The sequence below is a fragment of the Ascaphus truei genome, unplaced genomic scaffold (assembly GCF_040206685.1).
Source record: "Ascaphus truei isolate aAscTru1 unplaced genomic scaffold, aAscTru1.hap1 HAP1_SCAFFOLD_733, whole genome shotgun sequence".
Taxonomy (NCBI): domain Eukaryota; kingdom Metazoa; phylum Chordata; class Amphibia; order Anura; family Ascaphidae; genus Ascaphus; species Ascaphus truei.
In genome coordinates, this window is record NW_027457068.1 from 3,502 (window position 1) to 64,449 (window position 60,948).

General features: G+C 44.8%; 1 protein-coding gene across 1 annotated transcript; it reads right to left on the bottom strand.

Moving 5' to 3' along the window:
* Positions 1–7,753: 7,753 nt before the first annotated feature.
* LOC142486093 (unconventional myosin-IXb-like) lies at positions 7,754–60,026 on the bottom strand. The gene is made up of 8 exons (XM_075584751.1): positions 59,270–60,026; positions 56,912–57,124; positions 13,570–13,651; positions 13,039–13,222; positions 10,975–11,103; positions 9,967–10,072; positions 8,756–8,887; positions 7,754–7,850 (listed from the first exon to the last, which is right to left on the bottom strand). The coding sequence occupies exons 1-8, from the start codon at positions 59,476–59,478 to the stop codon at positions 7,769–7,771; spliced, it is 1,137 nt and encodes a 378-aa protein (XP_075440866.1). The 5' UTR covers positions 59,479–60,026; the 3' UTR covers positions 7,754–7,768.
* Positions 60,027–60,948: the final 922 nt, after the last annotated feature.

The following is a 60,948-nucleotide window of genomic DNA, read 5'->3' on the forward strand; positions in this document are numbered from 1 at the left end:
GTCTGGATGTGCATGAGCGCTGCGATGCGGTCTCCAGGAGCTCTTTTCTATCGCTTTGAGCGTCTGCGATGGCAGTCTGCACGATGCCAACGCGCTCCAGGTCAATTGCCTTTTGCAGGTCGCGTTCCCACGTGCTGTCTTCTGTGTTAGTTCTTGTCAGATAGGTGAAATATGCCTGTGACAGCGTTACGTAACGTCTATATCATGACTTAATCTGAGTAATAGCTTGTTTGATCTGGGTTTCTTGATCGCTAGCACTTGCGACATTACTTATTTCACGATCAGTGTCCTCCCAGGCCTTCTCTAATTTTTCGCGGTGTGCGTCAATGTCAGCCTCATATTTTTCGCAGCCCTTTTGTGTCAGTGTGACTGTCCGTTTGGGCCTTGCGTCTGCCTGCGCCTGTTGCAGTTGCACGGCGGTCTCTGTGTCTTAATGGTCACTCTCCTGCGTGATATCTGGTGAGGCTCTGAGTTCTGCCATGCTGTAGGTGTGTGTAGGCCTTTAGCCAGTGCGTGTGGATTGCGGTCTTTTTACCTGTGTCAGCGATGGGGGACTGTCTCAGATGAAGCTGAGCGGTGTCCTGCAGCGTTCAGCGTAGGGGTAGCTGTACTCACAGGTGTCTGGTGGCTCTGCCGGTGTCCTGGCGGGTGTCCAGTGGCGTGGCCCTTGGTGGCGCTGGCCAAGAGGACGTGCGCAGGGTAAGGTGAGATGGTTATCCCTTACTATGGAGCTGTGCAGAGGGTGGACTCAAAAAGACAGAGAAGGCAATCAAGGCTCTGTGTGTTATGGACTTTCTGTCTGCAGAGCTGCGTCTGCAGTATAAGCTGCTTGCTGTTTTTCAGTCTGCAGAGACTGCTCTGTGTTATCATAAAGTCTGGAGTAGCAGCTCCTGTAAGTGTCTGTAAGGCACACGGTATCCTTTTCACTATTCTGGAGGCAGGGTCATGTGTAGGATGATTAGCCCAGATAGGTTCAACTTGGCTCTCTTTCCAAAACGCAACAAGTCCTGTATATTTTCTTCCCTTTATTTTAGGGAAAGTGGCAACAAAGACAGGCACTTGTGGAAGAGATGTTTGTGATGGGATAATGTCTCTCTGTGGGTGATTTGTAGTAAGGGCAGGTGAAAAGGGTAATCCTGCCACTAGAGCAGTTACAGAAGGTACTCACTCAGCCAGTGATAATGGTGGAAAGGAAGTCCCAATGTATTCTGGGTAGCAAGATAGCCTGGGGACAGACCATCTGTGGGCAGAGCAGAGGGGGAGAAAACAAACTAGCCCATTTGGGAGAAAGGCTGGGGTTGCTATAGCAACTCACTGAAATGTCTGAGGAAACCACAACATGTAGCAATAATGTTGCATTTCTAATACAGCAAGCTGCTGGGACAGGGGAAAATGACAGGCAACTGAACAAGGGAGAAATGAATCCCATAAACTAAAGGAGAGACAGAGGAATGTGGAATCTAGTTCCAGGACAGGGACGCTCACCCCCTTTGCCACTCACCCCCTTTGGCGCTCTCCCCTTTTGGCGCTCACTCCCCTTGCCGCTCACCCCCCTTGCCGCTCACCCCCTTTGGTGCTCATCCCTCTTGCCGCTCACCCCCCTTGGCGCTCACCCCCCTTGGCGCTCACCCCCCTTGCCGCTTGCCCCCATTGCTGCTCGCACCCTTGCCGCTCACCCCCTTGCCGCTCATCCCCTTGCCGCTTGCCCCCTTGGCGCTCCCCCCTTGCACCCTTGGCGCTCCCTTGGCACCCGGTCTCCTTGGTGCGGGAAATGGGCGTGGGGGCGGGCAGTGGTGGTGTGCGCGATCGCTGGCGGGCGGTTGGTGCAGCGGGAGGCTCAGAAAGCAGGCCTTTCCTCTGTCATCCCCCCCCTTCCCCTCCAGTCACTCACATCCGGCGCTGTACTCCACTTTGTGTGCGTGTGTGGGGGGGGGGGAGGGAGAGTGTGTGTGTGGGGGGAGGGAAAGTGTGTGTGTGTGGGGGGGGGAGGGAGAGTGTGTTTGGGGGGGAGGGAGAGTGTGTGTGGGGGGGAGAGTGTGTGTGTGGGGGGGGAGAGTGTGTGTGTGGGGGGGAGAGTGTGTGTTGGGGGGGAGAGTGTGTGGCGGGGGGAGGGAGAGTGTGTGTGTGGGGGGGGAGAGTGTGTTTGGGGGCGGAGTGTGTGGGGGCGGAGTGTGTGGGGGGGGAGTGTGTGTGTGGGGAGAGAGTGTGTGTGGGGGGGAGAGTGTGTGTGTGTGGGGTTGGTGAGAGTGTGTGTGTGTGGGGTTGGTGAGAGTGTGTGTGTGGGGGGGAGAGTGTGTGTGTGGGGGGGAGTGTGTGTGTGTGGGGGGAGAGTGTGTGTGTGGGGGGGGAGAGTGTGTGTGGGGGGGGAGAGTGTGTGTGTGGGGGGGGAAGAGTGAGTGTGTGTGTGGGGGGGGGCGGGAGAGTGTGTGTGTGTTGGGGGAAGGGAGAGTGTGTAGGGGGAGGGAGAGTGTATGTGTGTGGGGGGGGAGAGTGTGTGTGTGTGGGGGGGAATGTGTGTGGGGGGGGAGAGTGTGTGTGTGGGGGAGTGTTTGGTGGGGGAGTGTGTGTGTGTGGGTGGATAGTGTGTGTGTGTGTGGGGGAGAGTGTGTGTGTGGGACGGGGGAGTGTGTGTTGGGGGGGGGGGAGAGTGTGTGGCAGGGGGAGGGAGAGTGTGTGTGTGGGGGGGGGAGAGTGTGTGTGTGTGGGGGGGGAGTGTGTGTTGGGGGGGGAGAGTGTGTGGCAGGGGGAGGGAGAGTGTGTGTGTGTGTGGGGGGAGAGTGTGTGTGTGGGGGGAGAGTGTGTGTGGGGGGGGGAGAGTGTGTGTGTGTGTGGGGGGGGTGAGTGTGGGGGTGGGGGGGAAAGTGTGTGTGTGGGGGGAGTGTGTGTGTGTGTGGGGGGGGAGAGTGTGTGTGTGGGGGGGAGAGTGTGTGTGTGGGAGGGGGAGAGTGTGTGGGGGGGGGAGAGTGTGTGTATGGGGGGGAAAGAGTGAGTGTGTGTGTAGGGGGGAGGGAGAGTGTGTTTGTGGGGGGGAAGTGAGAGTGTGTGGGGAGAGGGAGAGTGTGTGTGGGGGGGAGAGTGTGTGTGTGTGGGGGGGAATGTGTGTGGGGGGGAGAGTGTGTGTGTGGGGGGAGTGTGTGGTGGGGAGTGTGTGTGTGTGGGGGGAGAGTGTGTGGGGGGGGAGAGAGAGTGGAGGAGGGGGGGGAGTGTGTGTGGGGAGGGGGGAGAGTGTGTGTGTGGGGGGGAGGGAAAGTGAGTGTGTGTGTGGGGGGGGAGGGAGAGTATGTGTGTGGGGGGGGAGAGTGTGTGCGGGGGAGGGGAGTGTGTGTGGGGGGGGGAGTGTGTGTGTGTGGGGGGGGGAGTGTGTGTGTGTGGGGGGGGAGTGTGTGTGTGTGGGGGGGAGAGTGTGTGTGTGGGGGGGAGAGTGTGTGGGGGGCGGGGACAGTGTGTGTGTGTGGGGGGGGGGGGAGAGTGTGTTTGTTGGGGGGAGTGTGTGTATCTGTGGCTGTGTGTATCAGTGGCTGTGTGTGTCTGTGCAGGCCAGCAGTGACTGTGTGGGTGTCTGTGTGTGGTCAGTGTTTTTGTTGGTCTGTCTGTGTTGGTGTCTGTAGGTCTGTGTGAGTGTCTGTAAGTCAGTGGCTGTGTGCGTCTGTCCAGGTCAGAGAGAGAATGGGAGAGGGGGGGAGAGAATGGAGGGGGAGGGAGAGGGAGATGGGTGGGGAGAGAGAGAATAGAGGGGATTGAGCGAATGGGGGTGGGGAGGGAAGGGAGAGAGAATAGGGGGAGACAATGGGAGAGAAAATGGGGGGGAAGTAGAGAGAGAATGAGGGACAGGGCCACCAACAGGCCCAGTGAGTCAGTCAACCACCCACGTGCCAGTCAGTCAACCACCCTCTCTCTCTCCCCCACCCTCTCTCTCTCCCCTCTCTCTCTCTCTCCCCACCCTCTCTCTCTCCCCCATCCTCTCTCTCTCCCCCACCCTTTCTCTCTCTCCCACCCTCTCTCTCTCAAACCCTCTCTCTCTCTCCCACCCTCTCTCTTTCTCCCACCCTCTCTCTCTCTCTCCCACCCTCTCTCTCCCATCCTCTCTCCTCCACCCTCTCCCACCCTCTCTCCCACCCTCTCTCTCCCGCCCACCCTCTCTCTCCCGCCCTCTCTCTCTCTCCCACCCTCTCTCTCTCCCACCCTCTCTCTCTCCCACCCTCCCTCTCTCTATCTCCCACCCTCTCTCTCTCTCCCACCTTCTCTCCCACCCTCTCTCTCCCCATCCTCTCTCTCTCTCCCCCACGCTTTCTCTCTCTCTCCCACCCTCTCTCTCTCAAACCCTCTCTCTCTCTCTCCCACCCTCTCTCTCTGTCCACCCTCTCTCTCTCTCCCACCCTCTCTCTCTCTCCATCCTCTCTCTCTCCTCCACCCTCTCCCACCCTCTCTCTCTCTCTCTCCCACCCTATCTCTCTCTCTCTCCCACCCTCTCTCTTTCTCTCTCCCACCCTCTCTCTCTCTCTCTCTCTCTCTCCCACCATCTCTCTCTCCCACCCTCTCTCTCTCTCCACCCTCTCTCTCTCTCTCCCACCCTCTCTCTATCTCCCACCCTCTCTCTCTCTCTCCCACCCTCTCTCTCTCCCACCCTCTCTCTCACCGTCCCTTTCTCCCACCCTCTCTCTCTCTCTGTCACCCTCTCACTCACTCTCTGTCTGTCACCCTCACCCACTCTCTCTGTTTTATCTTAACTGCACTATACCTACACCGAAATAACCTATTCTGCTTTCTTCCAGATCTGACTCAAGTTTCCCACGGGGGACATCGGAAGACAGGTAGGGAACACCTCCCCTCCCGTATAGTACCTTGAGGAACTGCGGATCAGGTAAGATCCCAGGCGGGATTGCTGATTTGGAAATTGTTAAGAGGGGGCATCCTGACACTGGTTAATGGGTTCTGGCTTTTTTTTTTTGGTTTGGTTAGTGAGGTCAACACACACACACACAGTACTTTTCGAAATAAACCTACGGTTCTATGAAAATTTAAGTTTTTGAGTTGAGCAGGGGTGAAGCAAAACGTATTTATTTATTTTATTCTTACAGGACAATGACATGGGTCATGCTATAAATGTACTCCGTTCAACACAAGCTCAGGAGAGATTGACATTGATTTTATATATGTATAATACACAGTGGTCAACAACCCGATCGCCACGGGCGACAAGATTTTGTCCGGTGGCGGACCTCATGGTCGCCATGGATGATATACAATCCGCATTTGAACAAGCTAGATTCACTGATAGAAAATATTTAGTTTGTTATAAAACTCACAATAAAGACATCAAACAGGGTTTTCAGAAACCTTTATTCATTACACAATTTAATAAACAAGCTAACCAAATCCGTACCATCATAAAAAAACCATTGGGACATATTAAAACTAGATGCAGATCTTAGACGTATTCTGCAAGAAGGACCAAGAATAGTCTTCAAAAAGCTAAAACGATTGTATCATCGATTTCCCCAAGTGTATTTCAGTCCATTAGTGAGTAGTCATATCCGTGGCAGCCCCAATGGGTTTTTCTGTTGCGGCCATTGTAATTTCTGTCAGTATGCCAGACCTTTAAAAAAAGTAAAAAGCGCACAGTCAAAAACTGTTATAAATTCAAACTTTTATTAATTGTCATACAAGTTTTGTCGTTTACACACTTTGGTGTGGTTGCGGCAAACGTTACGTGGGTCGTACAATCAGACCCTTGAAAACTAGGATATCTGAACATGTTCGGTTAACTCACAAGACATGATCTGTCTCATCCAGTATCCAGACATTTCTCAAGCTGTTTGCAAGGCGGTATAATTAATGTTAATTTCTCTGGTTTGGAACATGTGTCTCCACATACCAGGGGAGGAGACAGACTTAATTTCCTCAATCGAAGAGAAATGTATTGGATTTTCACCTTAGATCCAGTCCATCCAAGGGGTATGAACATTGAATGGGAATTAAAATATTTTCTGATATATTGATACTTCATTCTCCTCCCTTGGTGTGCATTGATACGTGCCCAATTCATTGATTTATTTATGGATTCATTCCTTAAATAAGTTGTTCTGGTTGGCTGGCGCACACGCGCAGAAAGGGGTCTGCGCACGCTGCGGGCACCGCCGTGTACCGCGTCAGGGGGCGGAGCCTAGCCGTGATTCTAACACACACACAGAGAGAGGGAGACACACACAGAGACACACAGAGAGAGAGAGAGAGAGGCACAAAGAGACACAGAGAGAGAGAAAGAGAAACACAGAGAGAGACACAGAGAGAGAAAGAGACACACACAGAGAGAGACAGAGAGAGAGACACACACACACACAGAGAGAGACACACACACGCAGAGAGACACAGAGAGAGAGGGAGACACAAAGAGACACAGAGAGAGAGAAAGAGAAACACAGAGAGAGAGACACAGAGAGAGAAAGAGACACACACAGAGAGAGACAGAGAGAGAGACACACACACACACAGAGCGAGAGACACAGAGAGACAGAAAGAAAGAGACAGAGAGAGAGAGACACAAACACACACACACACACACAGAGACACACACAAAGAGAGCCTGAGAGACAGACACACAGAGAGACACAGACAGACACACAGACAGAGACAGACTGACTGACAGACACATAGACTGAGAAATAGACAGAGAGATAGACAGAAATAACTCACCGAGTATTAATATAGAGAGGTGTGTGCTACCTGGGATATATTCAGAGAATATTAGAACACGGAGATCCCTTCGGGGCGCATTCCACCTAAAAAAAAAAATGAATGTAATATTGGTATTTAGTCAAATTAAACTTTGATAGCTATACTAAAATAAATATGTGACAAGTATTATTGGATTCCACTCTTATCACAGGGAAACCCAACTTGTGCTCCAAACCGCGGGAGAAGCAATTCCAGGTGTGCAAGGGAGAGGGCGGTGTGGAGAAACCAGGATCCCTTCATAAGGAGAAATAAATCCTAAATGTACAGGCCAAGGCTGTCAGAGAAAAAGAAACTGTCTTCAAGGAGCAGAATACTGATGTGGAAGTCGGGTTTTGCATACAAATATCCCAAGAATTAACTCATTAAAAAAATGTATCTATGTATAACCCCTCCCGTGCATGGAAGGGGATACAGGCGTATACAGGAGATGCTTCTATAGCCAGCATTGAACACTGAAGCAACGACTCACTACTTCACCAACTTCCAATATGTTCTTTTAGACCGGGACTCAAGGAGAAACTTCCCACTTTAAAGGGCAGCTCCCTAACTGCAAGGGTGTGAGTTTCTGGGATTCCAACTCAGAGGGGGCCCCCATGTGAGTTTCCGCCATCCCATCTTGGAGGGGGTCCCTGAGTGTGTGTGGGACCCCACATCTAGAGGGACACCACCCCTAACCCCCCCCCCCCTCCTCCCCCGTGTGAGTGTCTGGAATCTCATCCACAGAAGGGGCTGCGTGACTGCCTCCTCCACAGAAACATTACATTGCAGGGCTTTTTTGGGGTACTCACCGTGTTGTGTTTGAGCAGGGACAGGCTGCACAGCACTTGTGTCTCTGCTGCTTTCATCATGCCAATCTCCTTAATTTTGAGTATGTACTGCCTCATCTGCTCCTTAAGGAGTGTGCATATAAGTGAATTTCTTCAGGGATACAAATACATTGTATCCCCCCTCTTTTCCTGATTCACTCCCATTCACGGTTGCACCTACCTGTATTGATAATTATCGATTAACAGACATTATTAAATTCAATATTTCAATTAGTGTGATTTAGTTGATCATTCCCTAACCCCCGTACTTTTCTTCTCATCTGCTCCTTAATCAGCATCTCCACACACCTACAGGGGAAGCACAAGGACAATCGGGTTACAGCGCCTTCCACTTAACCCCTTGCTTTATAACAAGTCCCTGACCCCTCTGGCAAGGAAGGGGTGAATAGAGGTGGCATCCCTAACCCCGTCTGAGATGGGCAAACCGTAGTCTTCAAAATATCCACCCCGTTTTATTTCATTATTTCCCCCAAGTTCCCTTTAAAAACCCCACAAATGTATTCCCAATGAATTCTTCGGCAGGAAACCATTAGTTTGCGACTTGGTCAATTAGCTGGAAAACAAAAACATTTCTTATGGAAACATGAGAACACGGGAGATTACAGCTCTGAAGTGCGACAGCAGGGCCCACGGGGATAGGACAGAATCACTGTGCAGATCATACGAGAAAGTCGTCTTATCCGGTACTACACACCGCAGCGTCAGACACAGGAACTTGTCTTCTGAGCTTACTATCTCAGTTTTTGGGTGGTCACATGGTGCCGGCACTGCACACCCACTTCAAAGGCAGTGAATTAACCACTAGACTCCCCTTCCCTTAATCCGTTTACAATGGGTGCAGCCTCCGACCAAGGCCCCTATCCGGGCTGAATTGCTCGAGAAGATTTTACCTCTTTTAAAGGCAGAAACCCCCCCCCCCAAATAAAACCTACACGAGTTTAGCGCATAACAGTATTTTGCTCCCTTGATTGTCTCAATCTGCAGCAGCGCAGATCACGACGGTAACTTTGAGACTGCGCTGGGCCTGGGAGGGAGCGACATTCTGACTTCCCGGTCCTTCAATATTTCAACAGCTCATATCGAAGCAAATAAATAACATGCCCTGAATGGGCGGAAGGAAAGGGACAGGCGGGCGCCTGAATTAGGCTGTGATTTTACCAAAAAACGCCGGCATACAGTAATCGAAACCTTACGTGATGGTTTTGGAAACCTCCTTCAGGGTGGTCTGTAGGTCATAGTTGGCTGGACAGCGCAGGAGGCAGGGCGCGAAGATGATGGCCAAGGAATTTGAGGACATGCGGTTCGCATCTTCCATCACAGCCACTCTGCAAAATAGGGTGGCGTTAGAGAATGCCCCACAATGCATTGCCCTGCTGGGCTCTCAGCAGGCATGGGGCTATCTGAGCCCGTGTTTCCAGGGCTGCTTAGCAGACGGAGCCTTCCAGGTGTGACCCTCACTGCCCAGTTATTAGAGCACTGTAACATGCACCTCTTCATCTCTGCACTTCCCTATAATGCAATGGGGCTCAGCTCCCATCCTCAAGCTCCCCCAACAAGTCCGGTTTTCAGGATATCCCTGCTTCAGCACAGGTGGCTCAATCAGTCCCTGCTTCAGCACAGGTGGCTCTATCAGAGGCTTCGACTGAGCCACCTGTGCTCAAGCTGGGATATCCTGAAAACCTGACCTGTTGGGGGGGGGAGGGGGCTTCGGGACTGGAGTTGAGCACCCTTGCTATAATGGATCTGTACATTCTTCCTAACTAATGTGATTCCTGAGCGGCCAGCACTGCTTACAGATATGAGGAAAATGCCCTGTGGTTACACAGCCACACCTCACTATATGCAGGAAGACACAGGAAGGAATCCCTGTGCAAAGCAATACATTCTCTCCATCTGTGGTCTGTGGGGGGGACAATACATTGGGTTTGCTATTGCTTAGCAAGTCCTCTTGGGGTTAAAGGGTTAAAGGCAAAGTGTGTGTGTGTGTGTGTGTGTGTGTGTGTATATGTATATATATATATATATATATAATGCCATATAAATAATACATATATACAGTATTGGGAATAAATAACACACACAATCCCCAATTCTCTGATGCAGGCCTCATCCGTACGTCTATAAGAGAGGAAACAGCCATTTAAAAAGTGTACGAAAGTCTACAGACTGATTATCTCCGGGGAGATGCACACAGAATTTAGGTTGATTAAATCTTAGATTTAAAATTATATTATGTGTATTAAAACAATACACTGACAAGTGAGGGACTCATTTGAACACAGAGTTGGGGCCCGCTCCTGTATGCCCAGGAACACTCCTAGCAGCACACTGACATTGAGCACTACAGGTCTGCATCCTCCCCTGCAATCACACAAAGGGGTTTGCAACCTCTCCTGCATCTTACTTGACAAGGTGGAAGATCAGCCTCTCCAGAGTGTTGTAATGGGCCTGGGGAAGCTGTCCCAGAACTTTGTAGATGGCACACAGCTGTTCCTGCTTCCCAGGGAGCTCTAAAGGGAGAAGGCAAAGCAATAGATGGGTAACGGAGACGTGGGAGAGGTTTACTAAACACCTTCAGTGCTAGAGAGGCCGGACACCTTGTTCTGCAGTGCATGGCAGACCCCTCAGGCGCTACAAGGGTTAGTGGAGATAAAGAAGTAAATGTCTGTTCGTCTAGTGTGGCACAGATCCTGGAGTCTGACTCTCCTACTGCAGGGCATCACAGACCAAAGGGGACTATGGACCATGACGCCTGTCATTCCCACTGCAGGTGACAGTGGCACAGACAGATGGCACCCATGTCCCACTGAGCCTGACCCAGAGTCCGTACCCCTGGTAAAAAGAGGCAGACATAATAGTCCTATGGCCCATGGAGTGTGTCACACCAACCACTGGGTGACAGTGACAAACAGGAGAGACCTATGGCCCATGTGGTCTGTCCCTCAACTTGAAGCTGACAGACGTACAGACATAACTTATGGCCCACTGAGTCTGTCGCTTCACCAGCAGAGTGACAAAGACTGAAAGGATTTCTGGTCACCAAGTCTAACCCAGAGATAAGAGGCCTATGGCCCATGCAATATCTCCCTTTCCACAGTGACACAAACAAAAGGGACTTTTAGCCGGTGGAGTCTGTCCCTCCAACATTAAAATGAAACAGACCGAGTAGATGTTCCACTGAGTGTGACCCAAAAATAAGGCGCATACGGCATCGCTCCCTTTCACCTCAGGGTGACAAAGTATCTCTGGCCAATGGAGTCTACGCCTCCCACCATAGGATAAAGCACAAAGGTACTGTAGATCTCTCCTGCCCATCCAGGATTTCGTGTTCTGCAGTGGAGATCCTCTCTGCAATTTGTCACTAAGCCCCGCGACTCTTCAGAGGGAGGGTTACCTTCCTCTCTGCACTTACCCACGGCTCGTAGGAACTCGTTGTACTGAGCGAAGGTCATGAGTGGCTCCGGGAGCTCACGCAACCACTGCTTCAGGATGCCAGTGATGACGTGGATGGGGTAATTATCCAGTTTCACAGAGCTGGGGTCTGTCCAGAAGGGAGACAGAAAACATGTGAGAAAACAAGAGGACTTGTAATGACCGATCCCCATCACCCTTTTATAGGCACTATCCGCGGAGCACAAATACAGAGAAAACATTTTAGATACATGGAAATATTGTTTTTTTTCTCCTCACAAAAATAAGTATTAGGCTGCGGCCACGCTGCCTGCGCTGCACGCACCTGCGAATTCTCCGGTCTACAGAGAGCTGCAAGGGGAAAGACAGGGGGGGGGGCATTACTGGGGCGCGGCCATGACATCACCTGGCAGGTTCGCCCTCATTGGCTTAACCGCCGGTGGGCGTGGCCTAGCGCTCTGTCGCTAGTTCCTATCTCAATTTTCATGTGTACCTCAAAAACTCGCAGCGGGCCCGGCCCCATTGTGGGGCGGCTCTTGTCCCTGCAGCGTCCGCCACAGCAGTCGCTGCAGTAGCCAGCGGGGACCTGGCCTTATGAAAACATTTTGGTAAGCTGAAGTGTGTCGTTGTGTAGTCTGCCAGGAAAAAAGTTAAGAGTAATTAAATGTGTTAAAGACGATTACAGGCAGTCCTCGTTTTACAGCGCTTCGCTTTACAACGAATGGCTTATCCAGCGCTATGCAATGCATACCTATGTTCATTTTTACAACGCCAAAACGGCTTATCCAGCGCTCTTACGATGCTTTGCAACGTTGTTTATGTGTATGTGTGTATGTATAAATATATATATATATACACATAAACAACGTTGCAAAGCGTCGTAAGAGCATATATATAATATTATATTATATTACATAATATATTATTTATTATGTTATATTATATATATATATATATAATACAGTATATACACTATATAATGTATGTGTGTGCTGCATATCTTATTGCCTGTGTAAAATATTTGGTGTATTTTAGTGTTAAAAATGCCTTCAGGAACGGAACCTTTCATTTAAACAGTGTTCCTGTGGGAAAACGTGTTTCGCTTTACAACGTTTCGCTATCCAACGCCATTTTGAGTAACGCATTGTGTCGGATAACCGAGGACTGCCTGTATATTATTCCACTGTTTAAAGGGTCAGTCCCTCCTAGGACCAAAATGTACTACTGACCGTGAGATGTTTAAGGGGTCACACCTGGGTGACTTATGCCTTTTTAAAAAAACAAAAATATATAACACCTATAAGTATTTATTATTCATTATTTCAAGTTCCTTTGTAAACACGATGAGCTGAGATTTGGGAGGGGGGGGGGGCGATTTCCTCTGGCTTCCCTTTTGTCTGATTTCACCATGTGCTGAACAGGAGTTTGCACAGGCAAAGCCCCCTCCTCCCTTATCTTTATTGGCTCTCACAGGGTGGCCAGAGGTTGAGTAAACACTGCTGAGAAGCATCCTCCCTCCTTTAAATGCTTTATTTCCCAAATAATGACAGCAGCCAATGTTTTGCTTTGAGCCCAGTTACTGTATGTTACAGGAAAATGACATTCTTTACAAAAATGTAGTTTCATTGTGAACTGCCAGGGATTGCACATTTAAATGATAATATCTTATTTGTCCCTTAGGCCGTGATTATACCAAAATTGTCCGGCAGCGTTGCGCGGCTCAAAAACAAATTGCTGCAATCCAATTAAGGTAAACATACCTCGCACTCCGCGCTCGCTGCCTGGAACTGCAGGGCGGCAGACTGGAGAGCAGACAGGAAATTTTGTTTTGAGCAGGAGACGGCCGTGTCACGTGAGCGGTTCAGCCAATGAGGGCGAACCGCTCACAGCCACGCCTCCGCCACACCTCCCTGTCTCCTCTGCTTGTCTCCTGCCTGCAGTTCAACATGCCGCTTGGCGGCATCGACAGGATGACATCACCAGATCACGCTGCCGCCCCGTCGGAGATGGTATAATCTCAGCCTAAATGTGTGCCTCCCCCGGTTCCCTCACAATCCCAGCGCACCGTTCTCCAGGGACTGTTTGAGCTCTCGCATGCGATTGGCTGCCCCACACTTCCGGTAGATGCCCTCCGTGTGCAGGCCGTACATCTCCAGGTACTCTAAGAGCATCTCCATGACAACGGGCACCGAGGACGTCTCACTGATCAGGTCCCCCACGTGCACCCCGAAGTGATGGTTTCCCAGGTTCTGAGGGAGGGATCAGTGTTACCACGGCAACAAAGAGGTGTTCCCTCTGTTACCCAAGAGGATTGAGAAGGTCGGGGCGAGAGAGAAGGCCGGGGCAAAAGAGAAGGGAGGGTGGGGGGGAGAGAAAAGGGTGGGGCGAGAGAGAAAGGGGGCGAATGAGAAGGGAGGGTGAGACAGAAGCGGGTTGCGGTTGAGGATGGGGTGAGAGAATGGGGGGTGTAACATGTGAGCGCTGCAAGAGGGTTTGACACGTCACACAGCTCACACTCTTCCCTCCCTCCCCCCTGATGTACCTTCCTCCCTCCCTTCCCCCTGATATAACTTCCTCCCTCCCCCTCCCTATGTACCTTCCTCCCTCCCGCCAAGTCGCAGGGGCTCTGGATGGTGCTGGCTTCGCTGATCTTGGACGGGTTCCTCTGGAGTTTGTGCCTGGAAGGTGAAACAACACACATATATACACACACCCTGCTTGTATTTCCAACCCCCCCCCCCTCATCCATGTATTTCAACCCCCTTGCACAGATGTGTATATATACCCCCTATTTGTATGCATACACAGACACACACACACACATATATTTGTATGCATGTACAAATTCATATACATACTTCTGCATTTTGAAGGTGTATGTATTATAAATAAATATACATTCCTTTAGTAAGGAAAAATATATATTACTATACAGGAAACATATCGCAGACATGACCAGTCCATGCTCAGCCTCTCTCTCTGATAAGTGAATCATACAGATACAAGTACACACAGACCGATATGCCACATATCTGCAGGTCCTTACTCTGTCAGCTTCTCCTTGCTCTCTAGGCTCTCCCCTGGATTCTCCTCCTCGGGCATCACCGCTGCTTCCCCCTGCCCCACCTCGTTCTGCCTTCTCCCTCCTTTCTCCTCTTCTTCTGCCTTCTGCACTCCATCGGAGTTGTCATGTCTCCATTTATGCTCCTCTTCTCGTTCAAGGGCTTCCTGTCTGCTCTTCTCAGACACCATCTCCTTGTACCTGGTAAGACGGATATTATATTAACATTACCATCCAACCACTATTATATTGGGGATTGAAAATTACACTAAAAAGTATTTATAGAAAATACTAAATTATTGTGATCTACTTAGATTTTGCATAGGCTTTGATACGGTTCCACACAAGAGGTTAAAAGCAAATTGGACTCTACAAATATTTGCACCTGGATTGAAAACTGGTTGAAGGATACACAACATAGAGTTGTCGTAAATGGAACTTTTTCAGGTTGGGCTAAAGTCGTGAGTGGAGTACCTCAGGGATCGGTACTAGAACCCCTGCTTTTTAACTTGTTTGTTAATGACCTTGAGGTTGGCATCGAGAGCAAAGTCTTAATCTTTGCTGATGATACTAAATTGTGTAAGGTAGTAGAATCAGAGCAGGATGTAATTTCTCTCCAGAAGGACTTGGGGAGACTGGAAACTTGGGCAGGTAAATGGCAGATGAGGTTTAATACAGATAAATGTAAGGTTATGCATTTGAGAAACAAGAATGAACAGGAGACTTGCAAATTAAATGGGGATAAATTGGGGGAATCCTTGATGGAGAAGGATTTAGGAGTGCTTGTACACAGCAATAGTGCCCAAAGTCATGCAGTAACAGCAAAGGCAAACAAGATCTTTTCTTACAATAAATGGGCAATGGATGTAAGGGAAGTCCATGCTCAGTCACTCTCTCTGATAAGTGAATCATACAGATACAAGTACACACAGACCGATATGCCACATATCTGCAGGTCCTTACTCTGTCAGCTTCTCCTTGCTCTCTAGGCTCTCCCCTGGATTCTCCTTCTCGGGCATCACCTTTGCTTCCCCCTGCCCCACCTCGTTCTGCCTTCTCCCTCCTTTCTCCTCTTCTTCTGCCTTCTGCACTCCATCGGAGTTGTCATGTCTCCATTTATGCTCCTCTTCTCGTTCAAGGGCTTCCTGTCTGCTCTTCTCAGACACCATCTCCTTGTACCTGGTAAGACGGATATTATATTAACATTACCATCCAACCACTATTATATTGGGGATTGAAAATTACACTAAAAAGTATTTATAGAAAATACAAAATTATTGTGATCTACTTAGATTTTGCATAGGCTTTGATACGGTTCCACACAAGAGGTTAATGTACAAAATAAAGCAAATTGGACTCTAAAAATATTTGCACCTGGATTGAAAACTGGTTGAAGGATACACAACATAGAGTTGTCGTAAATGGAACTTTTTCAGGTTGGGCTAAAGTCGTGAGTGGAGTACCTCAGGGATCGGTACTAGGACCCCTGCTTTTTAACTTGTTTGTTAATGACCTTGAGGTTGGCATCGAGAGCAAAGTCTTAATCTTTGCTGATGATACTAAATTGTGTAAGGTAGTAGAATCAGAGCAGGATGTAATTTCTCTCCAGAAGGACTTGGGGAGACTGGAAACTTGGGCAGGTAAATGGCAGATGAGGTTTAATACAGATAAATGTAAGGTTATGCATTTGAGAAACAAGAATAAACAGGAGACTTGCAAATTAAATGGGGATAAATTGGGGGAATCCTTGATGGAGAAGGATTTAGGAGTGCTTGTACACAGCAATAGTGCCCAAAGTCATGCAGTAACTGCAAAGGCAAACAAGATCTTATCTTACAATAAATGGGCAATGGATGGAAGGGAAGTCCATGCTCAGTCACTCTCTCTGATAAGTGAATCATACAGATACAAGTACACACAGACCGATATGCCACATATCTGCAGGTCCTTACTCTGTCAGCTTCTCCTTGCTCTCTAGGCTCTCCCCTGGATTCTCCTTCTCGGGCATCACCTCTGCTTCCCCCTGCCCCACCTCGTTCTGCCTTCTCCCTCCTTTCTCCTCTTCTTTTGCCTTCTGCACTCCATCGGAGTTGTCATGTCTCCATTTATGCTCCTCTTCTCGTTCAAGGGCTTCCTGTCTGCTCTTCTCAGACACCATCTCCTTGTACCTGGTAAGACGGATATTATATTAACATTACCATCCAATCACTATTATATTGGGGATTGAAAATTACACTAAAAAGTATTTATAGAAAATACAAAATTATTGTGATCTACTTAGATTTTGCATAGGCTTTGATACGGTTCCACACAAGAGGTTAATGTACAAAATAAAGCAAATTGGACTCTAAAAATATTTGCACCTGGATTGAAAACTGGTTGAAGGATACACAACATAGAGTTGTCGTAAATGGAACTTTTTCAGGTTGGGCTAAAGTCGTGAGTGGAGTACCTCAGGGATCGGTACTAGGACCCCTGCTTTTTAACTTGTTTGTTAATGACCTTGAGGTTGGCATCGAGAGCAAAGTCTTAATCTTTGCTGATGATACTAAATTGTGTAAGGTAGTAGAATCAGAGCAGGATGTAATTTCTCTCCAGAAGGACTTGGGGAGACTGGAAACTTGGGCAGGTAAATGGCAGATGAGGTTTAATACAGATAAATGTAAGGTTATGCATTTGAGAAACAAGAATAAACAGGAGACTTGCAAATTAAATGGGGATAAATTGGGGGAATCCTTGATGGAGAAGGATTTAGGAGTGCTTGTACACAGCAATAGTGCCCAAAGTCATGCAGTAACTGCAAAGGCAAACAAGATCTTATCTTACAATAAATGGGCAATGGATGGAAGGGAAGTCCATGCTCAGTCACTCTCTCTGATAAGTGAATCATACAGATACAAGTACACACAGACCGATATGCCACATATCTGCAGGTCCTTACTCTGTCAGCTTCTCCTTGCTCTCTAGGCTCTCCCCTGGATTCTCCTTCTCGGGCATCACCTCTGCTTCCCCCTGCCCCACCTCGTTCTGCCTTCTCCCTCCTTTCTCCTCTTCTTCTGCCTTCTGCACTCCATCGGAGTTGTCATGTCTCCATTTATGCTCCTCTTCTCGTTCAAGGGCTTCCTGTCTGCTCTTCTCAGACACCATCTCCTTGTACCTGGTAAGACGGATATTATATTAACATTACCATCCAACCACTATTATATTGGGGATTGAAAATTACACTAAAAAGTATTTATAGAAAATACAAAATTATTGTGATCTACTTAGATTTTGCATAGGCTTTGATACGGTTCCACACAAGAGGTTAATGTACAAAATAAAGCAAATTGGACTCTAAAAATATTTGCACCTGGATTGAAAACTGGTTGAAGGATACACAACATAGAGTTGTCATAAATGGAACTTTTTCAGGTTGGGCTAAAGTCGTGAGTGGAGTACCTCAGGGATCGGTACTGGGACCCCTGCTTTTTAACTTGTTTGTTAATGACCTTGAGGTTGGCATCGAGAGCAAAGTCTCAATCTTTGCTGATGATACTAAATTGTGTAAGGTAGTAGAATCAGAGCAGGATGTAATTTCTCTCCAGAAGGACTTGGGGAGACTGGAAACTTGGGCAGGTAAATGGCAGATGAGGTTTAATACAGATAAATGTAAGGTTATGCATTTGAGAAACAAGAATAAACAGGAGACTTGCAAATTAAATGGGGATAAATTGGGGGAATCCTTGATGGAGAAGGATTTAGGAGTGCTTGTACACAGCAATAGTGCCCAAAGTCATGCAGTAACTGCAAAGGCAAACAAGATCTTATCTTACAATAAATGGGCAATGGATGGAAGGGAAGTCCATGCTCAGTCACTCTCTCTGATAAGTGAATCATACAGATACAAGTACACACAGACCGATATGCCACATATCTGCAGGTCCTTACTCTGTCAGCTTCTCCTTGCTCTCTAGGCTCTCCCCTGGATTCTCCTTCTCGGGCATCACCTCTGCTTCCCCCTGCCCCACCTCGTTCTGCCTTCTCCCTCCTTTCTCCTCTTCTTTTGCTTTCTGCACTCCATCGGAGTTGTCATGTCTCCATTAATGCTCCTCTTCTCGTTCAAGGGCTTCCTGTCTGCTCTTCTCAGACACCATCTCCTTGTACCTGGTAAGACGGATATTATATTAACATTACCATCCAATCACTATTATATTGGGGATTGAAAATTACACTAAAAAGTATTTATAGAAAATACAAAATTATTGTGATCTACTTAGATTTTGCATAGGCTTTGATACGGTTCCACACAAGAGGTTAATGTACAAAATAAAGCAAATTGGACTCTAAAAATATTTGCACCTGGATTGAAAACTGGTTGAAGGATACACAACATAGAGTTGTCGTAAATGGAACTTTTTCAGGTTGGGCTAAAGTCGTGAGTGGAGTACCTCAGGGATCGGTACTGGGACCCCTGCTTTTTAACTTGTTTGTTAATGACCTTGAGGTTGGCATCGAGAGCAAAGTCTTAATCTTTGCTGATGATACTAAATTGTGTAAGGTAGTAGAATCAGAGCAGGATGTAATTTCTCTCCAGAAGGATTTGGGGAGACTGGAAACTTGGGCAGGTAAATGGCAGATGAGGTTTAATACAGATAAATGTAAGGTTATGCATTTGAGAAACAAGAATAAACAGGAGACTTGCAAATTAAATGGGGATAAATTGGGGGAATCCTTGATGGAGAAGGATTTAGGAGTGCTTGTACACAGCAATAGTGCCCAAAGTCATGCAGTAACTGCAAAGGCAAACAAGATCTTATCTTACAATAAATGGGCAATGGATGGAAGGGAAGTCCATGCTCAGTCACTCTCTCTGATAAGTGAATCATACAGATACAAGTACACACAGACCGATATGCCACATATCTGCAGGTCCTTACTCTGTCAGCTTCTCCTTGCTCTCTAGGCTCTCCCCTGGATTCTCCTTCTCGGGCATCACCTCTGCTTCCCCCTGCCCCACCTCGTTCTGCCTTCTCCCTCCTTTCTCCTCTTCTTCTGCCTTCTGCACTCCATCGGAGTTGTCATGTCTCCATTTATGCTCCTCTTCTCATTCAAGGGCTTCCTGTCTGCTCTTCTCAGACACCACCTCCTTGTACCTGGTAAGACGGATATTATATTAACATTACCATTCAACCACTATTATATTGGGGATTGAAAATTACACTAAAAAGTATTTATAGAAAATACAAAATTATTGTGATCTTCTTAGATTTTGCATAGGCTTTGATACGGTTCCACACAAGAGGTTAATGTACAAAATAAAGCAAATTGGACTCTAAAAATATTTGCACCTGGATTGAAAACTGGTTGAAGGAAACACAACATAGAGTTGTCGTAAATGGAACTTTTTCAGGTTGGGCTAAAGTCATGAGTGGAGTACCTCAGGGATCGGTACTAGGACCCCTGCTTTTTAACTTGTTTGTTAATGACCTTGAGGTTGGCATCGAGAGCAAAGTCTTAATCTTTGCTGATGATACTAAATTGTGTAAGGTAGTAGAATCAGAGCAGGATGTAATTTCTCTCCAGAAGGACTTGGGGAGACTGGAAACTTGGTCAGGTAAATGGCAGATGAGGTTTAATACAGATAAATGTAAGGTTATGCATTTGAGAAACAAGAATAAACAGGAGACTTGCAAATTAAATGGGGATAAATTGGGGGAATCCTTGATGGAGAAGGATTTAGGAGTGCTTGTACACAGCAATAGTGCCCAAAGTCATGCAGTAACTGCAAAGGCAAACAAGATCTTATCTTACAATAAATGGGCAATGGATGGAAGGGAAGTCCATGCTCAGTCACTCTCTCTGATAAGTGAATCATACAGATACAAGTACACACAGACCGATATGCCACATATCTGCAGGTCCTTACTCTGTCAGCTTCTCCTTGCTCTCTAGGCTCTCCCCTGGATTCTCCTTCTCGGGCATCACCTCTGCTTCCCCCTGCCCCACCTCGTTCTGCCTTCTCCCTCCTTTCTCCTCTTCTTCTGCCTTCTGCACTCCATCGGAGTTGTCATGTCTCCATTTATGCTCCTCTTCTCGTTCAAGGGCTTCCTGTCTGCTCTTCTCAGACACCATCTCCTTGTACCTGGTAAGACGGATATTATATTAACATTACCATCCAACCACTATTATATTGGGGATTGAAAATTACACTAAAAAGTATTTATAGAAAATACTTAATTATTGTGATCTACTTAGATTTTGCATAGGCTTTGATACGGTTCCACACAAGAGGTTAATGTACAAAATAAAGCAAATTGGACTCTAAAAATATTTGCACCTGGATTGAAAACTGGTTGAAGGATACACAACATAGAGTTGTCGTAAATGGAACTTTTTCAGGTTGGGATAAAGTCGTGAGTGGAGTACCTCAGGGATCGGTACTGGGACCCCTGCTTTTTAACTTGTTTGTTAATGACCTTGAGGTTGGCATCGAGAGCAAAGTCTTAATCTTTGCTGATGATACTAAATTGTGTAAGGTAGTAGAATCAGAGCAGGATGTAATTTCTCTCCAGAAGGACTTGGGGAGACTGGAAACTTGGGCAGGTAAATGGCAGATGAGGTTTAATACAGATAAATGTAAGGTTATGCATTTGAGAAACAAGAATAAACAGGAGACTTGCAAATTAAATGGGGATAAATTGGGGGAATCCTTGATGGAGAAGGATTTAGGAGTGCTTGTACACAGCAATAGTGCCCAAAGTCATGCAGTAACTGCAAAGGCAAACAAGATCTTATCTTACAATAAATGGGCAATGGATGGAAGGGAAGTCCATGCTCAGTCACTCTCTCTGATAAGTGAATCATACAGATACAAGTACACACAGACCGATATGCCACATATCTGCAGGTCCTTACTCTGTCAGCTTCTCCTTGCTCTCTAGGCTCTCCCCTGGATTCTCCTTCTCGGGCATCACCTCTGCTTCCCCCTGCCCCACCTCGTTCTGCCTTCTCCCTCCTTTCTCCTCTTCTTCTGCCTTCTGCACTCCATCGGAGTTGTCATGTCTCCATTTATGCTCCTCTTCTCGTTCAAGGGCTTCCTGTCTGCTCTTCTCAGACACCATCTCCTTGTACCTAGTAAGACGGATATTATATTAACATTACCATCCAACCACTATTATATTGGGGATTGAAAATTACACTAAAAAGTATTTATAGAAAATACAAAATTATTGTGATCTACTTAGATTTTGCATAGGCTTTGATACGGTTCCACACAAGAGGTTAATGTACAAAATAAAGCAAATTGGACTCTAAAAATATTTGCACCTGGATTGAAAACTGGTTGAAGGATACACAACATAGAGTTGTCGTAAATGGAACTTTTTCAGGTTGGGCTAAAGTCGTGAGTGGAGTACCTCAGGGATCGGTACTGGGACCCCTGCTTTTTAACTTGTTTGTTAATGACCTTGAGGTTGGCATCGAGAGCAAAGTCTTAATCTTTGCTGATGATACTAAATTGTGTAAGGTAGTAGAATCAGAGCAGGATGTAATTTCTCTCCAGAAGGACTTGGGGAGACTGGAAACTTGGGCAGGTAAATGGCAGATGAGGTTTAATACAGATAAATGTAAGGTTATGCATTTGAGAAACAAGAATAAACAGGAGACTTGCAAATTAAATGGGGATAAATTGGGGGAATCCTTGATGGAGAAGGATTTAGGAGTGCTTGTACACAGCAATAGTGCCCAAAGTCATGCAGTAACTGCAAAGGCAAACAAGATCTTATCTTACAATAAATGGGCAATGGATGGAAGGGAAGTCCATGCTCAGTCACTCTCTCTGATAAGTGAATCATACAGATACAAGTACACACAGACCGATATGCCACATATCTGCAGGTCCTTACTCTGTCAGCTTCTCCTTGCTCTCTAGGCTCTCCCCTGGATTCTCCTTCTCGGGCATCACCTCTGCTTCCCCCTGCCCCACCTCGTTCTGCCTTCTCCCTCCTTTCTCCTCTTCTTCTGCCTTCTGCACTCCATCGGAGTTGTCATGTCTCCATTTATGCTCCTCTTCTCGTTCAAGGGCTTCCTGTCTGCTCTTCTCAGACACCATCTCCTTGTACCTAGTAAGACGGATATTATATTAACATTACCATCCAACCACTATTATATTGGGGATTGAAAATTACACTAAAAAGTATTTATAGAAAATACAAAATTATTGTGATCTACTTAGATTTTGCATAGGCTTTGATACGGTTCCACACAAGAGGTTAATGTACAAAATAAAGCAAATTGGACTCTAAAAATATTTGCACCTGGATTGAAAACTGGTTGAAGGATACACAACATAGAGTTGTCGTAAATGGAACTTTTTCAGGTTGGGCTAAAGTCGTGAGTGGAGTACCTCAGGGATCGGTACTAGGACCCCTGCTTTTTAACTTGTTTGTTAATGACCTTGAGGTTGGCATCGAGAGCAAAGTCTTAATCTTTGCTGATGATACTAAATTGTGTAAGGTAGTAGAATCAGAGCAGGATGTAATTTCTCTCCAGAAGGACTTGGGGAGACTGGAAACTTGGGCAGGTAAATGGCAGATGAGGTTTAATACAGATAAATGTAAGGTTATGCATTTGAGAAACAAGAATAAACAGGAGACTTGCAAATTAAATGGGGATAAATTGGGGGAATCCTTGATGGAGAAGGATTTAGGAGTGCTTGTACAAAGCAATAGTGCCCAAAGTCATGCAGTAACTGCAAAGGCAAACAAGATCTTATCTTACAATAAATGGGCAATGGATGGAAGGGAAGTCCATGCTCAGTCACTCTCTCTGATAAGTGAATCATACAGATACAAGTACACACAGACCGATATGCCACATATCTGCAGGTCCTTACTCTGTCAGCTTCTCCTTGCTCTCTAGGCTCTCCCCTGGATTCTCCTTCTCGGGCATCACCTCTGCTTCCCCCTGCCCCACCTCGTTCTGCCTTCTCCCTCCTTTCTCCTCTTCTTCTGCCTTCTGCACTCCATCGGAGTTGTCATGTCTCCATTTATGCTCCTCTTCTCGTTCAAGGGCTTCCTGTCTGCTCTTCTCAGACACCATCTCCTTGTACCTGGTAAGACGGATATTATATTAACATTACCATCCAACCACTATTATATTGGGGATTGAAAATTACACTAAAAAGTATTTATAGAAAATACTTAATTATTGTGATCTACTTAGATTTTGCATAGGCTTTGATACGGTTCCACACAAGAGGTTAATGTACAAAATAAAGCAAATTGGACTCTAAAAATATTTGCACCTGGATTGAAAACTGGTTGAAGGATACACAACATAGAGTTGTCGTAAATGGAACTTTTTCAGGTTGGGCTAAAGTCGTGAGTGGAGTACCTCAGGGATCGGTACTAGGACCCCTGCTTTTTAACTTGTTTGTTAATGACCTTGAGGTTGGCATCGAGAGCAAAGTCTTAATCTTTGCTGATGATACTAAATTGTGTAAGGTAGTAGAATCAGAGCAGGATGTACTTTCTCTCCAGAAGGACTTGGGGAGACTGGAAACTTGGGCAGGTAAATGGCAGATGAGGTTTAATACAGATAAATGTAAGGTTATGCATTTTTGAAACAAGAATAAACAGGAGACTTGCAAATTAAATGGGGATAAATTGGGGGAATCCTTGATGGAGAAGGATTTAGGAGTGCTTGTACACAGCAATAGTGCCCAAAGTCATGCAGTAACTGCAAAGGCAAACAAGATCTTATCTTACAATAAATGGGCAATGGATGGAAGGGAAGTCCATGCTCAGTCACTCTCTCTGATAAGTGAATCATACAGATACAAGTACACACAGACCGATATGCCACATATCTGCAGGTCCTTACTCTGTCAGCTTCTCCTTGCTCTCTAGGCTCTCCCCTGGATTCTCCTTCTCGGGCATCACCTCTGCTTCCCCCTGCCCCACCTCGTTCTGCCTTCTCCCTCCTTTCTCCTCTTCTTCTGCCTTCTGCACTCCATCGGAGTTGTCATGTCTCCATTTATGCTCCTCTTCTCGTTCAAGGGCTTCCTGTCTGCTCTTCTCAGACACCATCTCCTTGTACCTAGTAAGACGGATATTATATTAACATTACCATCCAACCACTATTATATTGGGGATTGAAAATTACACTAAAAAGTATTTATAGAAAATACAAAATTATTGTGATCTACTTAGATTTTGCATAGGCTTTGATACGGTTCCACACAAGAGGTTAATGTACAAAATAAAGCAAATTGGACTCTAAAAATATTTGCACCTGGATTGAAAACTGGTTGAAGGATACACAACATAGAGTTGTCGTAAATGGAACTTTTTCAGGTTGGGCTAAAGTCGTGAGTGGAGTACCTCAGGGATCGGTACTAGGACCCCTGCTTTTTAACTTGTTTGTTAATGACCTTGAGGTTGGCATCGAGAGCAAAGTCTTAATCTTTGCTGATGATACTAAATTGTGTAAGGTAGTAGAATCAGAGCAGGATGTAATTTCTCTCCAGAAGGACTTGGGGAGACTGGAAACTTGGGCAGGTAAATGGCAGATGAGGTTTAATACAGATAAATGTAAGGTTATGCATTTGAGAAACAAGAATAAACAGGAGACTTGCAAATTAAATGGGGATAAATTGGGGGAATCCTTGATGGAGAAGGATTTAGGAGTGCTTGTACACAGCAATAGTGCCCAAAGTCATGCAGTAACTGCAAAGGCAAACAAGATCTTATCTTACAATAAATGGGCAATGGATGGAAGGGAAGTCCATGCTCAGTCACTCTCTCTGATAAGTGAATCATACAGATACAAGTACACACAGACCGATATGCCACATATCTGCAGGTCCTTACTCTGTCAGCTTCTCCTTGCTCTCTAGGCTCTCCCCTGGATTCTCCTTCTCGGGCATCACCTCTGCTTCCCCCTGCCCCACCTCGTTCTGCCTTCTCCCTCCTTTCTCCTCTTCTTCTGCCTTCTGCACTCCATCGGAGTTGTCATGTCTCCATTTATGCTCCTCTTCTCGTTCAAGGGCTTCCTGTCTGCTCTTCTCAGACACCATCTCCTTGTACCTGGTAAGACGGATATTATATTAACATTACCATCCAACCACTATTATATTGGGGATTGAAAATTACACTAAAAAGTATTTATAGAAAATACTTAATTATTGTGATCTACTTAGATTTTGCATAGGCTTTGATACGGTTCCACACAAGAGGTTAATGTACAAAATAAAGCAAATTGGACTCTAAAAATATTTGCACCTGGATTGAAAACTGGTTGAAGGATACACAACATAGAGTTGTCGTAAATGGAACTTTTTCAGGTTGGGCTAAAGTCGTGAGTGGAGTACCTCAGGGATCGGTACTAGGACCCCTGCTTTTTAACTTGTTTGTTAATGACCTTGAGGTTGGCATCGAGAGCAAAGTCTTAATCTTTGCTGATGATACTAAATTGTGTAAGGTAGTAGAATCAGAGCAGGATGTACTTTCTCTCCAGAAGGACTTGGGGAGACTGGAAACTTGGGCAGGTAAATGGCAGATGAGGTTTAATACAGATAAATGTAAGGTTATGCATTTGAGAAACAAGAATAAACAGGAGACTTGCAAATTAAATGGGGATAAATTGGGGGAATCCTTGATGGAGAAGGATTTAGGAGTGCTTGTACACAGCAATAGTGCCCAAAGTCATGCAGTAACTGCAAAGGCAAACAAGATCTTATCTTACAATAAATGGGCAATGGATGGAAGGGAAGTCCATGCTCAGTCACTCTCTCTGATAAGTGAATCATACAGATACAAGTACACACAGACCGATATGCCACATATCTGCAGGTCCTTACTCTGTCAGCTTCTCCTTGCTCTCTAGGCTCTCCCCTGGATTCTCCTTCTCAGGCATCACCTCTGCTTCCCCCTGCCCCACCTCGTTCTGCCTTCTCCCTCCTTTCTCCTCTTCTTCTGCCTTCTGCACACCATCGGAGTTGTCATGTCTCCATTTATGCTCCTCTTCTCGTTCAAGGGCTTCCTGTCTGCTCTTCTCAGACACCATCTCCTTGTACCTAGTAAGACGGATATTATATTAACATTACCATCCAACCACTATTATATTGGGGATTGAAAATTACACTAAAAAGTATTTATAGAAAATACAAAATTATTGTGATCTACTTAGATTTTGCATAGGCTTTGATACGGTTCAACACAAGAGGTTAATGTACAAAATAAAGCAAATTGGACTCTAAAAATATTTGCACCTGGATTGAAAACTGGTTGAAGGATACACAACATAGAGTTGTCGTAAATGGAACTTTTTCAGGTTGGGCTAAAGTCGTGAGTGGAGTACCTCAGGGATCGGTACTGGGACCCCTGCTTTTTAACTTGTTTGTTAATGACCTTGAGGTTGGCATCGAGAGCAAAGTCTTAATCTTTGCTGATGATACTAAATTGTGTAAGGTAGTAGAATCAGAGCAAGATGTAATTTCTCTCCAGAAGGACTTGGGGAGACTGGAAACTTGGGCAGGTAAATGGCAGATGAGGTTTAATACAGATAAATGTAAGGTTATGCATTTGAGAAACAAGAATAAACAGGAGACTTGCAAATTAAATGGGGATAAATTGGGGGAATCCTTGATGGAGAAGGATTTAGGAGTGCTTGTACACAGCAATAGTGCCCAAAGTCATGCAGTAACTGCAAAGGCAAACAAGATCTTATCTTACAATAAATGGGCAATGGATGGAAGGGAAGTCCATGCTCAGTCACTCTCTCTGATAAGTGAATCATACAGATACAAGTACACACAGACCGATATGCCACATATCTGCAGGTCCTTACTCTGTCAGCTTCTCCTTGCTCTCTAGGCTCTCCCCTGGATTCTCCTTCTCGGGCATCACCTCTGCTTCCCCCTGCCCCACCTCGTTCTGCCTTCTCCCTCCTTTCTCCTCTTCTTCTGCCTTCTGCACTCCATCGGAGTTGTCATGTCTCCATTTATGCTCCTCTTCTCGTTCAAGGGCTTCCTGTCTGCTCTTCTCAGACACCATCTCCTTGTACCTGGTAAGACGGATATTATATTAACATTACCATCCAACCACTATTATATTGGGGATTGAAAATTACACTAAAAAGTATTTATAGAAAATACTAAATTATTGTGATCTACTTAGATTTTGCATAGGCTTTGATACGGTTCCACACAAGAGGTTAATGTACAAAATAAAGCAAATTGGACTCTAAAAATATTTGCACCTGGATTGAAAACTGGTTGAAGGATACACAACATAGAGTTGTCGTAAATGGAACTTTTTCAGGTTGGGCTAAAGTCGTGAGTGGATTACCTCAGGGATCGGTACTAGGACCCCTGCTTTTTAACTTGTTTGTTAATGACCTTGAGGTTGGCATCGAGAGCAAAGTCTTAATCTTTGCTGATGATACTAAATTGTGTAAGGTAGTAGAATCAGAGCAGGATGTAATTTCTCTCCAGAAGGACTTGGGGAGACTGGAAACTTGGGCAGGTAAATGGCAGATGAGGTTTAATACAGATAAATGTAAGGTTATGCATTTGAGAAACAAGAATAAACAGGAGACTTGCAAATTAAATGGGGATAAATTGGGGGAATCCTTGATGGAGAAGGATTTAGGAGTGCTTGTACACAGCAATAGTGCCCAAAGTCATGCAGTAACTGCAAAGGCAAACAAGATCTTATCTTACAATAAATGGGCAATGGATGGAAGGGAAGTCCATGCTCAGTCACTCTCTCTGATAAGTGAATCATACAGATACAAGTACACACAGACCGATATGCCACATATCTGCAGGTCCTTACTCTGTCAGCTTCTCCTTGCTCTCTAGGCTCTCCCCTGGATTCTCCTTCTCGGGCATCACCTCTGCTTCCCCCTGCCCCACCTCGTTCTGCCTTCTCCCTCCTTTCTCCTCTTCTTCTGCCTTCTGCACTCCATCGGAGTTGTCATGTCTCCATTTATGCTCCTCTTCTCGTTCAAGGGCTTCCTGTCTGCTCTTCTCAGACACCATCTCCTTGTACCTGGTAAGACGGATATTATATTAACATTACCATCCAACCACTATTATATTGGGGATTGAAAATTACACTAAAAAGTATTTATAGAAAATACTTAATTATTGTGATCTACTTAGATTTTGCATAGGCTTTGATACGGTTCCACACAAGAGGTTAATGAACAAAATAAAGCAAATTGGACTCTAAAAATATTTGCACCTGGATTGAAAACTGGTTGAAGGATACACAACATAGAGTTGTCGTAAATGGAACTTTTTCAGGTTGGGCTAAAGTCGTGAGTGGAGTACCTCAGGGATCGGTACTAGGACCCCTGCTTTTTAACTTGTTTGTTAATGACCTTGAGGTTGGCATCGAGAGCAAAGTCTTAATCTTTGCTGATGATACTAAATTGTGTAAGGTAGTAGAATCAGAGCAGGATGTACTTTCTCTCCAGAAGGACTTGGGGAGACTGGAAACTTGGGCAGGTAAATGGCAGATGAGGTTTAATACAGATAAATGTAAGGTTATGCATTTGAGAAACAAGAATAAACAGGAGACTTGCAAATTAAATGGGGATAAATTGGGGGAATCCTTGATGGAGAAGGATTTAGGAGTGCTTGTACACAGCAATAGTGCCCAAAGTCATGCAGTAACTGCAAAGGCAAACAAGATCTTATCTTACAATAAATGGGCAATGGATGGAAGGGAAGTCCATGCTCAGTCACTCTCTCTGATAAGTGAATCATACAGATACAAGTACACACAGACCGATATGCCACATATCTGCAGGTCCTTACTCTGTCAGCTTCTCCTTGCTCTCTAGGCTCTCCCCTGGATTCTCCTTCTCGGGCATCACCTCTGCTTCCCCCTGCCCCACCTCGTTCTGCCTTCTCCCTCCTTTCTCCTCTTCTTCTGCCTTCTGCACTCCATCGGAGTTGTCATGTCTCCATTTATGCTCCTCTTCTCGTTCAAGGGCTTCCTGTCTGCTCTTCTCAGACACCATCTCCTTGTACCTAGTAAGACGGATATTATATTAACATTACCATCCAACCACTATTATATTGGGGATTGAAAATTACACTAAAAAGTATTTATAGAAAATACAAAATTATTGTGATCTACTTAGATTTTGCATAGGCTTTGATACGGTTCCACACAAGAGGTTAATGTACAAAATAAAGCAAATTGGACTCTAAAAATATTTGCACCTGGATTGAAAACTGGTTGAAGGATACACAACATAGAGTTGTCGTAAATGGAACTTTTTCAGGTTGGGCTAAAGTCGTGAGTGGAGTACCTCAGGGATCGGTACTGGGACCCCTGCTTTTTAACTTGTTTGTTAATGACCTTGAGGTTGGCATCGAGAGCAAAGTCTTAATCTTTGCTGATGATACTAAATTGTGTAAGGTAGTAGAATCAGAGCAGGATGTAATTTCTCTCCAGAAGGACTTGGGGAGACAGGAAACTTGGGCAGGTAAATGGCAGATGAGGTTTAATACAGATAAATGTAAGGTTATGCATTTGAGAAACAAGAATAAACAGGAGACTTGCAAATTAAATGGGGATAAATTGGGGGAATCCTTGATGGAGAAGGATTTAGGAGTGCTTGTACACAGCAATAGTGCCCAAAGTCATGCAGTAACTGCAAAGGCAAACAAGATCTTATCTTACAATAAATGGGCAATGGATGGAAGGGAAGTCCATGCTCAGTCACTCTCTCTGATAAGTGAATCATACAGATACAAGTACACACAGACCGATATGCCACATATCTGCAGGTCCTTACTCTGTCAGCTTCTCCTTGCTCTCTAGGCTCTCCCCTGGATTCTCCTTCTCGGGCATCACCTCTGCTTCCCCCTGCCCCACCTCGTTCTGCCTTCTCCCTCCTTTCTCCTCTTCTTCTGCCTTCTGCACTCCATCGGAGTTGTCATGTCTCCATTTATGCTCCTCTTCTCGTTCAAGGGCTTCCTGTCTGCTCTTCTCAGACACCATCTCCTTGTACCTAGTAAGACGGATATTATATTAACATTACCATCCAACCACTATTATATTGGGGATTGAAAATTACACTAAAAAGTATTTATAGAAAATACAAAATTATTGTGATCTACTTAGATTTTGCATAGGCTTTGATACGGTTCCACACAAGAGGTTAATGTACAAAATAAAGCAAATTGGACTCTAAAAATATTTGCACCTGGATTGAAAACTGGTTGAAGGATACACAACATAGAGTTGTCGTAAATGGAACTTTTTCAGGTTGGGCTAAAGTCGTGAGTGGAGTACCTCAGGGATCGGTACTAGGACCCCTGCTTTTTAACTTGTTTGTTAATGACCTTGAGGTTGGCATCGAGAGCAAAGTCTTAATCTTTGCTGATGATACTAAATTGTGTAAGGTAGTAGAATCAGAGCAGGATGTAATTTCTCTCCAGAAGGACTTGGGGAGACTGGAAACTTGGGCAGGTAAATGGCAGATGAGGTTTAATACAGATAAATGTAAGGTTATGCATTTGAGAAACAAGAATAAACAGGAGACTTGCAAATTAAATGGGGATAAATTGGGGGAATCCTTGATGGAGAAGGATTTAGGAGTGCTTGTACACAGCAATAGTGCCCAAAGTCATGCAGTAACTGCAAAGGCAAACAAGATCTTATCTTACAATAAATGGGCAATGGATGGAAGGGAAGTCCATGCTCAGTCACTCTCTCTGATAAGTGAATCATACAGATACAAGTACACACAGACCGATATGCCACATATCTGCAGGTCCTTACTCTGTCAGCTTCTCCTTGCTCTCTAGGCTCTCCCCTGGATTCTCCTTCTCGGGCATCACCTCTGCTTCCCCCTGCCCCACCTCGTTCTGCCTTCTCCCTCCTTTCTCCTCTTCTTCTGCCTTCTGCACTCCATCGGAGTTGTCATGTCTCCATTTATGCTCCTCTTCTCGTTCAAGGGCTTCCTGTCTGCTCTTCTCAGACACCATCTCCTTGTACCTGGTAAGACGGATATTATATTAACATTACCATCCAACCACTATTATATTGGGGATTGAAAATTACACTAAAAAGTATTTATAGAAAATACTTAATTATTGTGATCTACTTAGATTTTGCATAGGCTTTGATACGGTTCCACACAAGAGGTTAATGTACAAAATAAAGCAAATTGGACTCTAAAAATATTTGCACCTGGATTGAAAACTGGTTGAAGGATACACAACATAGAGTTGTCGTAAATGGAACTTTTTCAGGTTGGGCTAAAGTCGTGAGTGGAGTACCTCAGGGATCGGTACTAGGACCCCTGCTTTTTAACTTGTTTGTTAATGACCTTGAGGTTGGCATCGAGAGCAAAGTCTTAATCTTTGCTGATGATACTAAATTGTGTAAGGTAGTAGAATCAGAGCAGGATGTACTTTCTCTCCAGAAGGACTTGGGGAGACTGGAAACTTGGGCAGGTAAATGGCAGATGAGGTTTAATACAGATAAATGTAAGGTTATGCATTTGAGAAACAAGAATAAACAGGAGACTTGCAAATTAAATGGGGATAAATTGGGGGAATCCTTGATGGAGAAGGATTTAGGAGTGCTTGTACACAGCAATAGTGCCCAAAGTCATGCAGTAACTGCAAAGGCAAACAAGATCTTATCTTACAATAAATGGGCAATGGATGGAAGGGAAGTCCATGCTCAGTCACTCTCTCTGATAAGTGAATCATACAGATACAAGTACACACAGACCGATATGCCACATATCTGCAGGTCCTTACTCTGTCAGCTTCTCCTTGCTCTCTAGGCTCTCCCCTGGATTCTCCTTCTCGGGCATCACCTCTGCTTCCCCCTGCCCCACCTCGTTCTGCCTTCTCCCTCCTTTCTCCTCTTCTTCTGCCTTCTGCACTCCATCGGAGTTGTCATGTCTCCATTTATGCTCCTCTTCTCGTTCAAGGGCTTCCTGTCTGCTCTTCTCAGACACCATCTCCTTGTACCTGGTAAGACGGATATTATATTAACATTACCATCCAACCACTATTATATTGGGGATTGAAAATTACACTAAAAAGTATTTATAGAAAATACTAAATTATTGTGATCTACTTAGATTTTGCATAGGCTTTGATACGGTTCCACACAAGAGGTTAATGTACAAAATAAAGCAAATTGGACTCTAAAAATATTTGCACCTGGATTGAAAACTGGTTGAAGGATACACAACATAGAGTTGTCGTAAATGGAACTTTTTCAGGTTGGGCTAAAGTCGTGAGTGGAGTACCTCAGGGATCGGTACTAGGACCCCTGCTTTTTAACTTGTTTGTTAATGACCTTGAGGTTGGCATCGAGAGCAAAGTCTTAATCTTTGCTGATGATACTAAATTGTGTAAGGTAGTAGAATCAGAGCAGGATGTAATTTCTCTCCAGAAGGACTTGGGGAGACTGGAAACTTGGGCAGGTAAATGGCAGATGAGGTTTAATACAGATAAATGTAAGGTTATGCATTTGAGAAACAAGAATAAACAGGAGACTTGCAAATTAAATGGGGATAAATTGGGGGAATCCTTGATGGAGAAGGATTTAGGAGTGCTTGTACACAGCAATAGTGCCCAAAGTCATGCAGTAACTGCAAAGGCAAACAAGATCTTATCTTACAATAAATGGGCAATGGATGGAAGGGAAGTCCATGCTCAGTCACTCTCTCTGATAAGTGAATCATACAGATACAAGTACACACAGACCGATATGCCACATATCTGCAGGTCCTTACTCTGTCAGCTTCTCCTTGCTCTCTAGGCTCTCCCCTGGATTCTCCTTCTCGGGCATCACCTCTGCTTCCCCCTGCCCCACCTCGTTCTGCCTTCTCCCTCCTTTCTCCTCTTCTTCTGCCTTCTGCACTCCATCGGAGTTGTCATGTCTCCATTTATGCTCCTCTTCTCGTTCAAGGGCTTCCTGTCTGCTCTTCTCAGACACCATCTCCTTGTACCTGGTAAGACGGATATTATATTAACATTACCATCCAACCACTATTATATTGGGGATTGAAAATTACACTAAAAAGTATTTATAGAAAATATAAAATTATTGTGATCTACTTAGATTTTGCATAGGCTTTGATACGGTTCCACACAAGAGGTTAATGTACAAAATAAAGCAAATTGGACTCTAAAAATATTTGCACCTGGATTGAAAACTGGTTGAAGGATACACAACATAGAGTTGTCGTAAATGGAACTTTTTCAGGTTGGGCTAAAGTCGTGAGTGGAGTACCTCAGGGATCGGTACTAGGACCCCTGCTTTTTAACTTGTTTGTTAATGACCTTGAGGTTGGCATCGAGAGCAAAGTCTTAATCTTTGCTGATGATACTAAATTGTGTAAGGTAGTAGAATCAGAGCAGGATGTAATTTCTCTCCAGAAGGACTTGGGGAGACTGGAAACTTGGGCAGGTAAATGGCAGATGAGGTTTAATACAGATAAATGTAAGGTTATGCATTTGAGAAACAAGAATAAACAGGAGACTTGCAAATTAAATGGGGATAAATTGGGGGAATCCTTGATGGAGAAGGATTTAGGAGTGCTTGTACACAGCAATAGTGCCCAAAGTCATGCAGTAACTGCAAAGGCAAACAAGATCTTATTTTACAATAAATGGGCAATGGATGGAAGGGAAGTCCATGCTCAGTCACTCTCTCTGATAAGTGAATCATACAGATACAAGTACACACAGACCGATATGCCACATATCTGCAGGTTCTTACTCTGTCAGCTTCTCCTTGCTCTCTAGGCTCTCCCCTGGATTCTCCTTCTCGGGCATCACCTCTGCTTCCCCCTGCCCCACCTCGTTCTGCCTTCTCCCTCCTTTCTCCTCTTCTTCTGCCTTCTGCACTCCATCGGAGTTGTCATGTCTCCATTTATGCTCCTCTTCTCGTTCAAGGGCTTCCTGTCTGCTCTTCTCAGACACCATCTCCTTGTACCTGGTAAGACGGATATTATATTAACATTACCATCCAACCACTATTATATTGGGGATTGAAAATTACACTAAAAAGTATTTATAGAAAATACTAAATTATTGTGATCTACTTAGATTTTGCATAGGCTTTGATACGGTTCCACACAAGAGGTTAATGTACAAAATAAAGCAAATTGGACTCTAAAAATATTTGCACCTGGATTGAAAACTGGTTGAAGGATACACAACATAGAGTTGTCGTAAATGGAACTTTTTCAGGTTGGGCTAAAGTCGTGAGTGGAGTACCTCAGGGATCGGTACTAGGACCCCTGCTTTTTAACTTGTTTGTTAATGACCTTGAGGTTGGCATCGAGAGCAAAGTCTTAATCTTTGCTGATGATACTAAATTGTGTAAGGTAGTAGAATCAGAGCAGGATGTACTTTCTCTCCAGAAGGACTTGGGGAGACTGGAAACTTGGGCAGGTAAATGGCAGATGAGGTTTAATACAGATAAATGTAAGGTTATGCATTTGAGAAACAAGAATAAACAGGAGACTTGCAAATTAAATGGGGATAAATTGGGGGAATCCTTGATGGAGAAGGATTTAGGAGTGCTTGTACACAGCAATAGTGCCCAAAGTCATGCAGTAACTGCAAAGGCAAACAAGATCTTATCTTACAATAAATGGGCAATGGATGGAAGGGAAGTCCATGCTCAGTCACTCTCTCTGATAAGTGAATCATACAGATACAAGTACACACAGACCGATATGCCACATATCTGCAGGTCCTTACTCTGTCAGCTTCTCCTTGCTCTCTAGGCTCTCCCCTGGATTCTCCTTCTCGGGCATCACCTCTGCTTCCCCCTGCCCCACCTCGTTCTGCCTTCTCCCTCCTTTCTCCTCTTCTTCTGCCTTCTGCACTCCATCGGAGTTGTCATGTCTCCATTTATGCTCCTCTTCTCGTTCAAGGGCTTCCTGTCTGCTCTTTTCAGACACCATCTCCTTGTACCTAGTAAGACGGATATTATATTAACATTAACATCCAACCACTATTATATTGGGGATTGAAAATTACACTAAAAAGTATTTATAGAAAATACAAAATTATTGTGATCTACTTAGATTTTGCATAGGCTTTGATACGGTTCCACACAAGAGGTTAATGTACAAAATAAAGCAAATTGGACTCTAAAAATATTTGCACCTGGATTGAAAACTGGTTGAAGGATACACAACATAGAGTTGTCGTAAATGGAACTTTTTCAGGTTGGGCTAAAGTCGTGAGTGGAGTACCTCAGGGATCGGTACTAGGACCCCTGCTTTTTAACTTGTTTGTTAATGACCTTGAGGTTGGCATCGAGAGCAAAGTCTTAATCTTTGCTGATGATACTAAATTGTGTAAGGTAGTAGAATCAGAGCAGGATGTAATTTCTCTCCAGAAGGACTTGGGGAGACTGGAAACTTGGGCAGGTAAATGGCAGATGAGGTTTAATACAGATAAATGTAAGGTTATGCATTTGAGAAACAAGAATAAACAGGAGACTTGCAAATTAAATGGGGATAAATTGGGGGAATCCTTGATGGAGAAGGATTTAGGAGTGCTTGTACACAGCAATAGTGCCCAAAGTCATGCAGTAACTGCAAAGGCAAACAAGATCTTATCTTACAATAAATGGGCAATGGATGGAAGGGAAGTCCATGCTCAGTCACTCTCTCTGATAAGTGAATCATACAGATACAAGTACACACAGACCGATATGCCACATATCTGCAGGTCCTTACTCTGTCAGCTTCTCCTTGCTCTCTAGGCTCTCCCCTGGATTCTCCTTCTCGGGCATCACCTCTGCTTCCCCCTGCCCCACCTCGTTCTGCCTTCTCCCTCCTTTCTCCTCTTCTTCTGCCTTCTGCACTCCATCGGAGTTGTCATGTCTCCATTTATGCTCCTCTTCTCGTTCAAGGGCTTCCTGTCTGCTCTTCTCAGACACCATCTCCTTGTACCTGGTAAGACGGATATTATATTAACATTACCATCCAACCACTATTATATTGGGGATTGAAAATTACACTAAAAAGTATTTATAGAAAATACTAAATTATTGTGATCTACTTAGATTTTGCATAGGCTTTGATACGGTTCCACACAAGAGGTTAATGTACAAAATAAAGCAAATTGGACTCTAAAAATATTTGCACCTGGATTGAAAACTGGTTGAAGGATACACAACATAGAGTTGTCGTAAATGGAACTTTTTCAGGTTGGGCTAAAGTCGTGAGTGGAGTACCTCAGGGATCGGTACTAGGACCCCTGCTTTTTAACTTGTTTGTTAATGACCTTGAGGTTGGCATCGAGAGCAAAGTCTTAATCTTTGCTGATGATACTAAATTGTGTAAGGTAGTAGAATCAGAGCAGGATGTAATTTCTCTCCAGAAGGACTTGGGGAGACTGGAAACTTGGGCAGGTAAATGGCAGATGAGGTATAATACAGATAAATGTAAGGTTATGCATTTGAGAAACAAGAATAAACAGGAGACTTGCAAATTAAATGGGGATAAATTGGGGGAATCCTTGATGGAGAAGGATTTAGGAGTGCTTGTACACAGCAATAGTGCCCAAAGTCATGCAGTAACTGCAAAGGCAAACAAGATCTTATCTTACAATAAATGGGCAATGGATGGAAGGGAAGTCCATGCTCAGTCACTCTCTCTGATAAGTGAATCATACAGATACAAGTACACACAGACCGATATGCCACATATCTGCAGGTCCTTACTCTGTCAGCTTCTCCTTGCTCTCTAGGCTCTCCCCTGGATTCTCCTTCTCGGGCATCACCTCTGCTTCCCCCTGCCCCACCTCGTTCTGCCTTCTCCCTCCTTTCTCCTCTTCTTCTGCCTTCTGCACTCCATCGGAGTTGTCATGTCTCCATTTATGCTCCTCTTCTCGTTCAAGGGCTTCCTGTCTGCTCTTCTCAGACACCATCTCCTTGTACCTGGTAAGACGGATATTATATTAACATTACCATCCAACCACTATTATATTGGGGATTGAAAATTACACTAAAAAGTATTTATAGAAAATACTAAATTATTGTGATCTACTTAGATTTTGCATAGGCTTTGATACGGTTCCACACAAGAGGTTAATGTACAAAATAAAGCAAATTGGACTCTAAAAATATTTGCACCTGGATTGAAAACTGGTTGAAGGATACACAACATAGAGTTGTCGTAAATGGAACTTTTTCAGGTTGGGCTAAAGTCGTGAGTGGAGTACCTCAGGGATCGGTACTAGGACCCCTGCTTTTTAACTTGTTTGTTAATGACCTTGAGGTTGGCATCGAGAGCAAAGTCTTAATCTTTGCTGATGATACTAAATTGTGTAAGGTAGTAGAATCAGAGCAGGATGTACTTTCTCTCCAGAAGGACTTGGGGAGACTGGAAACTTGGGCAGGTAAATGGCAGATGAGGTTTAATACAGATAAATGTAAGGTTATGCATTTGAGAAACAAGAATAAACAGGAGACTTGCAAATTAAATGGGGATAAATTGGGGGAATCCTTGATGGAGAAGGATTTAGGAGTGCTTGTACACAGCAATAGTGCCCAAAGTCATGCAGTAACTGCAAAGGCAAACAAGATCTTATCTTACAATAAATGGGCAATGGATGGAAGGGAAGTCCATGCTCAGTCACTCTCTCTGATAAGTGAATCATACAGATACAAGTACACACAGACCGATATGCCACATATCTGCAGGTCCTTACTCTGTCAGCTTCTCCTTGCTCTCTAGGCTCTCCCCTGGATTCTCCTTCTCGGGCATCACCTCTGCTTCCCCCTGCCCCACCTCGTTCTGCCTTCTCCCTCCTTTCTCCTCTTCTTCTGCCTTCTGCACTCCATCGGAGTTGTCATGTCTCCATTTATGCTCCTCTTCTCGTTCAAGGGCTTCCTGTCTGCTCTTTTCAGACACCATCTCCTTGTACCTAGTAAGACGGATATTATATTAACATTAACATCCAACCACTATTATATTGGGGATTGAAAATTACACTAAAAAGTATTTATAGAAAATACAAAATTATTGTGATCTACTTAGATTTTGCATAGGCTTTGATACGGTTCCACACAAGAGGTTAATGTACAAAATAAAGCAAATTGGACTCTAAAAATATTTGCACCTGGATTGAAAACTGGTTGAAGGATACACAACATAGAGTTGTCGTAAATGGAACTTTTTCAGGTTGGGCTAAAGTCGTGAGTGGAGTACCTCAGGGATCGGTACTAGGACCCCTGCTTTTTAACTTGTTTGTTAATGACCTTGAGGTTGGCATCGAGAGCAAAGTCTTAATCTTTGCTGATGATACTAAATTGTGTAAGGTAGTAGAATCAGAGCAGGATGTAATTTCTCTCCAGAAGGACTTGGGGAGACTGGAAACTTGGGCAGGTAAATGGCAGATGAGGTTTAATACAGATAAATGTAAGGTTATGCATTTGAGAAACAAGAATAAACAGGAGACTTGCAAATTAAATGGGGATAAATTGGGGGAATCCTTGATGGAGAAGGATTTAGGAGTGCTTGTACACAGCAATAGTGCCCAAAGTCATGCAGTAACTGCAAAGGCAAACAAGATCTTATCTTACAATAACTGGGCAATGGATGGAAGGGAAGTCCATGCTCAGTCACTCTCTCTGATAAGTGAATCATACAGATACAAGTACACACAGACCGATATGCCACATATCTGCAGGTCCTTACTCTGTCAGCTTCTCCTTGCTCTCTAGGCTCTCCCCTGGATTCTCCTTCTCGGGCATCACCTCTGCTTCCCCCTGCCCCACCTCGTTCTGCCTTCTCCCTCCTTTCTCCTCTTCTTCTGCCTTCTGCACTCCATCGGAGTTGTCATGTCTCCATTTATGCTCCTCTTCTCGTTCAAGGGCTTCCTGTCTGCTCTTCTCAGACACCATCTCCTTGTACCTGGTAAGACGGATATTATATTAACATTACCATCCAACCACTATTATATTGGGGATTGAAAATTACACTAAAAAGTATTTATAGAAAATACTAAATTATTGTGATCTACTTAGATTTTGCATAGGCTTTGATACGGTTCCACACAAGAGGTTAATGTACAAAATAAAGCAAATTGGACTCTAAAAATATTTGCACTTGGATTGAAAACTGGTTGAAGGATACACAACATAGAGTTGTCGTAAATGGAACTTTTTCAGGTTGGGCTAAAGTCGTGAGTGGAGTACCTCAGGGATCGGTACTAGGACCCCTGCTTTTTAACTTGTTTGTTAATGACCTTGAGGTTGGCATCGAGAGCAAAGTCTTAATCTTTGCTGATGATACTAAATTGTGTAAGGTAGTAGAATCAGAGCAGGATGTAATTTCTCTCCAGAAGGACTTGGGGAGACTGGAAACTTGGGCAGGTAAATGGCAGATGAGGTTTAATACAGATAAATGTAAGGTTATGCATTTGAGAAACAAGAATAAACAGGAGACTTGCAAATTAAATGGGGATAAATTGGGGGAATCCTTGATGGAGAAGGATTTAGGAGTGCTTGTACACAGCAATAGTGCCCAAAGTCATGCAGTAACTGCAAAGGCAAACAAGATCTTATCTTACAATAAATGGGCAATGGATGGAAGGGAAGTCCATGCTCAGTCACTCTCTCTGATAAGTGAATCATACAGATACAAGTACACACAGACCGATATGCCACATATCTGCAGGTCCTTACTCTGTCAGCTTCTCCTTGCTCTCTAGGCTCTCCCCTGGATTCTCCTTCTCGGGCATCACCTCTGCTTCCCCCTGCCCCACCTCGTTCTGCCTTCTCCCTCCTTTCTCCTCTTTTTCTGCCTTCTGCACTCCATCGGAGTTGTCATGTCTCCATTTATGCTCCTCTTCTCGTTCAAGGGCTTCCTGTCTGCTCTTCTCAGACACCATCTCCTTGTACCTGGTAAGACGGATATTATATTAACATTACCATCCAACCACTACTATATTGGGGATTGAAAATTACACTAAAAAGTATTTATAGAAAATACAAAATTATTGTGATCTACTTAGATTTTGCATAGGCTTTGATACGGTTCCACACAAGAGGTTAATGTACAAAATAAAGCAAATTGGACTCTAAAAATATTTGCACCTGGATTGAAAACTGGTTGAAGGATACACAACATAGAGTTGTCGTAAATGGAACTTTTTCAGGTTGGGCTAAAGTCGTGAGTGGAGTACCTCAGGGATCGGTACTAGGACCCCTGCTTTTTAACTTGTTTGTTAATGACCTTGAGGTTGGCATCGAGAGCAAAGTCTTAATCTTTGCTGATGATACTAAATTGTGTAAGGTAGTAGAATCAGAGCAGGATGTAATTTCTCTCCAGAAGGACTTGGGGAGACTGGAAACTTGGGCAGATACTGCACCGACACACTTTATTCGAGCAAATACCCAGTATGTACCTGGCAGATACCTGGAATGCGCCGCTCCTCACCTCTGACAAGCCCCGTTGCGTTTGCCTTCCCAGCCTGGGTTCATGCCTGGCTGACGGGCGGCTGATCTGTTAAATGATAATGATTAGGATTTAATAGGCTGCAATGCTTCGCGTGTCTACCAGATGGCATAAATTCATGAATTGTAATGCAGTATATATATATATACTGTGCAGTATTGCAGCCAGCGGGAATAAAATGCTTCAATCCCTGCCTGGAAAATAACCCAATGCACTCGGGCAGAAAACAGTCACAAACCTCAATACACCCGGGTATACCCGAATTCGTGGGACTAGCCGAGCTCGAATAAAGTGTGTCGCCAGTGTAAATGGCAGATGAGGTTTAATACAGATAAATGTAAGGTTATGCATTTGAGAAACAAGAATAAACAGGAGACTTGCAAATTAAATGGGGATAAATTAGGGGAATCCTTGATGGAGAAGGATTTAGGAGTGCTTGTACACAGCAATAGTGCCCAAAGTCATGCAGTAACTGCAAAGGCAAACAAGATCTTATCTTACAATAAATGGGCAATGGATGGAAGGGAAGTCCATGCTCAGTCACTCTCTCTGATAAGTGAATCATACAGATACAAGTACACACAGACCGATATGCCACATATCTGCAGGTCCTTACTCTGTCAGCTTCTCCTTGCTCTCTAGGCTCTCCCCTGGATTCTCCTTCTCGGGCATCACCTCTGCTTCCCCCTGCCCCACCTCGTTCTGCCTTCTCCCTCCTTTCTCCTCTTCTTCTGCCTTCTGCACTCCATCGGAGTTGTCATGTCTCCATTTATGCTCCTCTTCTCGTTCAAGGGCTTCCTGTCTGCTCTTCTCAGACACCATCTCCTTGTACCTGGTAAGACGGATATTATATTAACATTACCATCCAACCACTATTATATTGGGGATTGAAAATTACACTAAAAAGTATTTATAGAAAATACAAAATTATTGTGATCTACTTAGATTTTGCATAGGCTTTGATACGGTTCCACACAAGAGGTTAATGTACAAAATAAAGCAAATTGGACTCTAAAAATATTTGCACCTGGATTGAAAACTGGTTGAAGGATACACAACATAGAGTTGTCGTAAATGGAACTTTTTCAGGTTGGGCTAAAGTCGTGAGTGGAGTACCTCAGGGATCGGTACTAGGACCCCTGCTTTTTAACTTGTTTGTTAATGACTTTGAGGTTGGCATCGAGAGCAAAGTCTTAATCTTTGCTGATGATACTAAATTGTGTAAGGTAGTAGAATCAGAGCAGGATGTACTTTCTCTCCAGAAGGACTTGGGGAGACTGGAAACTTGGGCAGGTAAATGGCAGATGAGGTTTAATACAGATAAATGTAAGGTTATGCATTTGAGAAACAAGAATAAACAGGAGACTTGCAAATTAAATGGGGATAAATTGGGGGAATCCTTGATGGAGAAGGATTTAGGAGTGCTTGTACACAGCAATAGTGCCCAAAGTCATGCAGTAACTGCAAAGGCAAACAAGATCTTATCTTACAATAACTGGGCAATGGATGGAAGGGAAGTCCATGCTCAGTCACTCTCTCTGATAAGTGAATCATACAGATACAAGTACACACAGACCGATATGCCACATATCTGCAGGTCCTTACTCTGTCAGCTTCTCCTTGCTCTCTAGGCTCTCCCCTGGATTCTCCTTCTCGGGCATCACCTCTGCTTCCCCCTGCCCCACCTCGTTCTGCCTTCTCCCTCCTTTCTCCTCTTCTTCTGCCTTCTGCACTCCATCGGAGTTGTCATGTCTCCATTTATGCTCCTCTTCTCGTTCAAGGGCTTCCTGTCTGCTCTTCTCAGACACCATCTCCTTGTACCTGGTAAGACGGATATTATATTAACATTACCATCCAACCACTATTATATTGGGGATTGAAAATTACACTAAAAAGTATTTATAGAAAATACAAAATTATTGTGATCTACTTAGATTTTGCATAGGCTTTGATACGGTTCCACACAAGAGGTTAATGTACAAAATAAAGCAAATTGGACTCTAAAAATATTTGCACCTGGATTGAAAACTGGTTGAAGGATACACAACATAGAGTTGTCGTAAATGGAACTTTTTCAGGTTGGGCTAAAGTCGTGAGTGGAGTACCTCAGGGATCGGTACTAGGACCCCTGCTTTTTAACTTGTTTGTTAATGACCTTGAGGTTGGCATCGAGAGCAAAGTCTTAATCTTTGCTGATGATACTAAATTGTGTAAGGTAGTAGAATCAGAGCAGGATGTACTTTCTCTCCAGAAGGACTTGGGGAGACTGGAAACTTGGGCAGGTAAATGGCAGATGAGGTTTAATACAGATAAATGTAAGGTTATGCATTTGAGAAACAAGAATAAACAGGAGACTTGCAAATTAAATGGGGATAAATTGGGGGAATCCTTGATGGAGAAGGATTTAGGAGTGCTTGTACACAGCAATAGTGCCCAAAGTCATGCAGTAACTGCAAAGGCAAACAAGATCTTATCTTACAATAAATGGGCAATGGATGGAAGGGAAGTCCATGCTCAGTCACTCTCTCTGATAAGTGAATCATACAGATACAAGTACACAAAGACCGATATGCCACATATCTGCAGGTCCTTACTCTGTCAGCTTCTCCTTGCTCTCTAGGCTCTCCCCTGGATTCTCCTTCTCGGGAATCACCTCTGCTTCCCCCTGCCCCACCTCTTTCTGCCTTCTCCCTCCTTTCTCCTCTTCTTCTGCCTTCTGCACTCCATCGGAGTTGTCATGTCTCCATTTATGCTCCTCTTCTCGTTCAAGGGCTTCCTGTCTGCTCTTCTCAGACACCATCTCCTTGTACCTGGTAAGACGGATATTATATTAACATTACCATCCAACCACTATTATATTGGGGATTGAAAATTACACTAAAATGTATTTATAGAAAATTCTAAATTATTGTGATCTACTTAGATTTTGCATAGGCTTTGATACGGTTCCACACAAGAGGTTAATGTACAAAATAAAGCAAATTGGACTCTAAAAATATTTGCACCTGGATTGAAAACTGGTTGAAGGATACACAACATAGAGTTGTCGTAAATGGAACTTTTTCAGGTCGAGCTAAAGTCGTGAGTGGAGTACCTCAGGGATCGGTACTAGGACCCCTGCTTTTTAACTTGTTTGTTAATGACCTTGAGGTTGGCATCGAGAGCAAAGTCGCAATCTTTGCTGATGATACTAAATTGTGTAAGGTAGTAGAATCAGAGCAGGATGTAATTTCTCTCCAGAAGGACTTGGGGAGACTGGAAACTTGGGCAGGTAAATGGCAGATGAGGTTTAATACAGATAAATGTAAGGTTATGCATTTGAGAAACAAGAATAAACAGGAGACTTGCAAATTAAATGGGGATAAATTGGGGGAATCCTTGATGGAGAAGGATTTAGGAGTGCTTGTACACAGCAATAGTGCCCAAAGTCATGCAGTAACTGCAAAGGCAAACAAGATCTTATCTTACAATAAATGGGCAATGGATGGAAGGGAAGTCCATGCTCAGTCACTCTCTCTGATAAGTGAATCATACAGATACAAGTACACACAGACCGATATGCCACATATCTGCAGGTCCTTACTCTGTCAGCTTCTCCTTGCTCTCTAGGCTCTCCCCTGGATACTCCTTCTCGGGCATCACCTCTGCTTCCCCCTGCCCCACCTCGTTCTGCCTTCTCCCTCCTTTCTCCTCTTCTTCTGCCTTCTGCACTCCATCGGAGTTGTCATGTCTCCATTTATGCTCCTCTTCTCGTTCAAGGGCTTCCTGTCTGCTCTTCTCAGACACCATCTCCTTGTACCTGGTAAGACGGATATTATATTAACATTACCATCCAACCACTATTATTTGGGGATTGAAAATTACACTAAAAAGTATTTATAGAAAATACTAAATTATTGTGATCTACTTAGATTTTGCATAGGCTTTGATACGGTTCCACACAAGAGGTTAATGTACAAAATAAAGCAAATTGGACTCTAAAAATATTTGCACCTGGATTGAAAACTGGTTGAAGGATACACAACATAGAGTTGTCGTAAATGGAACTTTTTCAGGTTGGGCTAAAGTCGTGAGTGGAGTACCTCAGGGATCGGTACTAGGACCCCTGCTTTTTAACTTGTTTGTTAATGACCTTGAGGTTGGCATCGAGAGCAAAGTCTCAATCTTTGCTGATGATACTAAATTGTGTAAGGTAGTAGAATCAGAGCAGGATGTACTTTCTCTCCAGAAGGACTTGGGGAGACTGGAAACTTGGGCAGGTAAATGGCAGATGAGGTTTAATACAGATAAATGTAAGGTTATGCATTTGAGAAACAAGAATAAACAGGAGACTTGCAAATTAAATGGGGATAAATTGGGGGAATCCTTGATGGAGAAGGATTTAGGAGTGCTTGTACACAGCAATAGTGCCCAAAGTCATGCAGTAACTGCAAAGGCAAACAAGATCTTATCTTACAATAAATGGGCAATGGTTTTAAGGGAAGTCCATGCTCAGTCACTCTCTCTGATAAGTGAATCATACAGATACAAGTACACACAGACCGATATGCCACATATCTGCAGGTCCTTACTCTGTCAGCTTCTCCTTGCTCTCTAGGCTCTCCCCTGGATTCTCCTTCGCGGGCATCACCTCTGCTTCCCCCTGCCCCACCTCGTTCTGCCTTCTCCCTCCTTTCTCCTCTTCTTCTGCCTTCTGCACTCCATCGGAGTTGTCATGTCTCCATTTATGCTCCTCTTCTCGTTCAAGGGCTTCCTGTCTGCTCTTCTCAGACACCATCTCCTTGTACCTGGTAAGACGGATATTATATTAACATTACCATCCAACCACTATTATATTGGGGATTGAAAATTACACTAAAAAGTATTTATAGAAAATACAAAATTATTGTGATCTACTTAGATTTTGCATAGGCTTTGATACGGTTCCACACAAGAGGTTAATGTACAAAATAAAGCAAATTGGACTCTAAAAATATTTGCACCTGGATTGAAAACTGGTTGAAGGATACACAACATAGAGTTGTCGTAAATGGAACTTTTTCAGGTTGGGCTAAAGTCGTGAGTGGAGTACCTCAGGGATCGGTACTAGGACCCCTGCTTTTTAACTTGTTTGTTAATGACCTTGAGGTTGGCATCGAGAGCAAAGTCTTAATCTTTGCTGATGATACTAAATTGTGTAAGGTAGTAGAATCAGAGCAGGATGTAATTTCTCTCCAGAAGGACTTGGGGAGACTGGAAACTTGGGCAGGTAAATGGCAGATGAGGTTTAATACAGATAAATGTAAGGTTATGCATTTGAGAAACAAGAATAAACAGGAGACTTGCAAATTAAATGGGGATAAATTGGGGGAATCCTTGATGGAGAAGGATTTAGGAGTGCTTGTACACAGCAATAGTGCCCAAAGTCATGCAGTAACTGCAAAGGCAAACAAGATCTTATCTTACAATAAATGGGCAATGGATGGAAGGGAAGTCCATGCTCAGTCACTCTCTCTGATAAGTGAATCATACAGATATAAGTACACACAGACCGATATGCCACATATCTGCAGGTCCTTACTCTGTCAGCTTCTCCTTGCTCTCTAGGCTCTCCCCTGGATTCTCCTTCTCGGGCATCACCTCTGCTTCCCCCTGCCCCACCTCGTTCTGCCTTCTCCCTCCTTTCTCCTCTTCTTCTGCCTTCTGCACTCCATCGGAGTTGTCATGTCTCCATTTATGCTCCTCTTCTCGTTCAAGGGCTTCCTGTCTGCTTGTGAGGGTTTGGGAGTCACGCCGCCCTCGGCGTGCTCCTCACTCACCTACAGCTCCGACGGAGATCCCCGCAGCACACTCTCATTCCCTCACCGGAGCGCCGGTCACTGCTTCACGTGGGCGCGCGCGCGCACGCCAGGACTGCACTTCTAATCTCGGGCTGGCGGCTTCACCCGGTCACGCGCACGCAAACCCCGCTATACGGAGGCATGGCCACACGGCGTCGCCTCAACCCCTTAAAGGTACAGCGCATCAAAACATTGCTGCAATCAAATGCACTCAGACTACTGGGCTTTATGGCTCCTCCCATGGGACTCATTCTGGACCTATCCCTGCGGTATCCTGGCCCTTCTACACACCTCCACCTTGCTGCACTGCTATTGGACCCTCTCTCCTATATATACCTGGCAGAATCACTGACTCGTTGGCTGAGCATAGAACCAGTTGTTCTCACCATTCTCTGCCTCCCTAGTTCTCTTTGCAGACTTCCTCGTGAACCGAACCGGCTTCCGCTACGTCTTCCTGTACCTCTGGCAACCTGAACTCGGCATACGGCTACACGACTCTCCGCACCTCTGGCTTCCCGATCCTGGCTTACGGTAAACTACAACGTCCCTCTCTCCAACCCCGGACTTGGCAAACGGCCTTCCTACCAACCGTACCTCTCCTACCCCGATCCAGAACCCCAGACCAATCTACTCTCAAGACGTGCCCACGTGGCTGTGGGTGGCGTTCTAACCTTTCCCACCTCAGCACCGCGGTCCCGTCTCGTTTGTGGTGAGCACATCCTTACATTATGCTCAGCCCCCCAAAAATGGACCCCGCTGAGGTGGAGCGGACTTTAAATGCCCATACTGCTCTTTTTACAAGATTAGAGTCTTATCTGGACCAATCTGATAAACGAATGGATGTTTTACAGCAAAGCGTCCACGCCCTTACTCTTCAAGTTCGAGTCCTCACGCGCCAATCTCCACCCGTGGCACCGGCGAATCCTTTCCCGATACCTCCGTTCAATCCAGAACCACGTATTCCTCCTCCCAAACACTACGCGGGAAATCCCCAAGGATGCCGGGGTTTCATTAACCAATGTCTCGTTCAATTTCGTCTCTCCCCCTCTCGCTTTGTGTCTTCTGTCTCCAGGGTTGGCTACATCTACTCCCTTCTCACCGACCAGGCACTGGCATGGGCCTCTCCCATCTGGGAACAACAGGGGTCTCTCACACAGGACATCGATCTTTTCGTCGAGGAATTCCGAAGAGTTTTCGATACTCCAGCACAGAAGTTAACGGCAGCTTCTGCTCTACACCACATAACTCAAGGAGATCGTTCGGTTGCCCTGTATGCTGTGGAGTTCCGCACTCTTGCTGCTGAGACGGGTTGGAACAACGAGGCTCTATCTTCTGCGTTCTGGCAAGGTCTGGCTGAAACTCTAAAGGATGAGCTCGCCGCACGAGATCGCCCTACTAACCTGGAGGAGTTAATCGCTCTGGCTATCCGTGTGGATCAGCGCCTACTGGAGCGGAGATACGAACGTTCTCATTACCGTCAACGGGTTCCAAGAGGTCTTGCTCCCACCTTTGTGGCTCCGTCACCTTCTTCCGGGGACATTCCTGAACCAATGCAGTTGGGGGGCAACAGGCTGTCTTCTGCTGAGAAGCAACGTCGGCGCACGGCCGGACTTTGTATGTATTGTGGCAATTCCACTCACGTTTTACCCCAGTGTCCCCACAGACCGGGAAAACGCTAGCTCTCAATGAGATCCCGGAGAGTTTCGTTGGGAATACTGACCCTTTCTCCCATCGTCCAAAACATCCTTCCTACCAGGATAGTCTTGCCTATAATACTGTCTGGAGAGGGGTTTCACACCCGGGCACGGGCGTTCATTGATTCCGGTTCTGCAGGTAATTTCATTGATGAGACTTTTGCTAGACAGAACAATATTCCATTTATCAACAGGAGGACGCCTGTAGGTCTGGAGGCCATTGACGGTCGACCTCTAAATCCGGCATTTATCACACTACAGACGGTACCTCTTCTACTGCAGTTCGTCGACGTCCATACGGAGATCATTACTCTCGATGTAATCCACACTCCCTCGGCTGAGTTGATTTTGGGTCTTCCTTGGCTCCAACTTCATAATCCTCGCATCGACTGGACGGATCGGGAACCTGTGCAGTGGTCTCCTTCTTGTGCCAAGACATGTACCAGGGTTTTCCAGAAGATCGGTGGAGTATCTACCATATCTGAGAAGATTAACTCCTTACCTTCTGTGTACTGGGAATTCCGTGACGTATTCGATAAAGCACGTTCCGAGGTACTACCACCGCACCGGTCTTTTGATTGTCCCATTGACCTACTTCCTGGAGCACCTCTTCCCAGGGGAAGATCCTACCCTCTCTCTCTTCCAGAGACAAAAGCCATGAACATTTATATTGCCGAGAACTTAGAAAGGGGTTTCATCAGAAAATCTTCCTCCCCGGTCGGAGCAGGATTCTTCTTCGTCAAGAAGAAGGACGGTTCTCTCCGTCCATGCATCGACTACCGGGGTTTGAATAATATCACACGCAAAAATCGATACCCTCTGCCTTTGATTCCGGAACTCTTCGACCGTCTCCAGGGAGCAACTATCTTTTCTAAACTGGACCTGAGAGGTGCTTACAATTTAGTAAGGATACGAGAGGGGGACGAGTGGAAGACTGCTTTTAACACCCATGACGGCCACTACGAGTACCTGGTTATGCCATTCGGTTTGTGCAACGCACCAGCAGTTTTCCAGGATTTTGTCAACGAGATCTTTCGGGACATCCTTAATACATTTCTTATTGTTTACTTAGATGACATCCTCATCTTTTCTAAATCCGTTGAAGAACACATCAACCATGTTCAACAAGTGCTGTTACGCCTTCGGGAGAACCATCTCTTTGCGAAATTGGAGAAATGTCAGTTCCACCTCTAAATCGGTGGCGTTTTTGGGATACGTTATCTCTGACTCCGGTTTCAACATGGATCCAGAGAAACTTAAGGCTATTTTGGACTGGCCTCGTCCTACCACTCTCAAAGCCGTGCAACGCTTTCTGGGTTTTGCAAACTATTACCGACGTTTCATTCGCAATTTTTCCTCTACAGTATCTCCCATAACGGCTCTCACTAAGAAAGGTGTAGATCCTTCATCATGGTCTGAAACCGCCATATGGGCATTTGATCTGCTAAAAAAGGCTTTTGTGTCAGCTCCCATCCTCAACCACCCGGATCCTAAACTTCCATTTACCTTGGAGGTAGATGCATCGGACATCGGGGCTGGAGCCGTCTTGTCACAGAGGACATCTCCCTTAGCTAAACTGCATCCATGTGCCTTCTTTTCGAAGAAATTTTCGGCCGCAGAACGGAATTACGATGTCGGGAACCGGGAGCTTTTGGCGATCAAATTGGCACTAGAAGAGTGGAGACACTTCTTAGAAGGTACTGAGACACCCATAACCATTCTTACAGACCATAAGAACCTTCTTTACTTAGAAGGGGCACGTCGTTTGAACTCTCGACAAGCCCGCTGGGCATTATTTTTTTCTCGATTTAATTTTCTCATCTCCTTCATCCCTGGCTCCAAGAATCTAAAGGCGGATGCTCTGTCTCGACAATTCCTTGCTGAAGACAAGTCTGAAGAGCAGCTAGAGACAATTATTCCCTCTAGATGTATCCTGTCCGCCAACTCGTTTGATATTATGGGCAAGATTCAATCCGAGCAATCACAGATTCCTATGGGGCTCAAGGTTCCGGAGGGAAGACTCTACACGGCGCCTCAACACCGCAAAAGGGTTCTCGAGTGGTGCCATTCCTCTAAGTCTGCAGGACATCCAGGGATACGGAAAACCAACGACCTTGTTCAACGTACCTTCTGGTGGCCTGAGAGGGCTAAGGATGTGGAGGAGTTCGTCAAAGCATGTGGCACTTGTGCTCGCAATAAAGTACCCCGGGTTAGACCTGCAGGCCTTCTTCTTCCCTTACCTATTCCAGACCGTCCTTGGAACCATATCTCTATGGATTTCATTGTGGAGCTCCCAGACTCCAAAGGAAAGAATACCATCCTTGTGGTAATTGATCGTTTTTCCAAACAAACTCACCTTGTTCCCTTAAGGGGTCTTCCAAATTCCTCCAGGCTGGCGGACATTTTTATCCAGGAGATTTTTCGTCTTCACGGAGTACCTGCAACCATCGTCTCTGATCGTGGGCCCCAGTTTGTGTCAAGATTTTGGAGAGCCTTTTCTCGGAGGATGGGTATTTCACTTCATTTTTCCTCGGGTTACCACCCACAGACCAATGGGCAGACGGAGAGGGCCAACCAAAACCTGGAACAATACCTTCGGTGTTTCATAGCCGAGACTCAGGATGATTGGGTAGATCTACTTCCTTGGGCTGAGTTTGCTCTTAACTCCCTTCGCAATGACTCCACTCAAGAATCACCCTTCTTCATAAATTGTGGCTTTCACCCTTCCCGCCTACCCTTCTCTCCTATAACCTCAGGAGTACCAGCAGTTGATAAACGCATCTCCCGCTTAAAGGACTTATGGACAAAGACTCAGGAGAACTTAAGGGTGGCTACTGGGAGACAGAAACTTCAGGCAGATCGTCTTCGACGCCCGGTTCCAGAATTCGTCCCAGGAGACAGTGTTTGGCTTTCCTCCAGGAACATTCGTTTAAAGGTTCCTACCATGAAGTTAGCACCTAAGTTTCTCGGTCCTTTTCCTGTGGTCAAGAGGATTAATCCTGTGGCTTATCGTTTGCGTCTTCCACCCTCGTTGAAGATTCCTTCAGTCTTTCATGTTTCCTTACTTAAACCTGCATTCCGGAGTTCTCGCTTTTCTAAGTCCACGGTATCTCCACTTCCTCTTCTGGTCCAAGGTCAAGAGGAGTACGAGGTTCAGTTTATCCTGGATTCTAGGATCTCCAGAGGAGGGTTACAATATTTGGTTCACTGGAAGGGCTTTGGACCTGAGGAACGTTCCTGGATTCCCCACCGGGATCTCCACGCGCCTCGCCTCGTTCAGGCTTTCCATCGCAAGCATCCCTCCAAGCCATGTCATGGACGCCCGGAGGTCGCCCCTGAAGGGGGGGGTACTGTGAGGGTTTGGGAGTCACGCCGCCCTCGGCGTGCTCCTCACTCACCTACAGCTCCGACGGAGATCCCCGCAGCACACTCTCATTCCCTCACCGGAGCGCCGGTCACTGCTTCACGTGGGCGCGCGCGCGCACGCCAGGACTGCACTTCTAATCTCGGGCTGGCGGCTTCACCCGGTCACGCGCACGCAAACCCCGCTATACGGAGGCATGGCCACACGGCGTCGCCTCAACCCCTTAAAGGTACAGCGCATCAAAACATTGCTGCAATCAAATGCACTCAGACTACTGGGCTTTATGGCTCCTCCCATGGGACTCATTCTGGACCTATCCCTGCGGTATCCTGGCCCTTCTACACACCTCCACCTTGCTGCACTGCTATTGGACCCTCTCTCCTATATATACCTGGCAGAATCACTGACTCGTTGGCTGAGCATAGAACCAGTTGTTCTCACCATTCTCTGCCTCCCTAGTTCTCTTTGCAGACTTCCTCGTGAACCGAACCGGCTTCCGCTACGTCTTCCTGTACCTCTGGCAACCTGAACTCGGCATACGGCTACACGACTCTCCGCACCTCTGGCTTCCCGATCCTGGCTTACGGTAAACTACAACGTCCCTCTCTCCAACCCCGGACTTGGCAAACGGCCTTCCTACCAACCGTACCTCTCCTACCCCGATCCAGAACCCCAGACCAATCTACTCTCAAGACGTGCCCACGTGGCTGTGGGTGGCGTTCTAACCTTTCCCACCTCAGCACCGCGGTCCCGTCTCGTTTGTGGTGAGCACATCCTTACACTGCTCTTCTCAGACACCATCTCCTTGTACCTGGTAAGACGGATATTATATTAACATTACCATCCAACCACTATTATATTGGGGATTGAAAATTACACTAAAAAGTATTTATAGAAAATACTAAATTATTGTGATCTACTTAGATTTTGCATAGGCTTTGATACGGTTCCACACAAGAGGTTAATGTACAAAATAAAGCAAATTGGACTCTAAAAATATTTGCACCTGGATTGAAAACTGGTTGAAGGATACACAACATAGAGTTGTCGTAAATGGAACTTTTTCAGGTTGGGCTAAAGTCGTGAGTGGAGTACCTCAGGGATCGGTACTAGGACCCCTGCTTTTTAACTTGTTTGTTAATGACCTTGAGGTTGGCATCGAGAGCAAAGTCTCAATCTTTGCTGATGATACTAAATTGTGTAAGGTAGTAGAATCAGAGCAGGATGTACTTTCTCTCCAGAAGGACTTGGGGAGACTGGAAACTTGGGCAGGTAAATGGCAGATGAGGTTTAATACAGATAAATGTAAGGTTATGCATTTGAGAAACAAGAATAAACAGGAGACTTGCAAATTAAATGGGGATAAATTGGGGGAATCCTTGATGGAGAAGGATTTAGGAGTGCTTGTACACAGCAATAGTGCCCAAAGTCATGCAGTAACTGCAAAGGCAAACAAGATCTTATCTTACAATAAATGGGCAATGGTTTTAAGGGAAGTCCATGCTCAGTCACTCTCTCTGATAAGTGAATCATACAGATACAAGTACACACAGACCGATATGCCACATATCTGCAGGTCCTTACTCTGTCAGCTTCTCCTTGCTCTCTAGGCTCTCCCCTGGATTCTCCTTCGCGGGCATCACCTCTGCTTCCCCCTGCCCCACCTCGTTCTGCCTTCTCCCTCCTTTCTCCTCTTCTTCTGCTTTCTGCACTCCATCGGAGTTGTCATGTCTCCATTTATGCTCCTCTTCTCGTTCAAGGGCTTCCTGTTTGCTCTTCTCAGACACCATCTCCTTGTACCTGGTAAGACGGATATTATATTAACATTACCATCCAACCACTATTATATTGGGGATTGAAAATTACACTAAAAAGTATTTATAGAAAATACTAAATTATTGTGATCTACTTCGATTTTGCATAGGCTTTGATACGGTTCCACACGAGAGGTTAATGTACAAAATAAAGCAAATTGGACTCTAAAAATATTTGTACCTGGATTGAAAACTGGTTGAAGGATACACAACATAGAGTTGTCGTAAATGGAACTTTTTCAGGTTGGGCTAAAGTCGTGAGTGGAGTACCTCAGGGATCGGTACTAGGACCCCTGCTTTTTAACTTGTTTGTTAATGACCTTGAGGTTGGCATCGAGAGCAAAGTCTTAATCTTTGCTGATGATACTAAATTGTGTAAGGTAGTAGAATCAGAGCAGGATGTACTTTCTCTCCAGAAGGACTTGGGGAGACTGGAAACTTGGGCAGGTAAATGGCAGATGAGGTTTAATACAGATACATGTAAGGTTATGCATTTGAGAAACAAGAATAAACAGGAGACTTGCTAAATTAAATGGGGATAAATTGGGGGAATCCTTGATGGAGAAGGATTTAGGAGTGCTTGTACACAGCAATAGTGCCCAAAGTCATGCAGTAACTGCAAAGGCAAACAAGATCTTATCTTACAATAAATGGGCAATGGATGGAAGGGAAGTCCATGCTCAGTCACTCTCTCTGATAAGTGAATCATACAGATACAAGTACACACAGACCGATATGCCACATATCTGCAGGTCCTTACTCTGTCAGCTTCTCCTTGCTCTCTAGGCTCTCCCCTGGATTCTCCTCCTCGGGCATCACCGCTGCTTCCCCCTGCCCCACCTCATTCTGCCTTCTCCCTCCTTTCTCCTCTTCTTCTGCCTTCTGCACTCCATCGGAGTTGTCATGTCTCCATTTATGCTCCTCTTCTCGTTCAAGGGCTTCCTGTCTGCTCTTCTCAGACACCATATCCTTGTACCTGGTAAGACGGATATTATATTAACATTACCATCCAACCACTATTATATTGGGGATTGAAAATTACACTAAATATATTTATAGAAAATACTAAATTATTGTGATCTACTTAGATTTTGCATAGGCTTTGATATGGTTCCACACAAGAGGTTAATGTACAAAATAAAGCAAATTGGACTCTAAAAATATTTGCACCTGGATTGAAAACTGGTTGAAGGATACACAACATAGAGTTGTCGTAAATGGAACTTTTTCAGGTTGGGCTAAAGTCGTGAGTGGAGTACCTCAGGGACCGGTACTGGGACCCCTGCTTTTTAACTTGTTTGTTAATGACCTTGAGGTTGGCATCGAGAGCAAAGTCTCAATCTTTGCTGATGAAACTAAATTGTGTAAGGTAGTAGAATCAGAGCAGGATGTACTTTCTCTCCAGAAGGACTTGGGGAGACTGGAAACTTGGGCAGGTAAATGGCAGATGAGGTTTAATACAGATAAATGTAAGGTTATGCATTTGAGAAACAAGAATAAACAGGAGACTTGCAAATTAAATGGGGATAAATTGGGGGAATCCTTGATGGAGAAGGATTTAGGAGTGCTTGTACACAGCAATAGTGCCCAAAGTCATGCAGTAACTGCAAAGGCAAACAAGATCTTATCTTACAATAAATGGGCAATGGTTTTAAGGGAAGTCCATGCTCAGTCACTCTCTCTGATAAGTGAATCATACAGATACAAGTACACACAGACCGATATGCCACATATCTGCAGGTCCTTACTCTGTCAGCTTCTCCTTGCTCTCTAGGCTCTCCCCTGGATTCTCCTTCGCGGGCATCACCTCTGCTTCCCCCTGCCCCACCTCGTTCTGCCTTCTCCCTCCTTTCTCCTCTTCTTCTGCTTTCTGCACTCCATCGGAGTTGTCATGTCTCCATTTATGCTCCTCTTCTCGTTCAAGGGCTTCCTGTTTGCTCTTCTCAGACACCATCTCCTTGTACCTGGTAAGACGGATATTATATTAACATTACCATCCAACCACTATTATATTGGGGATTGAAAATTACACTAAAAAGTATTTATAGAAAATACTAAATTATTGTGATCTACTTCGATTTTGCATAGGCTTTGATACGGTTCCACACAAGAGGTTAATGTACAAAATAAAGCAAATTGGACTCTAAAAATATTTGTACCTGGATTGAAAACTGGTTGAAGGATACACAACATAGAGTTGTCGTAAATGGAACTTTTTCAGGTTGGGCTAAAGTCGTGAGTGGAGTACCTCAGGGATCGGTACTAGGACCCCTGCTTTTTAACTTGTTTGTTAATGACCTTGAGGTTGGCATCGAGAGCAAAGTCTTAATCTTTGCTGATGATACTAAATTGTGTAAGGTAGTAGAATCAGAGCAGGATGTACTTTCTCTCCAGAAGGACTTGGGGAGACTGGAAACTTGGGCAGGTAAATGGCAGATGAGGTTTAATACAGATACATGTAAGGTTATGCATTTGAGAAACAAGAATAAACAGGAGACTTGCTAAATTAAATGGGGATAAATTGGGGGAATCCTTGATGGAGAAGGATTTAGGAGTGCTTGTACACAGCAATAGTGCCCAAAGTCATGCAGTAACTGCAAAGGCAAACAAGATCTTATCTTACAATAAATGGGCAATGGATGGAAGGGAAGTCCATGCTCAGTCACTCTCTCTGATAAGTGAATCATACAGATACAAGTACACACAGACCGATATGCCACATATCTGCAGGTCCTTACTCTGTCAGCTTCTCCTTGCTCTCTAGGCTCTCCCCTGGATTCTCCTCCTCGGGCATCACCGCTGCTTCCCCCTGCCCCACCTCATTCTGCCTTCTCCCTCCTTTCTCTTCTTCTTCTGCCTTCTGCACTCCATCGGAGTTGTCATGTCTCCATTTATGCTCCTCTTCTCGTTCAAGGGCTTCCTGTCTGCTCTTCTCAGACACCATATCCTTGTACCTGGTAAGACGGATATTATATTAACATTACCATCCAACCACTATTATATTGGGGATTGAAAATTACACTAAAAATATTTATAGAAAATACTAAATTATTGTGATCTACTTAGATTTTGCATAGGCTTTGATACGGTTCCACACAAGAGGTTAATGTACAAAATAAAGCAAATTGGACTCTAAAAATATTTGCACCTGGATTGAAAACTGGTTGAAGGATACACAACATAGAGTTGTCGTAAATGGAACTTTTTCAGGTTGGGCTAAAGTCGTGAGTGGAGTACCTCAGGGATCGGTACTGGGACCCCTGCTTTTTAACTTGTTTGTTAATGACCTTGAGGTTGGCATCGAGAGCAAAGTCTCAATCTTTGCTGATGAAACTAAATTGTGTAAGGTAGTAGAATCAGAGCAGGATGTAATTTCTCTCCAGAAGGACTTGGGGAGACTGGAAACTTGGGCAGGTAAATGGCAGATGAGGTTTAATACAGATAAATGTAAGGTTATGCATTTGAGAAACAAGAATAAACAGGAGACTTGCAAATTAAATGGGGATAAATTGGGGGAATCCTTGATGGAGAAGGATTTAGGAGTGCTTGTACACGGCAATAGTGCCCAAAGTCATGCAGTAACTGCAAAGGCAAACAAGATCTTATCTTACAATAAATGGGCAATGGATGGAAGGGAAGTCCATGCTCAGTCACTCTCTCTGATAAGTGAATCATACAGATACAAGTACACACAGACCGATATGCCACATATCTGCAGGTCCTTACTCTGTCAGCTTCTCCTTGCTCTCTAGGCTCTCCCCTGGATTCTCCTCGGGCATCACCTCTGCTTCCCCCTGCCCCACCTCGTTCTGCCTTCTCCCTCCTTTCTCCTCTTCTTCTGCCTTCTGCATTCCATCAGAGTTGTCATGTCTCCATTTATGCTCCTCTTCTCGTTCAAGGGCTTCCTGTCTCCTCTTCTCAGACACCATCTCCTTGTACCTGGTAAGACGGATATTATATTAACATTACCATCCAACCACTATTATATTGGGGATTGAAAATTACACTAAAAAGTATTTATAGAAAATACTAAATTATTGTGATCTACTTAGATTTTGCATAGGCTTTGATACGGTTCCACACAAGAGGTTAATGTACAAAATAGTGTACAGCAATAGTGCCCAAAGTCATGCAGTAACTGCAAAGGCAAACAAGATCTTATCTTACAATAAATGGCCAATGGATTTAAGGGAAGTAAACATAATTATGCCCCTTTACAAAGCATTAGTAAGACCACACCTTAAATATGGAGTACAATTATAGGCACCAGTCCTTAGAAAAGACATTATAATTTGGAGAAAGTGCAGAGAAGAGCCACCAAATTAATACATGGGACAAATAATCTGATTTATGAGGAGAGGCTAGCTAAATTCGATTTTTTTACATTAGAAAAGAGGCAGCTAAGAGGGGATATGATAATTTTGAAAATGTGGAATTCATTACCCATGGAGACTGTGATGGCAGATACAATAGATGTGTAAAAAAAAGGTTGGACATCTTTTTAGAAAGGAAATACAGGGATATACCAAATAAGTATACATGGGAAAGATGTTGATCCAGGGAGTAATGTGATTGCCAATTCTTGGAGTCAGGAATGGACTTATTTTTCCCCTAATGAGATATCATTAGATGATATTTTACTGGGGTTTTTTGTTTGCCTTTCTATGGATCAATATACTGTAAATAGGGTTATAGGATAAAGTATCTGTCATCCACATTTAGCGTAGGTTGAACTTGATGGACGAATGTGTAACATCCCATAGAACATAACACAGGTAGTAAGTCACAAAAAATGACACCTTGGCAGCTCCTGCCGTGTTAATCTCTAATGTTTCATTTCAACTAAATCTTGATTTTCTGCCGAGTTTGCATCTGTTTATTACCATATTTCACCGGCATAATCTGTTACCATGGCAACACCTGCCTTCTTAATGTGGGTGAATGGTGGCGGACATTGCTCACCCGCCATTTCTTTCTTTTCATTAATGTTACATCGTGGATGATACATCGGAGTACACACAGGTACAGTAGTCAACAAGCTTAGCTAATCAGAAATCAGACTATTATATATACATTCATACAGATATATATATATATATATGTAATCACCACTATTATTAAGGTTATGGTGGGTAAAAAAAAGTGACAAAAACCCTCCACAGTAAAGCATACAGCAACTGTAAATATTACTGTATGTTCATTTGCATGTCTTAGACAGGTCTGCAACCCTGTCTTTCCCCATTGTCGCCCAGCATACAGCGCTTCCACTGCAGCAAGGGATACTGGGAAATGACATGCAAATGAACACTCAGTGCCACCTTTTGTCTCAAGCTCGTATTACACAAGCAAATCCTCAAGCCAATGCATGCTGTTTTAAACACAGCTTTTAGACAGAGGCTGGGATGAGATGCAAAGCCATTAAACCCACTCACAGACATGTTTCAACCTTGATGGGTATCATCAGTGTGAGGTTGGTCTTAATGGCTAAGCAGGTTTGAGACTAGACTAGGTAATCACCACTATTATTAAGGTTATGGTGGGTAAAAAAAGTGACAAAAACCCTCCACAGTAAAGCATAAAGCAACTGTAAATATTACTGTATGTTCATTTGCATGTCTTAGACAGGTCTGCAACCCTGTCTTTCCCCATTATCGCCCAGCATACAGCGCTTCCACTGCAGCAAGGGTTGCAGACCTGTCTAAGACATGCAAATGAACATACAGTAATATTTACAGTTGTTTTATATATATGTATGTATATATATATGTATATATCTATGTATATATATATATATATATATATATATATATATATATATATATATATATATATATGTATATGTATATGTGTATGCAACAGATGCTACTCTTAGTGGATTGCAGCCATTTTAATCTCCCCACGAGACAAATTTTCGGCAACTCATATTTACAAAATTCAATTTTTTTTCTTAATGAGCGGGGTTGCTGCAAACCGCAGCAATGCTAAAAATGAGAGAAGGCGGTTAGATTTCACGGTGAGAAGAGCACATTACTGCTTTAAAACCACTGCCCCCCATGTCCGTCCCCATCCCTCCCCCCCCCGTACCTCCGTCGCTGCAAGTAGCCTCTGCACAGGGCCTGGAGCAGCGTGATATCTTGAATGTGTCTCCTGTACCTCCGTCGCTGGCTGCATCCCCTCCACAAAGCGTGGATAAACGCCACGGCACTCTGCCTGTGGTCCAGCTGCCGTCTTACACGGAACGACCTCCAGCGTGTCTGCAGAGGCACACACATGGCAAAGCAGCAGGTCGCCATATCCAGGCATGGAGCAATGGATGCTGCGCGCTAACCCACACACTGCCAAAGTGGTCTTAAAGCAATTTGGTAACAGAGGCAGCTCCTTATCGCAGAAGAAGCAGGCACCAGTTATGAGTTATCAAAGTTTGAGGTCTCATCCCTGAAATGTTAGTGTTTGAAATGCAGTGAAGTTCCAGCCACGGAACATTCTAAAGATGCATTTTTTGTAAAGATGATCAAGACCATGGCGACCGTCACGGCATTCTGTGACAAAAGGCATATGGTGGCTCAGGAATAGGTGGGACTCTACAATGTGGGATATTGTACCCGGGTCTCCAACACCCTTTTATATTAAAGATCCTAAGAAAACCTCAGAAATCTCTGCAGATACTCATGAGATCTCAAAAGCGGATCAATCTTTGAACTCCCACCTATGTCCATTAACCTTTAGAGTTCATTTATGTCTTATTTGGTATGTCACTGGCACTTACCGAGGCCCCTACCCCCAACACGGGCTCCCCCACAAGCCTCACTCCCCCATAGTAATGGCCAATAGCCCTATTAGCCACTTATTGGCTGCTAGTTAATATAAACACATTATATACGTTAAACGCTGAAATAACAGACATTGATATAAACTAAACTGACTATATAATCTATTCCATAGAGTCCCAATGTGGTTACCGAGGCTCTCAGGGAGGTTTTTTAGGGACTGATCAGGATAAATATGATAAATGTTAGTATTTCGCTGCCTCAGCAGGTTCTGCTCTTTAAAAAAATCTTTTAAGTGTTATGTAGCCCTGTTTCCCCGTAAACAAGATGGCTACTGGTGCTGCCCTTTACCTGTTGGCTCACAGGGGCCTAAGCCGCCGCCACGGGGAGCCTAGGGTGATATACTTACAACCTTGGTGCAGCGCCTCCACCTGAGAGGGATCCCAACGTAGTGGGAGGAGCTCCTCACAGGACCCAAACAATGAACACACACAATGTAAAATAGAAAGGCCTTTACTGTAACATATCTTATACTCTATAATACCTTATAACTCTATGTGACTAAAGATACAACTGCCACACGCCTCACACGGCTGTACCCCACCACCGTGTAACCCACACTGTGTCCAGAGAATCCCAGTCCCACAAGGTCCCACACCCACCCCAATGTGTGTGACTGCGCGGCCCACTAAATGGAGTGTAGTACAGTTGGTGCACGTTCTGTAAGGTACCTGCCGGGTGCTCCAGCAACCGGACGCGCCGACTGAACAGACAAGGGATTCGCTGATCCAACCATAGCCTCCGCGACGAGTCTGCCTCCGCGTGGGGTGGTTTCCCGCTGGAGTGTCCCACCTTGATGACAGTCTTTGTCAGCAGGAGTGATCTGGTCCCAGGTCCCAGCTGTGTCCCTGATCTATTTACTAGCTAGTGGGGCAGGGTCCCTACCTAAGGGCCTGTCCCTGTAGCAGCTACAAACTAATTGGTGGAGCCGGGGCC

What these genes read in the sequence shown, in the direction of transcription:
- LOC142486093 (XM_075584751.1), bottom strand. Translation starts at nt 59,478, where the DNA reads ATGGCGACCTGCTGCTTTGCCATGTGTGTGCCTCTGCAGACACGCTGG. An exon ending in GGCTACTTGCAGCGACGGAG is followed by an intron (nt 57,125 to 59,269) that starts GTACGGGGGGGG and finishes CCGTCTTACCAG; the next exon opens with GTACAAGGAGATGGTGTCTG. An exon ending in AGCAAGGAGAAGCTGACAGA is followed by an intron (nt 13,652 to 56,911) that starts GTAAGGACCTGC and finishes TTCACCTTCCAG; the next exon opens with GCACAAACTCCAGAGGAACC.